Raw genomic sequence first — 72,089 nt, 5'->3', positions numbered from 1 at the left:
ACATTTGGGGATTCTGGGTAAAGGGTATATGGGAATTCTTTGTACTATTTTTGCAACTTTTCTGTAACTTGAAGTTACTTCGAAGTAAAATGACTGTACAGTGTACATGATCGCTGTCTTGCTGCCAGCCATTTATTTTGGTTGCCTGGCATTTTTCTCCAGTGCAAACAGTCCTGCAGCAAACAGCATTTATTATTTGTAGACTTTCTGATGATGGCCATTCTGACCAGTGTGAGGTGATACCTCATTGTAGTCTGTAGTTGTGATTTGCATTCCTCAAATAATTAGTGATGTTGAGCATCTTTTCATGTGCCTGTTGGCCATCTGTATGTCTTCTTTGGAGAAATATATATTTAGCTCTTCTGCCCATTTTTTGATTGGGTTGTTTGTTTTTTTTGACATTGAGTTGTATGAGCTGTTTTATATGGTATTTTGGAAACTAAGCCACTCCTGGGCATATATCCAGAAAATATGAAAACTCTAATTCGAAAAGATACATGCACCCCAATGTTCATATCAGCACTACTCGCAATAGCTAAGACATGGAAATAACCTAAATGTCCATCAACAGATGAATCGATAAAGAAGATGTGAGATATATATATATATATATATATATATACACACACACACACACACACACACACACGTATACACACATGGAATATTAGTCAGCTATAAGAAAGAGTGAAATAATGCCATTTGCAGCAACATAGATAGATCTAAAGATTATTATACTAGGTGAAGTAAGCCAGACAGAGAAAAACAAATATTATATGACCTCACTTATTTGTGGAATCTAAAAAAAAATAATACAAATCAAGTTGTTTACAAAACAGAAACAGAGTCACAGACACAGCAAACAAACTTATGGTTACCAAAAGGGAAAAGGATGGGGAGGGATAAATTAGGAGCTTGGGATTAACATATATACACTACTAGATATAAAATTGATAATCAACAAGGACCTACTGTATAGCACAGGGAACTATATTCAATATCTTGTAATAACTATAATGGAAAAGAGTCTGAAGCTGTACACCTGAAACTAACACAATATTGTAAATCAAGAATAGTTAAATTTAAAAAAATCAATTTTTTAAAAGTAAGAAAAAAAGGATTTAGTTATATCTGGTCTTCTATGGCCGAGAAAGAAATGCACCAGTAGTCAAGAAGAAAACCAACAGGAAGGTTGCGAACAGCTGAGAAACAGAGGAGGGAAAATCAAGAGAAGTGTTTCCAACACCTGGCCTGCTGAGAACTTTTACAGCCTGCTTTAAAATTGCTGAGATGAAAGAGGAGGATCAGAAAGAAGTTTTGAAGTATATTTCTCTTTTCCTCCTCTGGGCAGGACATTTGTGTTAAAAACAGTTTAGCAAAAGAAATAAGATCAATCAAAAAGGGTCTGTGGAAAGAAAAAAAATGTAATGAAGCCTGTATTCTTTTGCTGTAGCTGCTGTTATGGTATAAGCAAGAAAGGATTGTGTTCTTAAAGTGGGGAGGGAGGAAAGGCGGGGGTCCGGGAAGGCTAAATACGAAAAGGGAAGTGCCAGCTGGGAGGAGAACTTTAGATCCGAGTACTTAGTAATTTACAGCATCCTGATGCGAGAGAAGTCATCTTACCTTTGACTGTGGTTTTTGCCTAACTCATCTATTACAACAAATGACTGGAAACCCAGAGCATTTGATTCATTTATCTATCAACTTGCTCAAGCCCAGGCTAACCCAGAGAGAAAACAGGGATGAGAAAACCATCTATCATTTTGAATTAAACACTTGTTACTAAATCATGAAAATTTGTCCTTTATCCAACCTATGTCCAAGATCAATAACAAAAGGTCATGTCTTGGAAACAAGGTGACTTGAAGGCTTCCACTAAATCTCTAGCCTTCCATGAACTTGAGCTTAAACCTTCAAAGACAACAGGGCATGAACTTTGGCAGCAAATGATCCAATTACTTTAATGCTGATGTGAAAATAGTGACTCTCTTCATTTAAAACATAGTTTCACTGTGACTATTTCAAGTTTTGTTTTGATTCTGGCCTTTAACACTTACTGATAAGTATACAGAAAGAGATACTTTGGGACTTTTTATTGCCATATTGCTTATTACTGCCTCTGTGTTTAAAAAATCTGCTTATTGCAAGCAGGGAACAGTCAATTCGTGCATATTGGATTTAATTTTCTATTAAGCAAATAAAAATGCCTAAATGTAATTTACAGATATTTTTTTCAAATATTGTATATGTATGTTGATTTCTAGTGCCATCTGAATGACCTCATGCTGAAAGGTTTTCATTTTGCATTTCCAAAATATATACAGAACCCATTAAGTGAAAGAAATGTAAATCATAACTTAGGAAAGAAAATGCTCCAATCTTAACCCAGTGATTTTACATAACCAATATGTCTCTGGCCTCATCAGCCTACTACTATAAAATAAGGTCACATTTTCTTTTGTTTACCAAACTATTATACCAAAGTCCTTTCCCAGTCACCAGGAATTGGCTATCGCTCACGCCACTCTCCCAAGTGACCTTCAGCTATTTCTGAGGATGGCCCAGAATGCTACCTGCCACCTGTGCAACCAGGAACACGCCCCCTCACTCTGATTCTCCACTTCTGGGGCCTTTGTCATTTGACCTCTACTGCCCATGACCTGCCCCATAGCAACAAGTGTGTGACACGGCCGCCACCTGTCAGCTACTGCTGCTGCTCCAGACTTATCTTGGGGGACCCTGGTCCTCCTGTCCTGCTGCACAGGCAAAGGACAGGCAAGGGTCCCTGATGAACTCCCCAAAAAGGCAACAGACAATCTGTCAATAAAGCAAAGCTAAGTCAATTCAAGCTCACTGCAGGAAGGGAGAACACCATTTTCACTGAGGCTTAGCAAGTCTTAAAAGGGGAAATCAGAGGTAGGGTATTTATAGGGCTTTAGGGTCTGGGCTCAAGTCCGTTGAGACCTGTCTTTTCAGCTGGGGAACTAGCTGGGATTGGGTAAAGTCTGTGACCTGATAGTTTAGCATCAGTGGATACAGAGCTGAGACTCTGGAAGCACATCTTGATAAGTAAATTGTTGTTTGATAAGCAGGCTGTTTGCCTCGGTGAGCAGACCGCTGGCTCTAATAAATTAATCAGTGGGAATTTCCCAAAGCAAACAGTCAGGTTATTCACTGGAGTACCATCTTATCTTTCCCAGGCAAAGGTTTCCCGAAACAAAAAACTAACTGATGTTAACATAGGTGCACTAGAGCCTTATCCACATCTTGCTGACACCACAAGTCTCAGTTTCCCCTCCCCTATTTGACAGGCCAAGCCCCGTCCGAGGGTTCAAAGACCAGCTTCCTGTCTCACTCCAGACCAGCCTCACCCAGCCAAGGGCAGGTCACTCCCTTCCACCAAAGTCTTTCAGAACCTCAGAATCCACCCAGTTGACTCTCAACCTTCTTTAGGAAAAGAAAGAAAAAAAGGAAGAAAGAAAGGAAGAAAGGAAGGAAGGAAGGAAGGAAGGAAGGAAGGAAGGAAGGAAGGAAGGAAGGAAGAAAGAAGGGACACAGGCCTTCACTAAGTTCAGCCTTTCCTGTGTCCTTTTCTCTTGCCTAAAGTTAACATGAACTTACAGTAAGAACCCCCTGAATCCCAGGAAAGATATGGTCTGGCTCTGGCCCTATGGCCCAACAAGAGTGTCGCACTGGTATATTTCTCAGTTTCTGGTTCAGCTGGTCTTTTTCATGGTACCCTGCTAACCTACATTTTCTAAAAACTAGACTTAAAACATACGTTTTTATGTTTCTAGGGCTATATTCCTACTCCTTCAAAGCTTCAAGGAAGAGATTTGCTCTAACTGTGGAAGACAATGAGAAAAGGGTCCCTTCTGCTCTGCAATTCAAAATCTGATTCTAGATAGCGTGTTAATTTTTTTAAATTATCTTAATAGTCCAAAACAAAAGAAGCCTATAACCAATAAATATATACCAATCTAACCTAATAAAATAAACGCTGTGCAACACATATGTTCTCTTACCTGCTACATTTTTTAATCCATTCAAGGAAATAGCGTCTTCCCAAGCTAGAGCCATTCATTCACATGTTGTTTAAAATATGAGTCGTTTCCCATTGATGACTTCAGTTAATGCCTTAATTCTAAATACAACGGCAAAATCATCTGACTCGAGGATATAAGTTCTGGAGCCACAAAAGCACTAAGGTCTCTGCAACATCCTATTTTGTTAGGCAAATGCTTATAATTTCAAAATCAGTAGACAATTGGGGTATCTTGCAATTGACTCCACAGTGAATACCCTCTTGGGAAAGGAATGTCCAAAATGGTATCAGGGAAAGTGAACACGCAGATGGACTGGGCCAAGCATCTTTACCTTTTCTGAGTCTATGAGCTCCTTGAAGACGGAGCCTGTCCCCGGTACTAAACAAAGTCATTGCTAAATAAATGCCTGATGACTGACTGGCTGACTAATTGAATGAATCAGTGAGGAAATGAAAGACTTGCCATTAGCCCCCTTGGGGCTCAGCACTCTGAATCTGGCCTAGAGATCTTGGAACTGCAATCAGGTAGAGCTACATCAAGAGGAAGAATTCTTCATTCTGAAAACTGCTCATGTGGCAAATTAATATGAATTCCGAAGCTCCACAGAAAAGTGATTATGTCAAAAAAAGTGGATCTAGAAATAGGAGAGTGTACCAAAATACCAACAGATCTGGAGACAAACCCCTGGCAGAGGATGGGATCCAGCAGAGTGGCTAAGAGATGGAGAAGTGGTAGAGCGATCTCATGGGGCTGAGGCACTAGCTCCCTCGGGAAGGACGGCTAAGCCAGACCAAGCTGGGCCCTCAGACACTATCCATCCCTTGTGGGGGACTGTAGAACTCTGAGATCCTGCCATTCGGCATCTTATTCTTGGTTGTGGTGGGAAGTGCAGAGAACACTGCAAGGTCAGAGTCTCCAGGTGCCCCCAACAAGTACCTGACCACTGCAGGAGAAATTCTTCCCAAGCTTCTTCGTTCTAGTCAAGAGAAATATGAAGATCCCCTCAAAATACTCAGGCTTTATGTCCCAAGCATCTCTAATACAATACTCACAACTCTAAGTGCTACAGGCTCACTAATTTTGGACTTCAAAGGAAGCAAGGTCTTAGAGTTGCCCCTCACCAAAACCTAGGCTTCATGGTAAATACATATTTCAGAATCTATTGAAAATCTGATCATTACAACCCCCATAGGAGAAACTCTTGTTTGGATTTCAGTATCCTTCTCACAAAAGGAGGAATAGGATCATTCCCTCCTGTGGGAAAAACTACAGAGACATTTGTAACAAGGCCAGACCTCAGAGTATTCATCGCAATGGTTTCTTTACTGTTCCCTCCCTTTCTTCTCTCTCTCTCTCTCTCTCTCTCTCTCTCAGGTCCCCAGGGCAGTGATTCTCAACTTGGGCAGCACAGAACTAACATCTTGGGATCTTCTTCTAAAACGGATTTCTGGGTCCCACACACTGACTTTCTAATTTAATCGGCCTGGTGAGGGGATCCAGGTGTCAAAAAAAAATTTTAGGTGATTCTAATGTGCAACCAGAATTGAAAACCAGTACCCTTGGCCCATATTCTCTCCCTGAGCTCACACTGAGGCTGAAACAAAAATCCAGTAGAAACTACCCATCCAAGAACAAAACAAAGGTCTGGCTTTACAGCCAGGTTTTCTGCTCAGTGAGATGAAAGCCTGAGTCTGCTAAGAAGGAAGGAGAAGATGAGGGAAGGGGTGTAGAAAGAATAAGGCATCCCTGAAGAGAAAGCGGGGAGCTTCTGCTACAGAGGACCTGAGATTGGGGTGGAGGGTCTTCCAATGCCAGTCTGGCGTCCAGCACAACACTCCCCTTCTAACACCTGGGGTCCTCCTGGCAACCAAGGGTTACTAGATTCTGTAAGCCCTCCAGACAGCAGGTAGGGAATTCAGACACCCTGTGTGAAGAGGTGGGCACGTGGGGAGACCCCAGCTCTGACTTAGGTGTGTGAACAAAAACAGAACAAAGAGTATCATTCATCATCCAGCTATCAAAGGGTGAAGTCGCAACCCACTGCAGCCAGCCACTGAGCTCTCTGAGGGGAATTCAGGATGAAAAAACAGGATGAGGCATACTGTGCTTTGGATAAACTAGCCCTTAGATAGTCAAGATGCACACCTCAGGAAGAATTTCCATGACCCCAGATTCTTGCATCTTCCCATGCAGAGACTGTCATACTGAGTGAAGTAAGTCAGACAGAAAAAGACAAATAGCGTATGATATCGCATATACGTGGAACCTTAAAAAAGGGTACAAATGAACTTATTTACAAAACAGAAATAGAGTCACAGATGTAGAAAACAAACTTATGGTTACCAGGGGGGAAAATTGGGGGAGGGATAAATTGGGAGATTGGGACTGACATATATACACTTCTACATATAAAATAGATAACTAATAAGGACCTACTGGATAGCACAGGGAACTCTACTCAGTACTCTCTAATGACCCACGTGGGAATAGAATCTAAAAAAGAGAGGATATATGTATATGTATAACTGATTTGCTTTGCTGTAGACCTGAAACACAACATTGTGAATCAACTATACTCCAATAAAAATTTTTAAAACTAAAATTAGAAAAAAGAAAAGCACTAAAGTCATTAACTTGAGATATCTGTTCTTCGTGACTAGCAGTAATCTTTCACCAAGATGTATGCTTGACTACATGTATCTCCCAGAAAAAATGCATATATATACTGTCTCTTCCCCTACCTCTTCAGAGCAGTTCCTCTGAGCTGTCTCCTGGGCTATAGTCCTCAGTAACACCCTGAATAAAACTGAAACTCACAACTCTTATGTTGTGTGTTTTTCTTTAAGTTGACAGGTGTAACTTGAGATTGCTGGTAAGGAAATGCCCTGTAGGCTCACCGTGACTTGTACACATTTCTTTGCTTATATTGTGCAAAACAAGCCACCCCAAAATGTGCCACTTTGCATGTGGATTGTTTTGAGTTGAAATCAATTAAGACCCAGCAGACACAGGAAAAGCTTTTCACCACTCCCTTAACTGCCTAAAAGAATTTAGATAGGGGGCCCATACCAGGAAGAGAACTATTACCAGAGATAATTTTTTTATATCAAAAAGACTTATCTGCACGGCCTGGCAAACATTCTCTTCTCATCTTCCTGTGAACTGTCTTTCTCCCCAGTCCCAGACCCCATCCTTCTCCTTTGCTCAGGATGGCATATAAGCCTCAGCTGCCTGACTGTCTTTGAGTCTCATATTTTTATTGGACTCCCATACATATGAAATTTGTTTTTCTCCTGTTAATCATTCTATGTCTATTTAATTATTAGACCAGCCAAAGAACCTAGAAGTTCTTTGCCCCTACAATAATCAATTCATCCAACTCCCACTACTGCCATAACCTTGAAGGCAGCTTCACAGGGAGGGCAAAACTTTTAAAAAATCCACAACCTCAGTAATATCTCAAGAAGTTCTATCCTACATTCTCCCTCCAACCATAACAAGTTGTTTCGTGATGCAGTATATTCAAAGAAAAACCAGACACACTGAATAATGTGATTTTATTTGGTGCTATAATACCCACGCAGAATTTCAGATTACCATGGGTTAACTAGTTCAGGCTCATCACAACCCAGGGATATTTTTGCAACATTTATTTATTCAATTCAATATTTATTCAATCTAATCCATTCCTGGAAATATATTAGGCAGTGGATTTTCAGAGAGTGGGGGACTCTATCCCATTATTTTATTTTTTTATAGGTTTAAAAAAATTTTTTTTATTACTGATATTTTAAAGTAATTTTATTTAATTAATTTATTTGTTTATTTATTTATTTATTGGCTGCATCAGGTCTTCATTGCTGCACACGGGCTTCCTCTCTAGTTGCGGCAAGCAGGGGCTACTCTTCGTTGCGGTGCGCAGGCTTCTCATTGCAGTGGCTTCTCTTGTTGTGGAGCACGGGCTCTAGGCACGTGGGCTTCAGTAGTTGTGGCACGCAGGCTCAGTAGTTGTGGCTCGCGGGCTCTAGAGTGCAGGCTCAGTAGTTGTGGCGCACGGGCTTAGCTGCTCCGCAGCATGTGGGATCTTCCTGGACCAGGGCTCGAACCCGTGTCCCCTGCATTGGCAGGCAGATTCTCAACCACTGCTCCACCAGGGAAGTCCTATCCCTTTATTTTAAATGCAAAAGTAAGGATGTGTTCCCAGCCCATGCAAGATCCCAACACATTTCCCCAAATATCACTAAAACCCTTAAACACCTGCATAACAGTACACCAAGGAGCTCTACAGAAGGCAGACATTTAAAACACCAGTTACTGAATTACTGAACATTTAATGAACTCATCAGTAGGAATGTTTACATGTAGTACTTGTGATTATAAACAATATTAAATGTAAAATATATTTTCTTCTAGTCTGCCACAAATATGTATTTACTGTATGTAAACAAGCAATATATTAAAGATACTAAAAGATACCAAAGCTACTATCTAAACTGGACCAGGCTGGTGGAGCAGTGGGAATTGGCACTGAAAAGGGGAAGAGGAAAAGGGCCCAATGTCAAACAAAGGTCCACGGAGGGTAACTTTGGCTCAAGCCCAAACGGTGCTCTGAGACCGTGTGGTCACACTCAGAGCTGCTCCCCGTGGCGGCGAGAGAGCTGGAGTATTTTCACCCCCCACCTCACAGACATTGGTTAAAGGCTGCCCTTGGGGTGACTAGATTCCCAGGTACTTCTCACTCTCCATATATTCAGACAAAGCAGATTCTGGAAGCCTGGGGGTGGCGGCCCTTTGACCAAGAGGAGCTAGCTGTTGGTGGTGAAGGTGCCCAGGCTGAATGCGGCTACATATTAACGCACTCCGTGCTCTGGTCCCTCCGTGCTCTGGTCCCTTTTTTGTGCAGATGCAGAACCGAAGCCTCCACAGATGAAGTGACTTGCCACGTGGTGACGGAGAAGTTCAAGCAGAACCAGCAGGGCTTTTGACTTCCTCCTTATTTATTTAATATTTTTGATCACGTAAGTCTTCTCAGCTTTCATTTTTCCCACCTGGAAATCCTAATTGCTTTGCTTTTCCCTCACACAAAAGCAATCCACTGACTCTACGCTTGGGTGTCTCGGGCACCTGTCCTCAAAACTGGCCCATTCTGTCTTGTCTTTCTAACCTTTTAACTTCAGTTGACCAGAAATGGTCATAACGTTTCAGGGGAACCACGAACACAGTTTTGTACGTGAGGGACACTTTCTCATTTTGTGACAGTGCTTTTGCCATGGCTTTGGGTTGCCTACTCTGGTGAGAGGACCCGGTCAGCTGATGTCTCTTAGACCTCAGGTTATCACCCCAAGGCCTTTTTTAAGCCTTTCTGCCAGAAAAAGCTCTCCCCAGATCACTACACCTCCTCCACCAGACATAACTCCTACTCACTCATCTTTAGAAACCGTTCCTTTGGGAAGTTTCCTTGCCCACCTCCAGCCAGGTTGGATGGGCCTGGGTGCTGCCAGGGGGGGCAGTAAAGACCCTTAACACGGGATCTATTATACTGTCTGTCCTCTGTCTTCTAACTTTATTTTCCATTTAAACCATCAGATATTGAAAACAATAACTGTCTTATTATTGTATCTCCCAGTATTTGGCACAGGGTAGGCTATCTATAAATAATTGTTGAGTAAATAATTTGTGAAAAAATTTCTTCTTGAATCATAATGGATTGTTCAAAGTGCTCAAAAAGTATACAGATCAAATCCATTTTTCACCAATATAGATATGAGCACAGGTGCTCACATGTTACAAGTATCTTCAGCTCACCTTGAAACCTGGAAGGACACTGGGCACGTGCCATCTTGGACACAGAGGCAATATCATTTCCTACAACCACTAATAACCTATATAGCTACTAGGAAAGAACAAAACCCTAGCCTTCTCATGTGTTCAAACACAATCCTAAGAAAAGTGAATTAAACCAGTACAGTAAAGGATAAAGTCAATATTACTATTCTGATCCTACCCTGTCTACAGGTTTTGCTATATTTAAACACACATAGATTATCTACACCTATGACGTACTAATTTTATTTTTGTGTGAGCATAAATATTTCCCACAATTCAGAACTGCCTCTGGATGCAACACTAGACCAAATCCAAACATTGTCAGAAGATACTTTCTTTAGTTCCACTCCTCTCATGAGATGATCTTCAAACAGATGGACGTGGCCGTGGAACGCTGAGTACCATGTGGAATGCAATGAATCTACCAAGTCACTATGTTATGTGCCCTAACAGTCACCTCCACGCAATCCTTTCCTTTTTAAAATAAAAGCTGCACAGTGACACTCTGAATTCCAGTTCTGGTCATAAAGTGGAGTTGAACAAACTCCATTCATAAAATATATCACAGCTAGGCTGTTCCCATGGTGATGAATTTTATTCTCACAATCAACATAGCCCTTGAAAGGGATATTACTTTAATCGCATTTGTCCTCTCGGTCTTTTTCTCAGCCAACTGGAAATCCTCTGCTGAGTTCAGTTAGCCTTGCCTGAGCTGGACTCCAGCTCACAGGCTCTATTCAGGTCTGATCCAGGTGGCTCTTCATCTTCTGGGGCTAGTGGGCTGCCCAGAACTTGTTCTTCTCATGGTGACAGCAGACACTCAAAGGCATAGCCCAACTGCACAGCCTCTGCCACATCCCATTGGCCTGAAGCAAGTCATATGGTCATATGCATAGTCAAGGGACACAGAAATACAGTCATCCCTCAGTAGCCAAATTTCCAGATGCTCGAGTCCCTTATATAAAATGGCATAGTATTTGCATATAACCTACACACATCCTCCTATATATTTTAGATCATCTCCAGATTACTGATAATATCTAATACAATGTAAATGCTATGGAAATAGTTTCGAGCATGCAGCAAATTCAAGTTTTGCTTTTGGGAACTTTCTGGGGTTTTTTCCCCCAAATAATTTTGATTCAGTGTTTGGTTGAATTCATGGAGTTAGAGATAATAGAGTGAATATTTACTGAGCAATGACCTAATCGACCACAAATGATCTGCATAAAATCTCTGCTGTGTTGCTCTTTCATTGCACAAGGGCTTGACACCTTGGTAGGTCAAATGAGGCTGGAGGTATAGGAAGGGACTTGTGGCCCATGTTAATAATAATAATAGTTATAGTGATAGTTAACACTTACAACAGCAGGATCTTGTAGGTCATGATACTAGTAATTGCTTATTTTCCCCTCATGACAAATCTCTGTCTCCTTCAGTGTCTTAGTTACATGTGTTTGAACCTGACCCTGTTCCCTCCTGTCTTTCTCATGTAACCTTATATTTGTCCATTTTACATGAGTGTTTAAAAATGAATCCGATTCAATATTTTCATTGAGCCCTGAAACACACATGGTTTTTGGACCATCACCACTAGGAAAGAGATGTAAACAGAAGAAAAGCAGAAGGATGTAGTGATATAGTTATGGTGTACACCAAGGTTCAGAGTCCACCCTTCTTATTTTACAATTGTCTTGTACCTAAACATAAAGGTAGAATCCTCCCTTTAGAGCTGAGAAGTCATCTGCCCTCAGAGGCACAGACCAGAGGGAGCACACTCCCAATGGACACTTATGGCTCTGAGCCCCTCTCAGAGCGCTTACATCACAGAATCGGGATGACTTGCTTTCTTACCGACGCCCCCTTCTAGGGTAGGAGCTCCATAAGAGCAGCTGTGATTTCTATCTTATAACCACTGTGTACAAATGCATGGCCTCTGTTTAATATATTTTTGTGGAATTAATAAACAGAAGAATGAATGTTCAAAGTAAGCAATGCAGGGCATATGCACAAACACCTTCTGAGACCAACTCAAGGTAGCAAAAGTGAACAACAAAAGTCCTTCAAACTGAGCTCCTGGAGACAAGGAAAGGAATGGGTGGGTGACTAGACTGTCTTGTTTATCGTTATCTCCCCAGCCTATGAAGATGCTTAGAAAATATTGAATACATGAACAATAAATGAATGAACAGTGGACTAACTAGAGAAGACAGAACAGAACTCTAAGGGTTTATCTCATTTTAAAATGTGTCCAAAATGTTGGTTGCTTAACTAATTCTGATGCCTATCATGCATCTTCATGCCTCATAATTAGTTCTCTATTCAATCTCAAATAAAGGCAATTGAGCTCCCTCAATAATCCCCTCCCTAAACAAATCTAAGACTGGAGACTTCTTGGCTCTTCCTGAAGCCCCTCAAAGCAACAATACAAATCTTTGTGTTGGACATGCCATTGGAAGCCATCCCAATAGCCCTCTTAATTTTAATCATAATATTTTACTCATTATTTCATTAAGTGATTCCCTTAAGGAAAGCAGATATGATTGCCAGTGGCTGTATCTACTTTGGCTCTAATATTTGGCCCTAAGATATTCAATAATCCTCTGGTTATAAGCACTATTTGTGTTTTTCCATGTCCTCTTTCTATTTCAGCCCAATTTTTGGTAATTCAACTGATACTCTCAAATGAGAAACAAATCCAATAGAAGTTCCTAAAGATTAATCTACTGACCCCTGCCCCCCCCAAAAAAATTGAGATAGATTTTTATTACTTCTGTCTGCTTTTTACATGGTATCATTTTAGACCTGGAAATCTATGTTTCGCACTAATGAGCCCCCCTTTTCCTAATCTAGGTCCAATTACAGGGTGAGTTCAGTCACTGGAGAATGCAATCCAACCTTTCTGAGTCCCCAACAATCATGTAGTAGACTCTAACCGTATTACAAATAAAATGAGAGGCAAGATGAAGTGGAAACATTTTTCCTCATTCTCAGTAAATCCAAGTTAGAGGTTGTCTTCTAAATCTTGTTGTTAAATGTCTTCAAATATCTAGTCATATATTTGGGGAAAAAGCTAATGTGTTTGTTGAGCAGAAAGCCCTTCTTTCTATGAATGCCTGCAATTTTCTGTTTCCTAGGTTTTTATCTCACAAACAGCCTTCTGGACCACCACTTGGATTCAAATCACTTTCTTGGCATGTAAGGTGAGGGATGACTCTATTGTTACGTAAGCCACATTTGCTGATTAAAATGACCTATGGCCTTAATTTTGCCCTTAGAGTGGACAATGTCAGTGCTCCTTCCAGATGCTGAGATACCATCCGAGATGATATATCCTCACATTGTCTCTTTGTGCAACACCCCCTCCCAACCTGACATGTCACTCCCTGCAGCCAATGCCTGCAGCAATTTTTCAGGACACTGTCCTCAAGCTACTGGCGCATGCTTTGGCCACAGTCCAGGACTGGAAGTACCTGGGAATTTACATGTCCCTTGGGGGGTGAAGAGGAAGGAGCAGGAATTTACCAAAGACTGAAGGGAACAGGATGATTAAAGCCCAGCTCCCTCATCTCACGTGGGGCAACTCATAACTTACTCTCCAGAGTTCTGTGGGATCAGCTGAGGCCGTCCTCGAAAAGACACATCTTCCCTTGGCTCTCTCCCCTGCTTACCTTGCTTTTCAACATCGTTAGTAGTTTCCTTTGTGAAACTACTAATTCACTTCATGAATTACTCACTATCCTATCAGGGTGTGCTTCTAAGGAAACTATCCTAACACAGCCAATAAGAAGTCATTGTTTTTCAAATGTCAGAAATCCAGTAATAATAAGCAGTGGGTTTGCTGTTAACATAATTATTGCTGCTCAGATTTAAAAGGATGACTCCAGCTGTGTAAAGAAATGAAGAATGTTTCTAAATATTACTTCAGAGTAATTGATGAAATATATTGCCAAATGTAAAAAGAAAGATGGGAAAAATAGTGTGTATGGTATGCTAACTTTTATCTAAGAAACAGGTAGAAATGAAATGTATGTATATACTTGTTATGATCTGAATGTCCCCCCCCACCAAATTTATATGTTGAAGCCCTAACACCCAACTAACTATGTTTGGGGATAGGGCCTGTGAGGAGGCGATAAATGAGGTCATAAGAGTGAAGTCCTAATCTGATAGGGCTGGTGCCCTTATAAGACCAGGAAGAAATACCAGAGAGAAATACTCTCTCTCTGCCATGTGAGGACACTGCAGGCCAGGAGGAGGGCACTCACCAGGCACATCAGCCAGTACCTTGACCAACTGTTAGCTAGACTAACCAAGAATAAAAAAGAGAAGATACAAATTACTGAAATCAAAAATGAATAAGGGGATATCACTATCCACAATACAGAAATGGAAGGATTATAAAAGTGTACTATGAACAGTTGTATGCAAACAAGTTAGACAACTTAGATGAAGTGAACACATTTCTAGAAAGACACAAACTACCAAAATGAACTCAAGAAGATACAAAATATCTAAATAGAACCATAACAAGCAAAGAAATTGGCTTAATAATCAAAACACTTCTCAGATAAAGGAGCCCAGGCCCAGATAATTTTGCCACTAAATTCTACCAACCTTTTAAAGGAGAATTAACACTGATAATTCATAAACTCTTCCAAAATATGCAAGAGGAGGAAACACATTCCAACTCATTCTATGAAGTCATAATTACTCTGATACCAAAATGCAGACAAAGACATCACAAAAAAAGAACCAACAGACCAATATCTCTTATGAATATAAATGCAAAAAGCTCAACAAAATACTAGCAAACTGAATCTAGTAACATATACACCATGACCAAGAGGGATTTATATTCTGGAGTGCAAGGTCAGTTTAACATGCAAAAATTAATCAAAGCAATACACAATACTAATAAAATAAAGCACAAAACCTATGATATTTCAATAGATGCAGAAAAAGCACCTGTCAAGATCAAACACTGTTTTATGAGTAAAAACGCTCAATAAACTAAGAATAGAACTTCCTCAACCTCATAAACAGCATAAATGAAAAATCCACAGCTAACATCAAACTGCTTTAATAATCATATTGCTAATGATGATTTTTGGTGTTTTACATTAAAAATTTCTGGGAACCAAAAAGCAAAGGGGGAGGGGTAAATTAGGAGTTTGGGATTAGCAAATACCAAACTACTATAAATAAAACAGATAAACAACAAGGTCCTACTGTATAGCTGTACACTGGAAACTAACACAAAATTGTAAATAAACTATACTTCAATTTTTAAAAAGTGTTGCCAAATCTGTAAAAAATTGAGGGAAACTGTGAAGATCTGTATGGAAACTGCCCTCAGAACATTCTTTTAGTCTCTTAAGGTTTTGCATTCCATTTTAAAGAAATTAAATTCAAACTCATAGATAATGCATTGTGAATGTGGTTTATGCAAAAAAGGTAGTCTAGAAAGTTCAGCAATGTAATGTAGCCATTAAAAAGGGAGGCCCAAGTTCTATATCAAATGCTTAGCAAAATAATATATATGTTTTGAATTAAAATAAAGTATTTTTTTAATTCTGGGAAACTAGATTGTTTCTCTAATCCCATATTCACCAAAAGAACCAAAGTTTCTTGGAGCAATGGCTGATTCCAAGTCAGTAAAAGTAAATATACAGATGAGGCTTGAAAACTTATAAGGGTGAGAAATCTAAAGATTACTGGGGTCATATCTGAAAAATCTGGAAGCCAAATGGAACAGCTAGAGCATGCAGTTGAGCATGCATCAAACTTACAAGACAGTTTTTTAAATCCCTGAATTTATAATGATATTCAAATAATTTAAAAGAGGTTGCAAACCATTATGTATACAAATAAGCTGTAAGGATATATTGTACAACATAGGGACTATAGCCAATATTTTAAAATAACTATAAATGGAGTATAACTTTTAAAAATCATGAATCACTATATTGTACACCTTCAACTTATATAATGTTGTACATCGACTATACTTCAATAAAATAAATAAATAGATAGGTAGATAGATAGATAATAAATAAATAAAAATGTATTACTTGTCTTTGGAGAAAAGCTAAGGCACTAACCTCATTGAAAACTGGTTAATAACGGAAAAGAAATCAAACATATAGGCCATCTTCCTGTATAAATTGTACTGCAGGGTAATCAGATAGTTAATGAGGGAAAGTTCATCTTTGCAGAAATAATCTTAGTTAATGAATAAGAAATGATAGAATTAGAACATCACCATTTTAAACACTCTTAATGAAATAATGAATAGGCAATAATAATTCATGGCTGTTAACATTAGAAAATAGAAGTAATTGAACTTTACGGGCCTCCTGTTGGAGGTTATATAACAAAAATCATAGCTGAATATGACCAAGCCCCTAGTTCTAACAACCAATTAATTTAAAAAATACAGAAGACAGAGGAAATGGTAACCTCATAGGCATGCAGTAAGCAAAATCCAGAATGTGGAAAAATCTAGAGGACAAAAGGTCTATTTCTTCAACAAATAAGTCATAAAGTATCACAACAGATGGGAGGGAGAAATGAAAGTATACTTCTGTTTCTTAAGTTGTGTGTGAATTTGCAATAATATTGTTCAAAGGTAGACTATGACAAATCACTAAAAACTTTAGAAAATGAGGTACAATTAATTAGCCAAATGGAGATAAAATAGAATAATAAAATTTTTTCGATTAACCCAAAAGCAGGCCAAAAGAGTGAGGAAAGGAAACGAAAAAATAGATTGAACAGAAAACAACTAATAAGTTGGTGGATTTAAATCCAACCATATTAATAATTACATAAAATGTAATGGTGTAAATACCCAAATAATGGCAGAGATTTTTCAGATTGGATACAAAAGCAAGCTCCAACTATAAGCTGTCGACAGGGAATCCAAAGATTATCAATTAAAGGTAAAATGATAGAAAATGACATACTGTGCAAACACTAATCAAAAGAAAACTATAGTGGAAAAAAAAAAACTAGAGTGGGTGTGTTAATATCAGACAAAATACATGTCAGAGCAAGGAAGCTTATCAGTGGTAAATAGGGTCATTTCATAATGATAAAGGGGTCAATTAACCAAGAAGACATAACAATCCTAAATACATGTGCACCTAACAACAGAGCTCCAAAAAGTGAAGCAGGAACTGGTAGATCTGAAAGGAGAGACAGACAAATCCACAATTATAATAAAAAATCCAACACCCAGTAGTTGATAGAATTAGTACACACAGAAAAATCAGTATGAATATAGAAGATATGGACAACAGCATCAAATAACTTAATTGACATTCTAGAACACTTCAACCAACAAAAGCAGAATACACATTTTTTCCAAGTATACGTGAAACACTCACCAAGATAGACCACATTCTAGGTCATAAAGCCAATTTAAAAATTTTAAAGAATTGAAATCATGCAAAATACATTCCCTGACTATAAGAAATTCACCTAGAAATTAATAACAAAAACTCAGGGCATCATCAAATATTTAGAAATTAACACACACTTCTAAATAACTCATGGATCAAAGACAAAGTCACAAGAGAATGGGAACATGTTTTTAAACTGAATGAAAATTAAAGTATAACATATTAAAATGCATGAGATGCAGCTAAAACAATGTTTAAAATAATTTATAGCATTGAATTCTATTAGAAAAGAAAAAATGGTCCCAAATCAATGATATAACTTTCCACCTTACTAGAAAAAAGAAGAGCAAACTGAACCCAAAGCATGCAGAAAAAGAAAAATAATAATAAGCATATGTCAATAAAATTGAAAACAGAAAGCAATAAAGAAATCAATGAAACCAAAAAACCAGTTCTTTGAAAAGATCAATAAGAGTGATAAAGCTCTAGGAAGACTGACCAAGAGGGGATGGGGGAGAAAGACGCAGATTACCAGTTTGGGGAATGAAAGAGATGATCTCACAACAGATCCTAGAGGCATTAAAAGGATAATAAGGGAATATTTTATGCCAATTAATTCAACAAGTTAAATAAATAGATTCCTCAAAAGAACCAGCTATGAAAGCTCCCTCAAAATGAAATAGATAATATAATGTAGTAATCCTGTATCTATTAAAGAAATTGAATTTGTGGTTTAAAACCTTCCACAAAGAAAACTCCAGTCCCAAATGACTTCACCAGGGAATTATTTTCTTTTTTTTTTTTAGACTTATACCTAGATTTATTATATTTTTGCTATATAATGGCATTCTTTTACAATTATATTTTCTTTTATTTTGTTTATTTTTTTTTATACAGCAGGTTCTTATTAGTTATCTATTTTATACATATTAGTGTACCTATGTCAATCCAATCTCCAATTCATTCCCTCACCAGGGAATTCTACCAAACACATGAGGAACAAATAATATGGATTCTAAACAAACCCTTCCAGAAAATAGAATAGCAGGAAACACTTGCCAACTCAGTTTATGAGGACAGTATTATCCTGATACAAATACCAGGGAAAATATTACTGAAAAAGAAAACTACAGACCAGTATTTCTCATGACACAAATGTATCTCGCTAAAACATTAGCAGACTGATCTAGCAGCACATAAATTTCAAGGGATTAAAATTAAAAGAGGAGTAAATTTAGATATTTAAGGAGATGTAAGGTACATATCAACTAGAAGCTTTGTGTAGAGCATGTATGTAAGACAAAACAAAATGAAATCAGAGAAATTTGAACACATTCAACATTTATTGATACTAAAGACTTATTGTAAATTTCCTCAGTGTGATAATGGTATAATGATTACGTTTTTATGAAACGGGTACCTTAAAGAAACAATTAGCCATACATGTCGAAAAAAGTACAGATCACATAACATAGTCTCTAGGATTTGATGTGAAATAATGTATGTGATGGTAGTGGTAAAGAATGGAAAGGGTTATAGATGAAACAAGACTGGGCATAGGTTGATATTTGCTGAAGCTAGAATCACTACAGTATTCTCTGTAGTTTTGTATGTGTCCAAAAATTTCCAAAAAATAAAGTTTAATAATACAAGTTTAATGTAAAAGTTTTAAAATAAGTGGTTAAAAATACCACTCTCCCAAAAGGGAACCCTCCTACACTGTTGGTGGGAATGTAAATTGGTACAACCACTATGGAGAACAGTATGGAGGTTCCTTAAAAAAACTAAAAATAGAACTACCATATGATCCAACAATCCCATTCTTGGGTATATATCTGGAGAAAATCATACTTGGAAAAGATACATGCACCCCAATGTTCATAGCAGCACTATTCACAATAGCCAAGACATGGAAGCAACCTAAATGTCCATTGACAGAGGAATGGATAAAGAAGATGTGGTACATATATACAGTGGAATATTACTCAGCCATAAAAAAGGAATGAAATAATGCCATTTGCAGCAACGTGGACGGACCTAGAGATTACCATACTAAGTGAAGTAAGTAAGACAAAGACAAATATCATATGATATCACTCATATGTGGAATCCAATTTTTTTCACAATAATGTGTATTTATTTACCAATGATACAAATGAACTTATTTACAAAACAAACAGACTTACAGATACCAAAAACAAACTTATGGTTACCAAAGGGGAAACGTGGGGGTGGGGAGGGATACATTAGCATTTTGGGATGAACACACACACACTACTGTATATAAAATAGATAACCAACAAGACCTACTGTATAGCACAGGGAACTCTACTCAATACTCTGCAATAACCTAAATGGGAAAAGAATCTGAAAAAGAATGGATATATGTATATGTATAACTGAATCACTTTGCTGTACACATGAAACTAACACAACATTGTAAATCAACTATAATCCAATATAAAATAAAAATTAAAATAAAATTTTAAAAAATAAAAAGGTACCGTTCACCCAATACATTCCTAAGAGGTTCATTCCATTGAAGACCAACAATAGGCCTTCTGAGCTATAGATCTTTTTCTGTCAACTTTGAAAGGAAGCTGTTGAGGTCTAAGCTTCAAACACATGCCTCCCCATTGGTTTGCTATGAAAATAGTTAAAAGCCTTCATATTTCAAGGCTTTCTTACATAGTGGTGGTAAATTAAAACTTACTTTCTTATTGATAACTTCTTCTGTTCCCATCCCAGGAAAATCATTTAGAGATTTTCTTTTCGTGAATACTTACTAGGTGCCAGGCACTCTGCAAAGTTGCAGAATAAAGTTGGAGATAAAGACCATCTTTCATTTCAGTATCTTCTGTACAGCAAATACTACAATGCCTATCATTTCATTGGGAGATATTACGATCTTTGATTTGTAAATGAGAAAACAGATTTAGTAACTTGATTTGTGACCTAAAATATGTGCCATTGTTTAAATAATTCATTTATAAGGCTTGGTAGGATGCCAGATGATTCTGCTGTTTTGTGTTCTCTGCACCATGGGTCAGCAAGCTCTTTCAGCAAAAGGCCAGTTGATAAACATTTTAGGCTTTTCAGGCCATGTGTCACATATTCTATGTTTTGTTTTGCTTTGTCTACAGCCCTTTAAAATTGAAAAACATTCTTTGTTCTGAGGCTTAAGAACAGGCCAGATTTGGCCTGTGGGCTGCAGTGTGCCAACAGTGGTATGTTTTACTTCAGTTCATTTATATTATCTCGTTTCAATGAAAATCATGGAAAGGCTATACTGCAGCGGTCCCCAACCTTTTTGGCATCAGGGACTGGTTTCGTAAAAGACAATTTTTCCACGGACAGGGGGCTGGGGGGGGGGTGGGGTGGGATGGTTCAGGTGGTAATGCAAGTGATGGGGAGCGGTGGGGAGCGGCAGATGAAGCTTCGCTTGCTCACTCGCTGCTCACCTGCTGTGCGGTTCCTAACAAGCTGTGGACCACTACCGGTCCATGGCCCGGGGGTTGGGGACCCCTGTTATACTGCACTGTTCAGTACTACTCATAGCAGAAGGAAAACCTCAAACACTTTCTATGTTTGCCATCTGATCACTGCTCTTCCCTAGAAGTTTATTAATGGACTATGTTAGAAGCAAAGTCGCATCACCTGACCTGGAGAGCATGGTTTTTAGTTATCTTGTCAAGAAAAAAAAAAAAGAAAAAAAACCCTGCTTATCTTAATTCTATGATTCTATCTCAATTCTGTGTGAACTTTATTCATTCTGTGGCCACAACAACAGGTAATAGAAGAACTAGATCAAGATAATAAAACATGTTTGTCTTCACAAGGGAGATAGGAAGTTAGGAATCAGTACTTCTTATTCAGATATTTAGCACAAAAACTAAGCAGGTTATTTTCTTTGTTTTTTTTAAGGCGGATTTTTTTTTATAAATTTATTTTATTTATTTATTTTTGGCTGCGTTGGGTCTTCATTGCTGTGCGTGGGCTTTCTCTACTTGCGGAGAGCAGGGGCTACTCTTTGTTGTGGTGTGTGGGCTTCTCATTGCGGTGGCTTCTCCTGTTGCAGAGCACGGGCTCTAGGCACGTGGGCTTCAGTAGTTGTGGCACATGGGCTCAGTAGTCGTGGCTGTGGGCTCTAGAAGGCAGGCTCAGTAGTTGTGGCGCACGGGCTTAGTTGCTCCACGGCATGTGGGATCTTCCCTGGCCAGGGCTCGAACCTGTGTCCCCTGCATTGGCAGGCGGGTTCTTGACCACCGCGCCACCAGGGAAGCCCCTAAGCAGGTTATTTTTCAAGCCTTCTCTCCTGAGCTAATCACATCAAAGTGAAATGTGTTCTAAATTAGAATAGATGTTGTGAAATAAAATATGAAGATTTCCTTATTGCCCCCAGGATCTCCTATCCCAGTTCCTCCATGCCCTCAAAGGCCTCACTTGTCCTAAGGAAGATTAGGATTCACAGCAGGAGTGCAAAAGGAAAGAAGGAAGAATACTCAGGTCTTTAGTTTCTAAATCAATTTAAAAATCCATAACAGAGATAGCAGTCTTAAAACCAAAGCCTTTTCTTTTTAAGAGCCAGGCTTCCTGAGAGAAGACCCATTTGAGAATCGAAGTGGTAAGAGCTAAAGCCAGCAGGGCCTAGAGGTGGTGGGTGCCACAAACAAGAGCTGGAATGAGAGGAGGAAAAAAGATGCACGGGAGAGTAGCTGAAGGTGGCTTGAGTTGGAGGGGCAACTACCAAGGAGGAAGGGGGTGTGGCCAGGAGGGTCCTTGGGGGGAAAAGAGGAATCCACTTTAAAGGAGTGCTAGCTGCTGCCTGCAAAGACACTTCTCTTTCTACACTGATGAAGTACCAGCTCAGCCTGGTAGCAGGCAGTGCACTGCCCTGTAAGTGAGCCCTGTAAATGTTCTTGTTTCTGCCGAGCACAGCTCAGTGTGCACTGTCCTTTGACAATGGCCTGCGGGCCCTTTGTTGATCATCCGACAAAAACGATGCCCATGTGGTGGTGGTGGGATGAACTGGGAGATTGGGATTGACATATATACACTAATATGTATAAAACAGATAACTAATAAGAACCTGCTGTATAAAAAAATAAAGTAAAAAAACACAAAAAAACAAAAAAAAAACTATGCCCACGGCAGCCCTGAACTCAGCACAAAAACAAACAAGGTAGGACAGACTGGAACTAGCTTGAAACCTCCCCCCTCCTCCTCCACAATTCCACCCTTAGGTTAAAACCCTAACTCCAGGTGTCACGAGACATCTGAGGTTCGGAGAGAGTGTCACGTACACCCTGCTAGCAAGTGACAATGCTGGGACTTGCCACCTAAAGAAGGCCACTCACCACCTGGCCCTACAAGGATTGAGTCACTGCACTCACTGACCTTTAGCACATCCTGAAAGGAGCTCAGGGTGGAGCTCAGGAAGGAGGCCCTCTGTCCTCTGGGAAAAACTGGCAGGACAGGCCTGCAGGTAGTTATTTTCAGGAGAAGTTTTTTTATGAACCTGGATACTTGCATTTCCCCATACTTAGAAAATATGAAAATCATTGCGATATCTGTTCCCTGTGGCTAGCAGAAACCTTCTATTGAGATGTGTGCTTGGCTGCATGTACCCCCTTTGCCAAAACCACATAAATCACAGAATCACACTGCCATCCCCCCTTACCTCTTCGAAATACTTTCTCAGAGCTCTCTGAGAGTCTGTCTCCTGGGCTATAGTCCTCGGTAAGACACTGAATAAACTCGACTCACAGCTTTTACGTTGTGCATTTTTTTCAAGTCAACAGACTCAAGCCCAAGTCGGTCTTGCTCCAAAGCTACTGCTCTTGACTGCAGCCTTATACTGCTTCCCGAATTCATTTTGGGCCTAAATTTCTACAACACTTTTTTATGAAAGCCCATCTGCCTAGAAAAAGCATCAGAGCATGAAGAAATCTCACTCGTATTACCAATGGCACACAAACTTCCTTATACACATTCCTGGTAGGCCAAATTTCCTCGTATATGTTAGCTTAGCTCACTGAATTCCCACAAACACCCGCAATGCAAACAGACTGGAGATGGGAATTGGATGCTCAGACAGGTTAATTAATATAACCAAGGCCACACGGCCAGTAAGTAGCAGAGCCAGGAACTAGACCTGGCTGATGCCAAAGACGTTACTTTCTCCCACGACAGCATACCTGAAAACAAATGTGTACACAGAATTTATAAAAACAAATTGCATTGTACTTTTAAATTTGCCATTTATTTCATGTAAAATAAACTGTCTACCCAAACAAATTCTTGTCCAGTACCCTCCAATTTCTTGGCCGACAGCTAAACATAAACTTAATTTTGTTCTGCTTACAATGCTGATCTTTTACAAATAACTTGTCTTATTAGATTATGTTCCTGACCTTAAATATTTATTTACACTAAATTCCCAGTACAGGAGTCAGATACACATGTAATGAGAGAAGAAAGGGAGAAGGAAATGAGTCAGGGAAAGAAGAAAAAAGTAAATGACTAGAATTAGGAATAAATTGATTACAAATATCTGCCTAGAATAGGCAGACTTTAAAAATAATAATAATAAGTAATATCTTAGGATTTCACAAATACATTTGCCATATCTTTTTGTAAGTAAAATCCTCTATACTACTTTAGGGGAACAAAATTTGCCACCCTAAAATGTCTCTCTGGCATGAGAACTATTTCAAGCTGAAAACAACCAAGGCCCAAAAGACTCCGGAAGAACCTTTGATCTTCTCCCGAACTGCCTGAAGAATGTAGATAGAGGACCTGCTCCAGGAAGGGAGTATCTCCATAGGTAACTACGGTGTCAAGCAGGTGTGTGTTCAGGGAGGAACCTGGCAAAGACTGTTGGTTAAAATTCCTCTCTGTGTTCCACTGTCCCTGCTGGTCCACCAAATATTTATTTACCAAACTTTGCTTTTCCATTTCCATGTGAATTGCCTTCCTCCCCTCTGAAGTCCCAAACCCTTACCCCCAACATCCTCTTTTGTTTTTAGCTGAAGATGGTGTATAACCTGAGGGCTTCAGCCATTCTGGCGAGTTACTCAGTTTTCCATGTTATTAAACGTCTGAGTGATTTTCTCCTGTTAATCTGTCTCACGTCAGTTTAACTCTTAGACCAGCAGAAGAATGTAGAGGGGTCAAAGAATATCTCTTCCTCCCTGACAGTAGCTTGTATGTTCCACGTCAGGTAGTTTTAGCCACGACCGACATAACTCTGCATTGTTAATCTCTAGACCAGGCACAATGTCTAGGAACCTGCCTATTAAAGGTGAAAAAGCCATCAGCATCTCCTCCAAGTGGCCACAGATCTCAAGCACTGCAAGCTTTCCAGTTGAGGTTCAGTTTTACACAGCCGATCTTAAAAAGGTTAATTTTTAAAGGAATCCTCATTGGCATTTATTTACAGTTCATTGTTACATAGCAACTTGTGAACTAGAAATTTTTCATCTTTAGCAGTGACACACGAGTTCTCAATACACTATCAATGGGCTATAACATTTTTTAAGGATTCACTAGCTTTTAAGATGTGTTGCTTCTTGGCCACAGCCATATAATATTTACTGGAGTAACTAACGGCATGCACATGGCATGGGCAGGCAGAAAAAACCTAAATTCCTCTCTAGGACAAAATGAAATACATTTCCTCCATCTAAACTCACTGCATCCACTTGAAGAGATCTTCACAAAGCCATGTAGCGATTATCAATCCAGTGCAAATAACAGAAAGCAGCGTTCACTCTGGCAAACCCACTCAGCAAACTGCCTACCAGGCATAGCCTTTAAATCTCCCCCTTAGGACCCTTTGCCTTTCACTCTTAGGATGAATTTGTCAGGGTCAGTACCAGGGAAAGCTGTAAGAGAAGAAAGTTGCACTTCCTATGTCAATGCCTCCATTTTCACTGCAGGTGATGTCACTCCGGCTCTAGGACCACCCACCCCTGCCACCCCATGCTGGTCAAACTCACCCTCAACCTTGTGGTTCTTTGATCAGTCTTAATCTACAGCCCTGCCTCTATACTAATCCACACAGGTCATGAATGTGCATTAGCAAAAGTTTAAGCAGCTATGCCCCCCGGAGTAATGGGATGTTCATAGAGGCATCTGAAAACCGACGTGTTTATTAGGAATCACAAAAACGCTTTGACCAAGGACCACGGTGTTTTTGAAGCCACCATAAAGTGAGATGGACAGGAGCTGACATAAATCAACAAACTGTATTTTTAGAGTGACAATCAGAGGCCACCTCCGTTGCCTCTTTTTTTTTTTAACATGTTTATTGGAGTATAACTGCTTTACAATGGTGTGTTAGTTTCTGCTTTATAACAAAGTGAAACAGTTATACATATGCACGTATCTCCGTATCTCTTCTCTCTTGCATCTCCCTCCCTCCTACCCTCCCTATCCCACCCCTCTAGGTGGTCACAAAGCACAGAGCTGATCTCCCCGTGCTATGCGGCTGCTTCCCACTAGCTATCTATTTTACATTTGGCAGTGTATATATGTCCATGCCACTCTCTCACTTTGTCCCAGCTTACCCTTCCCCCTCTCCGTATCCTCAAGCCCATTCTCTAGTAGGTCTGCATCTTTATTCCCATCTGGCCCCTAGGTTCTTCATGACCATTTTTTTTCTTTTTTTTTTAGATTCCATATATATGTGTTAGCATACGGTATCTGTTTTTCTCTTTCTGACTTACTTCACTCTGTATGACCGTCTCTAGGTCCATCCACCTCACTACAAGTAACTCAGTTTCGTTCCTTTTTATGGCTGAGTAATATTCCATTGTATATATGTGCCACATCTTCTGCATCCATTCATCTGTCGATGGACACTTAGGTTGCTTCCATGTCCTGGCTATTGTAAATAGAGCTGCAATGAACATTGTGGTACATGACTCTTTTTGAATTATGGTTTTCTCTGGGTATATGCCGAGTAGTGGGATTGCTGGGTCGTATGGTAGTTCTATTTGTAGTTTTTTAAGGAACCTCCATACTGATGTCCATAGTTCCATTGCCTCTTTTGAAGTAGAAAAGGGATAAACCACACTAATATTGACTGTGGATAAAATGCCGCTTGCCCATATCCCCCTTCACTCATTCAGTTCCTCCCAAGAATGACCGTCCACTGGATGCCCAGGCGCCGTGGTGGGTGCTGGGGCTACATGGACCGCATTACACTTTTCCCCAGGGGTCAAAGTGTAGTGGGGACAGCCACCTACACCAACAGTTACCATATAGTGCGGCAAGCATTTGAAAACTAAAGTTACCTAACACAGGTGATGGGACCAGACTGAGGAGGGGAAGGAAATAAGGGTAGGAGCCTTCGGGGAAAGCTTTCCAAAGGAAAAGACGTCTGAGCTTAATGTCTGCCAAAGACGGGCTGAGAGGTAGGGAGGGCGCGAGGGATGGGAGGGGACAGGGCCGGAAGATGGGAGGATGGAGGGTGGGAAAGCAGGTCTTCAACCCAAAGGATTTTGTCTCTATCCCTCCATTCCAAGGAACTCTGGGAGCACGAGCGGAGGCAAAGCTCATGTGGGATCACTCTCGATTTACTCCAGAGCCTCAGCTCCTGTTAGCCACGACCACAGCCCTAGTAGTAGAACCCGAGGTACCACACGCCCATCCTCCCGGTACAACCCTTCCCCAACCTCCTATGTCTGTGAGTCATGCCGTGACCCCCTCCCCAACCTGCCCTGTCAACCTGGCCGACTCTCACTCAGACCCAGAGGATTCCAAGGTAGGGACCAGGGTGTCCCCGGGGACTTTTTTCTCACAGAAGTTACCTGCAGAGGGACAGTGTATTCTGTTATAAAATGCAAAACTCCGGGCAAATTCTGACCATGTGTTTTTTGGGGGCACAAATCAACGTCACCTTTGTTTTGTTTTATTTTGTTTTTCCAAGAAAATCATAATTCAGAGCCTGCTTCCAGACGTCACCAAATTCAGTTCCTATTTCAGTTTGGTCTACGTATCCAAACCCCGAATACAATGGGTCCAAGTTGAAAGTCTTCTCCCAAACCTGAAAGTTGTCTTCCCTGGGAGATTTGGTGAGTTTGAAATCTTCCCAGTTTGGTGTGGCCCTGCTTTTGAACCAGAAAATAGTTCTATCTGGGTGAATCAAATGGTCAGGTTTATTAAAACATCTTGGAGGCTGCTAATGAATGGAGACGCAGAGTAATGCCTACCGCTGAAGCTGTCAGCCCCGTGTCCCAAGAGCCGGGTTAAATACCCCGTGTGTTCACCTGCCAAGTGACTCTTCCTATAACCCTGCTCCTTTGTTTCAAGTTCAAGAAAGGACCCAAGGGAGCTTCTGTTATAAATGGCGATCACACAACTCATCTCTTATTACTCTGTTCTTATATCTTTTCAGTGAAAAAAATGCTGGAGTTTGGGGTTTTCTGAAAGCAGGCATATCAGATTTTAATGTGAATAAGTTTCGGAAATGCCCTTAATTAAAATAACTGCTAGATGTCATGTCTAAGTCTTCTAACCCAATAGTTTGCACAGTAACATTTTACTAACTGTGTAATTAAGGTCTATTTAACCACCACAGAATCGCTGATATGTATACAGTGGCTCACTCCACTCTCATCGGACAAGGCCAGTAACAAAAGAAAATGATACTCTAACATTTCATTGCTCACCCCAAACACTTCATATTCATCCCAGTTTTATGCCAGTCAGTTCTCAGATTAACTAGGAAACTAGAAGACAGAGACCACACAGAAAGGCCTGGAGAAGTCTGTCCCAATATCATACGTACCAAAGCAAACAAAAAAGTGATGTTAGAATAGGATATTACCAAAACAATTGTTAAATGTGATGACTTCTGACTCTCCAAAGGAAGAAAAAGTAGTTTATCATTTGAGGTTAGAAGGAAAAATGTCATTTTGGAAACCACTGGTTCCCTAGTTAAGCAACTCCAGACTGAAACCTGGATAAAATTACCTCTAAGAAGTTAACTCAAGCGGTTTAATGCTATAAACCACAAGTTTTCTACCAGGACTGTATTCAAAAGTGATTTCATAGCTCCAGTCTGGATTCACTTCCACGAAAGTCAAAGACGACTCCAGGCATAACCGATTCGATTTTTCCACTAACGAAATTTTTGTGATTTCATGAAAGAAATATAAGAGAATTACGCTGAAGCTTGATATGATGCATGCGGGGAAACAACATAGAAAAGTCAGCATGTAAAATCGCAAGACCTTCTGCTTTACCACAAAATTTTCAGTAGCAAGTTTCCGAAAGATTATGAATATTGGGTTGGGGATGAGACATTTTTTTCTTCTATCAACTACGCATGCTGCCCTGTAATTTCATACCCTGCTTAAGTGTGGCTTAAAAACATCTGATCAAAGAGTATGGGAGTTACTAGAAATCTTAGACACTCATTTCTTTCATCCTTCAGTGAGAGGAAGAAACTGAGATCCAGAGAGGCCCATCCAAGTCTCCTTCATCAGTTTTCTCCCCTCCTCCTCCCAGTCCTCCTCCTCTTCTTCCCCATCACTCGTCACCTCACAACCCAACCTGAGTTCTGTCTCCCCGACTCCCTCCCATCACAAGAACTCTTCTTTTTTAAAAAAAACTTTGAAATATTTGAATATATTTGATAATACAGAAGTTATTGTATTTTACAGCAAAGTTGTGAAAATTTATAGTAGAAATTGCAACATGGGTGGTTTCCCAAAGGTATCTGTTTTTAGAAATGTTTGCTCTTTTCTTTTTTTTTTTCAGTTCATCCCTAATGATTTTTTTTTTTTTTTTACATCTTTATTGGAGTATAATTGCTTTACAGTGGTGTGTTAGTTTCCGCTGTATAACAAAGTGAATCAGCTATACATATACATATATCCCCATATCCCCTCCCTCTTGCGTCTCCCTCCCACCCTCCCTATCCCACCCCTCCAGGTGGTCACAAAGCACTGAGCTGATCTCCCTTCCATCACAGGGACTCTTATCCCAGTGACACCACTGCCCTATTCCGCCTTGGAGGTTCCCTTCCCTTCACTCCACACAGCAGCCCCCTGATTTTCTTACTATCTCTGATGACTTTGCCTTAGGATGCTCTCCTCTTTGACCTTCACCTTCAAGGGTGATGGCCAGGGCTCCATCACAGATCCTCTTTCTTCTCCATCCACACACTCTCCACCAGGCAGATCCAACTGTTCCCAAGACTGAGAATCCCCAGATCGCTATCTTTACCTTAGACCTTTCTCCAGAGCATCAGGCCCCTATCTTCAAGAGCCTACTTGAACCTCTGCCTACCCATCCCACAGGTTTCACGAACTTAGCATGTCCCAAAGTGATGGCCTTTTTCCCCCACCTCAAACCCACTCTCCCTCCCCGGTTCCCTAAATTAGACAATGACATTCTAGTCGACCAAATCAAACACTCTCTCTTCCCTTCTTCAACGTCAACATTCAATGAATCAATAAGTCTTATAGATTTTATGCATCAAACGTTTCTCTGCCCTGTCCTATTAATCTCCATCTCAACTGCCTCTGACCTAGCCCAAGCCACTGCATGAGCCCCCTAACGGTCCTCCTCCTTCAATTCAGATCATTCTCCAGCCTATGTTCTAGGGAGCAGACAAAATGATCTTTCTTTTCATTTTGTCTCCCCAGTGCTCTTAAAATAGGCCCAAATTCTAACACAAGTGTTGAGGCTCTACGTTGTCTTGATTCCTCTTACTCTCCCCAGCAGAGGCACAAATGTCTGCCTCTGTGGTTCTCAGTGCGGCTTTTTTACGCCTCCCTTCCCCCTTGGGAAGCTTTAAAAACATGTAAATGCACGCACGCACACATAGCCTAAAGTTCAGCGATGTGCTGTAATCCAGCTCGTTTTCTTTTGCTGCTCTGATTCTGCCACGTCACCAGGATGGAGCTGTTCATTTCTGCACACACGCTGGAGAACCAGACAAATAATTATTGGTTTCTAGAAATGCAGCAGCTATTTCTGTTTTCTCTTTTGACACTTCTGTCAATGCCTAAGTTCTACAAAACAGACCCTTCCACAGAAGGGGACTTTTGTCAAAGGAAACATCTGACATCTTTTTAGAATGTGAAAGTGCCACAGAGAACAGGGATCAGAGGGGAGATGAGAGAAGCAGTATCTGTACTTCTGATAACTTCCCATTCAGACCCTGCCAACAGCAGTCCAAAAATCACAATTAACAAACTCAAATTGCCAGTGGCTCACCAAGTAACCTCTTGGGAAAAAACAGTGGTTTACAAAAATACACCAAGGGTCCTAAAGAACAACAAACTTTTCAGAATCACTGAGAAAGCTTTTGTAAAATACAGATGGCCTAGTATGATCCCTGGGGCCTTTGGTTCAGTAGGTTCTAGATAATGCTGGAGCATACATGTTTTTAAAGCCTCCCAGGCAATTACAACACACAAAACTTTAAGAACCACTGAGATACACATTTGCAATAAATGCCTAGGAAATGTGATCAAAGTGTCTTCTAGGGTGTCTGTTCTCTTCAATTGCCTTATGAATCCTTCCACAAGAATTCCAGAATTCAAACTCTGGAGATGAGGAAGATTGTAAGGAACTTCAGAAAGCATCAACATGCCAGTCTAACCAGACAAAGCTATAGCAATCCACAGCTAATCTCTCCCTCATCCAGAAAAACAGGAAATGCCAGGATGCAACTCTGTGAAACAAACAAACAAAAATCTATAAAAAGAAAATAAATCAAGATGGTTACTATCCTCCTTGCTGATGACAGAACAAATAAGTGATTTTTTTCATTTTTTGGAGTATGCAGATATTTCAAGAACGTAGGTTTCTCCTACACTGTTGGTGGGAATGTAAATTGGTGCGGCCGCTGTAGAGAACACTATGGACATTCCTCAGAACACTAAAACTAGAGCTACCATATGACCCAGCAATCCTACTCCTGGGCATATATCCAGACAAAACTATAATTCAAAAAGATACATGCACCCCAGTGTTCACAGCAGCTCTATTTACAATAGCCGAGACATGGAAGCAACCTAAATGTCCATCAACAGATAAATGGATAAAGAGGTTGTGGTACATATATACAATGGGATACTACTCAACCATAAAAAAGAATGAAATAATGCTATTTGCAGCTACATGGATGGACCCAGAGATCATCATACTAAGTGAAGTCAGACAGAGAAAGACAAATATCATATGATATCACTTACATGTGAAAACTAAAATATGACACAAATGAACTTATCTATGAAACAGAAACAGACTCACAGACATACAGAACAGACTTGTGGCTGCCAAGGGGGAGGGAGATGGGAGAGGGATGGATTGGGAGTTTGAGATTAGCAGATGCAAACTATTATATATATAGGATGGATAAACAACAAGGTCCTACTGTATAGCACAGGGAACTATATTCAATACCCTGTGATAAACCATAATGGAAAAGAATATGAAGAAGAATATATGTATATATATATATATCTGAATCACTTTGCTGTATAGTAGAAATGAACACATTGTAAATCAACTATACTTCAATAAAATAAATTTTTGAAAAGGAATGTAGGTTTTAAGGAACATTGTAGGCATTTCCCAAACTTTTTGATGATATATTATTTTCACAGTGAAAAATAAGTCTTTGGATTCACATATGTGTGATTAAATCTTTGCTCTGTCACTTATGAGCTGTGTAATAGTGGGCAATTTGCTGACTTCTTTCAAACTTCAGTTTCCTCTGCTGTAAACACTGGGATAATGCTAAGTAGGAAAAGGGAAAGTTCTCCAGTGAATCAGATTGGCCCACACATGCCCGCAGAAGCGGGGTGACTTACTGGGAGAGAGAGGGGCGTGGTGGGCAAATCAGAAGTGTGCCTGCGGGGCGTGATTTTCAGGGAAGGCTGAAGGGCACTCTGTGTTGGGAGGGGCTGCAAGGAGAGACGAAATACATAAATAAACCAAAAAACCACTCACAGCTCAAGACATTAACTCTGGTTTATGCTTAAGGCTGGGCCATTCCACCAGCCGTGCCTCAGCCCCTGGCACGGAGTTTATGGAACAAGATGCAACAGAGGGAAAATGGAAAATGTTTTAAAGAACTTAAACACATCAGTCATATGAACGCTTATATTTCACCTGGAGGAGTTACTTCAGCAGCCAGAGAAACCAGAACACTAAACCAGATTGAGAGAACTTCAGTGTGAACACATCAGGATAGCTCCTAAACGCACACGTAACCATGAACTTGGGCCAAAGACCATCAAGGGATGCAGAGTCTGGGAAAGATGACTGCAGATTAGCACCTGGTGCTGAGCCCTGGGGTGATGCTTCATGCGTTTCATCCTGAGTTGCATCAAACTGGTCAGATGCAGAGATTATTTCCTATGTATGTAAAACTTCTAGCACATACTAAGAACTCAGAAGACGTTCTATTTTCCTTAACACGCCATTTATCAGTTAAGTGGCCAATTGCCCTGAAGAAGAAGCTGTTACCCTTCCACCCTAAAAATAAATAGGAACATCAGTCCATGGTGTGGAGATGCCAAAGGCTCTTCATCACTCCTTCTGAAACTTTAAACAACTCTAATCTGTAGTGCCAGCTTCTGACTGCATTAAACCCCAGAGGCTGCAGTACACATTTACTTCGTCTTTTCTGTCACAGAAGACAGAGAATGAGGCGAACACTCTTCTGTGTAACGGCCTCTGATACGTAGAGACAGCCAGGCGTTGGGGAGCCATCCAGCAAATCACAGACCAGTGCAGGGCACACAGAGAGCAAGGCTTGATCTTTGCCTTATTCCCCATCTCTGCTGGGGAGCTGGAACAGTACAGGTCCCTCTGCTTCCTTGGGGTTATTTAAAACTAGTGTTTCAACCTAAATGTCCATCGACAGAGGAATGCATAAAGAAGATGTGGTACATATATACAGTGGAATATTACTCAGCCATAAAAAAGAATGAAATAATGCCATTTGCAGCGACATGGACGGACCTAGAGGCGATCATACTATGTGAAGTGAGAAAGAGAAAGACAAATACCATACGGTATCACTTATATGGGGAATCTAAAACATGACACAAATGAACGTGTCTAGCAAAACAGAAACAGACTCACAGACATAGAGAACAGACTGGTGGTTGCCAAGGGGGAGGGGGTTTGGGAAGGGATGGAGTGGGAGGTTGGGGTTAGCAGATGTAAGCTTTTATATAGAGAATCGATAAACACCAAGGTCCTACTGTATAGCACAGGGAACTTTATTCAATATCCTGTGGTGAACCATAATGGAACAGACTATAAAAAAGAATATATATATATGTATAACTGAGTCACTTTGCCATACAGCAGAAATTAAACACAACATTGTAAATCAACTATACTTCAATAAAATAAACTTTAAAAGGTAAAAGTAGAGTTTCATACACACTATGCTGGACAGCCCTATGACACTGGGGTTATCTACTCAACACCCCTCTCCTAAGAACTGTCTCTCTCCCCCATCAGCACAGTAAAATCCAGAGCCACCACCTTACTATAAGTTCACTGCAACAACTGGCTCCAGAAGAAGCGGCCAAGGCAAGCTAAGCCAATGGGTCTCCTCCAGAACTTGGGACAATAAAACACTTGAGAATAGCCTCTCTAGTTGTTCTGATGTTTTGTGTTTCGCATTATGAGAGATGAACCTGTGTGGAGTAAGAAGCAGAGACAGGGATACAACCGCACTCCAGTCCCTGGTTCCAGATGCCTGAGTTTGGCTGCATCCCTGCTCTTCCCAGGGCTTTGCTCTTCAGGTCTCCTTTGACCCCAGGAGAACCCCCTTTCTCTTTCCTTTGTTGTTGCTGTAGCTGTTGTTACTGTTTAAGCCAACCTGAGTCAATTTCTGTTGCATACATCCTAAAGAACCTAAACTAATACTTAATAATTAATTGAGTTTGCTTAGTTATCTAAATGAAAAATACGCTATATAAAAATCATTTGGTCTGATCTTATTCTTAATCTCTTTCTAGAAGTACTTCTAAGCATCTGACCAGGCATATTAATACTACCTGTTCTTATTTACAAACTGTGAACGCAGTATGTATACTGTATACAATTTAGTAGACAGACAGTCCCCGACTTACAGTGGTTCGAATTAAGATTAGCAATATGCATTCAGTAGAAACCATACTTTGAATCTTGATCTTCTTCCCGGGCTAGTGACACGCAGCACGATATTCTCTCATGATGCGGGGCAGTGACCGCAGGCACAGCTCCCAGTCAGCCACGTGATCATGAGGGTGAACAACTTACAACCTTCCTGATTTTCACTTTCAGTACAGTATTCAATACATTGCAGGAGATACTCAACACTTTGTTACAAAATAGGCTTTGTGTTAGCTGATTTTGCCTGACGGTAGGCTAACCTAAGTGCTCTGAGCAGGTTTCAGGTGGGCTAGGCTGAGCTGTGATACAGATTAGGGTATTAAATGCATTTGACTTATGATATATTCAACTTACGATGAGTTTATTAGGACATCATAACCCCATCATAAGTCAAAGAAGATCTGTAGTGGTTAAGAACCTGAATTCTGAGGCCAGACATCCTAGCTTTGAATCCCAGTTCCACCTAGTGGATTCTGTGACATGCCACCCAGATGTCCCCTCAGAACTAAAGAATTTAATCCCCCAGCTCCAGGGAGTGGTGCCAACTGCAGCTGCCTAGGAACTGTCTTCTACGGAAGAGCGCTGCCTCACCCGAAGTCACAGCCCTTTTCCAGGGACAATTTGCATAATATAAAGGCCCATGCCCCTCATCCCAATTCCGGAAAACTGTGCAGGGCCATCCTTGCCCCAGAGCTCCCCATGGGGTTGAATGAAGCCTTTGTTGGGACTGCACTGCACCCCAACTTCTCCTTCTGCCCAACCCTGCTTCCTTCTCTGCCCCTGGGTGTTGATCCCAGGAGCACTCCCAGACACACTGCCTGCGTGCAAATCTCCATGCCAGAGCCCACTTCCTGGGGCACCCGACCCGCAACAACTCACTTCCTGTTAGATCTTGCAAGTCACTCAACTTCGCTGCGCCCCAGTTTCCTCATCTATAAAATAAGGGTAATAATAGCACCTACTTCACAGTAATGTGATGAGGAGTCAATGAATGAGTACACGTATAAAGTGCTTAGAACAGAACAGGTTGCATCTGGTGTGATGTAAGTATTATTTAACTCTTAGTTACTCTTAAATTTACCCCACAGTAGCAAGTTGACTCTTACTTTCTTTTTATACAAGTTAAATTGATTATAAAGATTAGACTACTTCCCAGGGGACCCTAACTTTGAACACAAAGAAGTTCAGGCTTCCCAGGTCCCTGAAGCAAACATTTCCCTTCTGATTTGGTTCATTAAGAGTCCAAGGATGTCAGCCCTTAGGGCTCACAGAAGGAGAGTCATCTTTTGACTGGCACTTGTGCCGGAAACAGGGCGATGGGGGTTAGCGTTGGAGGCTGATTTTTGCCAATCTGTTGTTTTTGTAAGTGGTGCTTTGTACTTGTGCCCAGAGGTGCTGATGATGAGAGCTTTGCTATAAAACTAGACATAAAACATGTGAAATGGAGCCTAAATCATAAACACAAAAACTGTAACAGCAGGTTAGATTTTATGGCTCTAATTTGTCTTAAAGTGACGTGTAGCATGGCTCTTGGCATCGCTTAGAGTGGTGTATGCAAATCAAAGGTAAATATGTGACCAGATAATTAAATTTAGCTCTATGGTGAGGTCACTATTGATAAATGAGCACTGACCATAATTTCTGATGAAGGGATAAATTTTCTTTTTATTATTCTGTTGTGAAAGATAATTAACATGTTTTTTATACTTGCATTCACCTAGAAAATGATTATTGACTATTTTAATGAAAGTTTCATATGAATCCAAGGCAAAAAAAATGGAGATTCTGTTAGGAAAAAAGGCAAGATCTGAACCACCCAGAATATGCCCTTTCCATAAGTTAAAGTCATCACTGCCTGAGAGTCCTGATGTAACAATGGGGTGGGGAGTAGAGAGAGAGCAGATATCAAAGGAGACTACCTGGCTGCAGCTTGGAGAAGAGAAGAGGTTCTCCTGGGCAGTACCGTGGACTTTAAAGACCACTGTTGTGTCGGTAACTCCCACATCTACATCCATATCCTCTCCATAAAATATGGGTCTCCTAGTAAAAGTCTCCTTGAATGGCAAGTAAGTATCTTAACTATTGCACGATGCTTGACCTTTCCCCAAAACTTGCTTCTCCCCTGGGGTTCCCCATCTCAGTAAACGACACCAGCCTCCTTGTGGTTGCTCAAACCGAAAATCAGGGAGTTATCCTTGGTTCTCCGCTTCCCAACACCCAGTTAGTCTCCAGACATATTTGGAATCCTTGCGCTACTCTCCATGTTCAGCACTGCCTCCTGAACCCAGCTCCCACATCACCCTCTTCTAGGATGCTCCAGCCCTGCTGGCTTCCCTTCTGTTCCTCAGCTACCAGCTCTCTGCTCTTCACTCTAGCTACCTCAGATCACTCCCACCCTCATGCCTGTTGTTAACGCCTTCCTCTGCCTTGCTGGCCTGTACTCCTGGCCTGCACCTCAGAAGCTCCTTCTCGCCACTCAAATCTTTGCTTCAGTGTCTCCTCCTCAAAGGTGCCTTCCCTGATCATCCAAAATAATGAAGACATCTAGAACTTGTATCATATCTCCTTATTTTAACTTGCTGCAAATCCCTCATCACTACTTGATGGTTTCCACTGCTTATTCTTCCAGTGGCTTACCGCCTGTCTTTCCTCCCAGAATGGAGGAAAGAACCTTGTAAGAGAATAGAGACCTTGCCTGTCTCTGTCCCCACTGAATGCCTAGTGCCAAAAGTAGTGCCTTGCCAAAAACAGGAGCTCAGCAAACATTTGTTGAATGAGGGGTAGTCACCGAAAATTGGACAATCAAGTCTAAATCCAGACCTACTTGATAAAGGAACACATGTGTTAAGCCTTCCATACTCTGGGCCCCATGGTAGCCACTTTTATGTGTTTTATTGTATTTAATCTAATCCGTATCTCTCTGCAGTAGACTGTATTATGATAATCTCAAATGTCTAAGTTAATGAAACAAAAATTCAAAGAAGTAATTTTCCCAAATTCAAACTGCTAATAAATGCAGAGATAGGTCTAGCTATAGAACCCAGCCCCTTCCTACAATCACACTGGTTTGCTATCACGTTACAGTCCTTCATTCATTGCTCTTTTTTATTGGCAATGGGAAATAGGCGTTCATGACCAAAATAACTTTTCCTTATCCTACACTAACAAAATTTCTCAGATTCCACTTATATTTTATGCAAAGAACACCAATTCTCTGCTCTTTATACTATTCAAGGAGAAAAGAGATTTGCATAGTAATAAAGTTTAATAATAAAAATGTATTTCATATTTGTCTTTTGAAAAGAGACAAATATATACTTAGCTCTTTGGGCTAAATTGTTCTTTGGCTGAAGCTTGCAAATAGGCAGCCTGGATTCATTCCCTTCCTCCATCTCTTCTCCCCTCCACTCTCCCCCTCCTCCCTCCCCCTCCCCCCTCCTTCTTTCTCATGAATATTGCTCTGGGAGTTTATATCATAAATGTCATCTGGGGAACATAAGCTGGGGAAACATGGGCAAGAGACTTGGCATCTCTGTGCTTTATTTTATCCCTCTACATACACCCCAAGGGCTCCCAACTTTCCCCACTTTGGGGGGATGGCGGGGGAAGAAAAAATATTTGTGGACCTTTCCAGAGTTTCCCAAAGTAAAAAGGTGGTCATTCTCCATAGATGAATTTCATGCTTCTCTGGAATGTAGAAAACATACCAGATTTTTACAAACAGAAACATTTTCATCTTTTGGTCTGCTACACGTTAAAAGAGGGGATTGTACCAGATGGCCTCCAAGACCCCTGCCAGCTCTAGCCTCCCAGGAATCAACAAGCAGAATGGAAAGAACACCAGCTTTGAAGTAAAACAGACCTAAATTGTAACAGTGAATCTCTCTGATCCTCAATTACTCTGTAAAACTGACATAATAAATTTACTTCTCATGGTGGTTGTAAAGATAATGGTGGTTGTAAAGACTAATAAGACCTTGGTACCAGGACTAGCACGTATGTATTTTAAATGGTGGCCATTTTGATTACTGTGGGTTGAATTGTGTTCCCCCAAAAAAGAGACATTGAAGCCCTAACCCTAAATACCTCAGAACATGACCTTATTTGGAGATAGGGTCTTTTCAGAGGTAATCACGTTAAAATGAGATCATTAGGGTGGGCCCTAACCCAACATCACTTACAAAAAGTCATGACATAAAAAGAGAAAACTTGGACACAGAGATAAACATGTACACGGGGAGGATGTCATGTGAAATGAAAGCAGCGATTAAGCTGATGTATCTACAAGCCAAGCAACACCACAGACTGGCAGCAAAGCCCCAGAAGCTAGGCGAGAGGCATAGAGCAGATTCTCCCTCATGGCCCTCAGAAGGAATCAACGTCGCCAACACCTTGATCTTGGACTTCTGGCCTCCAGAACTGTGAGACAATAAATGTCTGTTGTTTAAGCCACTCAGTTTGTGGTACTTTGTTACAGCAGCCATAGGAAACTAAGACATGATTCTGAGAGGCTAATTGTTCCTGGTACACTTGTAATATTTTTTCCACCTAGAAGTCAATGTTTTTCGAATGTTTTTGACAGCAAACTCAGTGAGCAAAGTATTTCATAATCACAAGTAATATAAAATGATATTGGTTGTTATTACCAAAAATGCACTCTGATATTCTCTATTCGGTTATTTTCATTCTGGTGGTGACCTACCAAATTAATTACACAACCCCCAGTGGGTAGTAACTCTGCTTAAGAAACACTAGACTGGACCATAAACTCCTTCAGAGCAGAGGTACATCTCTCTTCTCATGTCCCCTAACCCAACGCTGGACTTGCAGTAATCAAATAAACCCTTGATGATTGACCTTGAAGGCCAAGATATATTTGATACCTTTTTATGCCGCTACTTTGGGCTTTGTTAATAAATTTGTGCCAAAATATTCAGTGCCTGTGGGAATTTAAAAATAGTTGTTTCCTAAACAGAAACAGACTCACAGACACAGAAAACAAACTTATGGTTACCAAAGGGGAAAAAGGGGGAAGGATAAATTAGGACTTTGGGATTAGCAGATACACACTACTACATACAAAATAGATAATCAACAAGGACCAACTGTATAGCACAGGGAACTATATTCAATATCCTGTAATAAACCATAATGGAAAAGAATCTGAAAAAGAATATAAATGTGTGTGTGTGTATGTGTATATATATATATATATATATATATGTGTGTGTGTGTGTATATACATATATATGTGTATATATATATATATATATATATATATATATATATATATATATATAAAAAACCAAATCACTTTGCTGTACACCAGAAACTAACACAACATTGTAAATCAACTATACTTCAATAAAAATAATAGTTGTTTCCTGGTATTACCTGGAAAGTATGTGCCAATGACGTGAATATTCTTAAATCAAATCATATTATTATAAAAATACATGCTGGATGTTTATTTGATACAAGTTTAGTTCTATCCTGGATGGTATTAGCTCTGTCCAAGGGCACTGACATTCCACATGCTGCTTATCACCTCCCCAAATTAGTGTATGTAAGTCAAGTGTCCTTGTAATAATAAGATAGCTTATATGTTTTTCATCAGATGATATATAGATATTGGGAAGGAAAGAAACCTGTCCTAATATTTCATATCACTTTATTACATTTTAAAAGGAATTATATTTGAAAGAATACATGCACCCCTATGTTCACAGCAGCACTATTTACAATAGCCAAGACATGGAAGCAACCTAAATGTCCAGATGAATGGATATAGAAGATGTGGTGTGTGTGTGTGTATACATATACACACACACACACACACACACACACACACACACACACACACAATGGAATACTACTCAGCCATAAAAAAGACTTAAATAATGCAATTTGCAGCAACATGAATGGACCTAGAGATTATCATACTAAGTGAAATAAGCCAGATGGAGAAAGACAAATATTATATGATATTGCTTATATGTGGAATCTAAAAATAAAAATGATACAAATGAAACTTATTTACAAAACAGAAACAGACTCACAGACATAGAAAACAAACTTATGGTTATCAAAGGGGAAAGGGTGAGAGGAGGGAAAAACTAGGACTATGGGATTAACATATACACACTTCTATATAAAAAATATATAAACAATAAGGACCTACTGTATAGGTACGGAACTATATTCAATATTTTATAATAACCTATAATGGAAAAGAATCTGGAAAAGAATATATATATATATATATATATATATATATATATATATATATATATATACACATATACACCTGAATCCCTTTGCTGTACTCCCAGAAACTAGCACAACATTGTAAATCAACTATACTTAAATTAAAAACAAAAAACAAAAAAAACCAAAAAACTAGGGCTGGGAATTACTCATGTGCCTAAAAGCTTTATCGCTCCCCCTCTGACACTGTCCCAGGAGGACCCATCAGCTTATGCCTCAAGATTTTCTCCTGGTGTTAGCAACCACACCAGAGAAAACACCCTTCCTTCCCTCCTCCCCAAGGGCAAACAGAGAACTTCAGTGCTTCACCTTCAAAGCCCTCACACTGTGATCAGATGCACGTACATTTGGAAAACTTACAAAAGTAAAATAGGCTAACTATATATTTCCACTTTGACTTCCCTCCACGGTATTTCCCTTGGTGGTGTGGGAGTAGCCTCAGGCAACCCTGCCAGCCATGGAAGAGTTGAGTTGGGAATATATTTGGTTTGGATTTAGTGGAATCTATTTGTGTTATTCACAGTCAATTCAGAGGTAGTAAAGTTAATCCGCCAGTCGAAGAATGGCTTCAGGGAATTCTAATGCCCACTGTGCTAACTCACTTAGCATCATGACATAAAGTTGCAGGACCGAAAGTTGCATCACGATGTCAATGCTTCCTACAGTGCTCAGCACCAGATGGATGATGGTTACGGAGAAAAAGCAAGTATTGAAATATAAGGAGCCAGAAGCCAGTCCTGGAAATCTCTTCCACATCTTATCTCTCATATTTGAAAGAAACTTAATAAAAGTTTTGCCAAAATTGACAACACTCAAAATGCACATTTTACTAATAATAACAAGTTGGAAGTTGAAAGAAACTTCCAATGAAAAATTAATAAAGTAAAAAATGAATTTAAAAACAATAAAATTAAATAAAAAAGAAACACTGATAATCTATTATGAAGGAAATACTAATGTATCTTTCTATTGTCTTTGAAATAGTGACTGGAAACAATGTAGGCAAAAAATGTTTAAAAAAAAAAATCCTAGAGGTGTGTCAAGAAGTATAGCAATTGCCATGCACAGGAGCAGTAAATAGAGTCAGCTTCATGGCAGGAGATCTCAGAAAATCACACACACACACACACACACACACATCCTTCCTGAAGGAGGGGTTTTACCCCGAAGTGAAACCTGTATCTTCTGAATTGCCAAGGATGTACGGAAGACAGGTAGGAGATGGAGAAGGCAGATAAATACAAAGAAGACTCAAAAAGAGTAGTGAAACGGAAGCCCAAATACCTCAAAACACACCAGGAGGGCTTCCCTGCTGGCTCAATGGTTAAGAATCTGCCTGCCAATGCAGGGGACACGGGTTCGATCCCTGGTCCGGGAAGATCCCACATGCTGCGGAGCAACTCAGCCCATGCGCCACAGCTATTGAACCTGCTCTCTAGAGCCCGCGAGCCACAACTACTGAGCCCGCGTGCCACATCTACTGAAGCCCGAGCACCTAGAGCCCGTGCTCTGCAATGAGAGGCCACTGCAATGAGAAGCCTGTGCACGGCAATGAAGTGTAGCCCCCGCTCTCCACAACTAGAGAAAGCCCACGCACAGCAACGAAGACCCAAAGCAGCCAAAATATAAATTAATTAAATAAATTAAAAAAAAAAAAACAGGAAAAATCGTCTCCCAAAAGGGAATGTCTATAAATAGCTAGACCAGGAAAGTGCAACTCAATCTTTCTCAAAAAAGTAGTAAAAAACTGGTACAACCTCAATGCGATAATACTACAAGAAAAATGATGGGAAAGAGTAGCAAAACTTACCAGACAAAAACATCCACCAGGGAAAGGTTGCCACAGAATAGAGGAAAATAGTGACCAAGCATTTTACCACAAATATTTTGAAGTTATTTATCTCTAAAAAGTAAGCCCATAAAGCAGAAATGCAGAAACTCAGAGAACAGATTGTGAGAAAGCAAGAAGTGGTGAGAAAAGGGAATGAAATGAATTGAGTGTTGTGAGAGCTCAAGGAAAGAGTTAAAAGAAAAAGGGTATTATATAAGTGAGAATTAAATTTAAATGAAAGCAAGAGAGAATAAATATTGTGGGCAGAAATCAGTAATTAATATCAATTGTAGATATTAGAAAAACAATTGAAATAAGACAGGTAAGAGTTTAAAAGGAAGAAGGAGAAATTGGGAGATGCACGAAAAAAACAGGCAAATGTTTCCACCATAATATACAATCAGCCTTCCATATCCTCGGATACCGTATCCACAGATTCAACCAACTGTGGATTGAAAATATTAGTGGAAAAAAAATCGAGAAAGTTTCAAAAAGCAAAACTTGAGTTTGCCACACCCTGACAACTATCTAAATAGCATTTACATTGTATTAGGTATTATAAGTAATCTGGAGGTGATTTCAAGTATACGGGAGGATGTGTAGGTTACATGCAAATACTACACGATTTTATATAACAGACGAGCATCTGTGGATTTTGGTATCTGTGGGAAACCTGGAACCAATCCCCCAGTGGATACTGAGGGATGACTACAATTGTTGTCCTAAAAAAGCAGTAAATCAGAACAAATTTTTTAAATTATGTCAAGAAAATTTCTGGAAAAATAGAAGAGTTGAATTTACATGTTGAAATGGCATACCATGTGCCTAAGAAAACTTACCTAGAACAGTCAGGACTAAGACAAGTCCTAGCAAAATTACTGGAATTTAAAGATTAAAAGAAATCATTTCATTTGTCAGGCAAATTGACCAAGACACTTATAAGGGAAAGAACTAGGCTCAGATCAGATTTTTCCACGTCATTCAAAGCCAAAGACAGCAGAGCGATTTCTAGAAGACCCTCAAGGAGAAAAGTGTGAGCAAAGGATTTCATAGCCAGCCAAGCTGTCTTTCTGAATAAAGGCTACTGAAAAACAGTGTTGCACATGTAACTCAGGGAATGTCTTTCTCATGAGCCCTTCTTGAGGAATCATCTAGACAACAAATTCTAGCCAACTGACAGATGACTGGGGAAACCGCGGCAAAGTGACTGACAGTGTACATGAAACGAATTTAACTGTAGAACTAAGATTTAAAGTGTGAGGATTATGGGAACATCAGATTATAAATATCAAACAGGTACATACTCTGTGCCAAGCAACTGCCTTCATAGTTATATTCCCTAAAGAAGCACATGTATCCAAGAAGTTGTCTTCGAGAATTTTACTGCAGCATAATTTATTTTTTAAAAAATTGAGGGCTTCCCTGGTGGCGCAGTGGTTGAGAATCTGCCTGCCAATGCAGGGGACACGGGTTCGAGCCCTGGTCTGGGAAGATCCCACATGCCGCGGAGCAACTAGGCCCGTGAGCCACAATTACTGAGCCTGCGTGTCTGGAGCCTGTGCTCCACAACAAGAGAGGCCACAATAGTGAGAGGCCCGCGCACCGCGATGAAGAGTGGCCCCCACTTGCCGCAACAAGAGAAAGCCCTCGCGCAGAAACGAAGACCCAATGCAGCCATAAATAAATAAATAAATAAAAATTAAAAAAAAAAATTGAAACAAATTGAAGCAAAAAAACATTGAAACAACCTAACTGTTCATTAAAATCTACATGCACGCAAAACAGTACTATACAATGTTTATGGATAAATATATAGTTAAAATCAGGACTGGCTACAGAACTTGCAGGGTTTAGTGCAAAATGACAATGCTGGGCTGTAATATAATATTTCACAAGGGCTGTCTTGACCTAGTTTTGAAATCCTGGCGGAAAACCTCAATTTCCCTTCAGCAGCAGTTTGCTATACCCCGACTCCAACCACTTCCCTTGTCAGACTCTCACTCTCCGTGGCCTCTGTACACACACCCAACCACCTCCCTTATCAGGGACCCCGCACTCCACAGCCAAGTACCAGACCACTGAGGAGAACCATTTCTCCCTGTAGCCTGCGAAATTATTCAAATTAGCCAATCCACAGGGTCCCCAGGAAACGGAGTTCACCCCATCGCCAGCCTGCCTTATATAAGCTGTTACATTTAACAGCTGCAGTTTGCTGTTACCCTATGGGGGCAACCCTTTGTGTAGCCCTGAGTTGCATTCTTCTCCCATTTGCAGCTCTAAGAAAGAGTTCTGCCTTTCATCTATCAGTATCAAGTGTGTTGCATCCCATCAAAAGAAACTTTAAAACCTACAAAACAGGGGCGACTTGCCTCCTTCAAAAATAAGAGCATCAAACCAAGCACAGGACCTTTCTAAACACAGGACCTAAAGCCGTAAAGCTGGTACCGGTTAAAACTCTGAAACACACGTGACTCAGAAACACTGAATTCAGAACAGTATTTGACTTCTAGAGAAGGAAGGAGAATTAGACTAGCAAAGAGAACCGTATCTAGGATCTTTAATTTTGTTCAAAGAAGAAAAAAAAAAAAATCTGAGCCAAAGATGGAGAAACATTAAGATTTGATAAAGCTATAGGTGATGGATATATAGGTGTCTGTCATATTTTCTGAATGCTTGAACTATTCCACTTTTTAAAAACTGATGATTACAGTAATATGATTCGTGCAGAGAATGGTTTACAATTAAATGCTAAGACAGTATCCAAAATTCTTTAGGGTGGTTTTTAGAGCCCAAGAACCTTAAGACAGATATTGAAAGCAGACTACAAATGAAGGAAAACGAGTTAGGAAGAGTTAAAACAGAAAGTAGAATGGTGGTTGCCAGTGACTGGGGGAGGGGAAATGGGGAGCTGCTGATCAATGGGAATAAAGTTTCAGTCACGGGGAGACTAAAAAGTTCCAGAAATCAGCTTTAGAACACTGTTTATAGTTAACCAAATCGAGGTTAGATCTATGTTATGTGTTTTTTACCACAATAAAAAAAAAAAAAAAACCCACCTTGGAGATTAGTGTTTGTCCCTAAGCTTTAATTTACCCAACATTTAAATGACATTAATAATAATTTGGTCTATTTTTAGCATTATAGTAAGATTCAAAGAATACATGTTCATCGTTTAATAGTCTTAGAATTTACTATTCTAAATAGTATATGATACTATTATTATCATAACCGTATCACTGAAAAATACGAGTGGTTCACAAAGAAAAAACAGCAAACAAACCAAGAAAGTGGGAAGATACATTATCGTAATATAAAGTGTAAAGGGGGATGAACCAAAATAAATTACAAATATCCTCCCCCCCAAACTTCGGAAAATACATTTACTTGTATATGTGCTTGGTTTTGAACTTTCCCCTTTTCTAGCATGAAAGGGAAATGGAGACTCACGATTTTTCTGCATAATGTCTACCACCTCATAATTTTTAAAAATGTTTTTCTTTTTTAAAACAGCAACGTTACCGTCTGAAGACTTCGGAATCCTCATCAGTGTCAAGATTTGTGAGAGAACAACAAAGGTAAGACTGCTTGACCAGAAGAAACGGCAAGATGGAGTAGATTAACTGCCATCTTCGGGGTCTTTTAAATTCACTCTTCTTCAGCAAATGCAAGTAGGGAGAAGGTCAGGAACCTTAATATGGCGGGTCACACGTCTGGCGCAGCGCGCGGGAAGGACCACCTGGCCCACCGGAGCCACACGGGTCTCAGCAGCCAGGATCCCGTCGGCACCATGCGCCCCTCGCGAGATTTGGCTTCCAGCGGGCGGGAGTTCACGCGAGAGCCGAGGTGTGTTCTCTCTGACCCCCTGGACCACGCCACGCCCTCCCCCTGCTGGGGCTCTGTGCTCTGGGCTGACCTGCGCACAGTGTCAGAGGGCTTCCTTGCTGTCCCTGGCGTGCAGATGCTTGTAGCCAAGTGGGGACAGCGGCAGGAGACTGGTAAAGGGGCGGCCGTGACGTCAGGTATTTCTGCCCCGGGCTCCCACCCCCAGTTTGCAGTGGACACTTGACTCCCCAACCTGAGGCTCCCTGGACAGCCCTCTCCGTAGAGCTCCCCGCCCTGCTCTTCTTGTGCAGAGGTGGCCGCGGGCTCCCCGCAATCGCTCGCCTCGGGGTGCTGCACGGCTTCCCCAAATCCTGGTCACACCCCGACTAGGCTCTTCTCAGACCACTCAGTTGGAAGGTGCTGTGGACGAAGAGAGGAAAGGGCACTATAAGAATGAGTGCCCCACGGGCGACTCAGACACGCAGCCCTCCCCCGACCACTGTCCGTGTCGCTCTTTTAGTGAAAAAGATAGAATTAAGCAAATGTTATGCAGTGAAATATACTGGATTATTAGGAGCACCATCATTGTAGTTATTCCATGCTTCTGAAACAAGTTTGTATTTTCAGAACACTTCAAATCATTTTAGTCGTTTACACCCCAACTCCCAAAAACACGTAAGCAGCTTAAGTCCCTCTTAAATGAAATGAAGAAACAGCCCTGGCCCAAAACAATTAAGTGATTTGGAATACAAGTGTCTCCCACGGAGGCTGCAACTCCCGTTTGGAGGATATAAATCACTGCACGGATTCTAAGTGGTTTCAATGACATTTCCATCTTACTTGCTGCATACAAGCCTTAATATGCCTGATTTAACACCCTTGTTAGCTCACTACCATAAATAATGGCTTTCACCGCCTGACAACCTGTGTTGCAAAAGGAGAGGTGAATTGAAATTAATAAGACCCTACATGGGAAAAGCTGGCTGCCCTGTCACTCCCAGCTAAGTATTCTGGGTCAAGGGAGACCTATTTCCAGAACAAAGTTACTCCCAGAATTTTTCATCTTCTCCTTTGCAAATCAAACCCGGAGTGCACTGCTGTGTATAAAGTGGAAATCCCTATTGTTGCTATTATTACCAAGACAAGCTGATGTATGAGTGCTTATTCATCTGACAAAAATACGTAATTGTGCTGATAGTTTTCAAGCACGAATATGTTTAACAAATTGTCATACCGTTGGCATCATTATTTACAACCCAAGCTATGTACTGTTTATAGGTGGAGTCTGGGGGATCTCAGAATCTCAGGAATGGGGACAAGCCTCGTTTTATTCTAAATTAAAATTAAAGGCCCTGGGCTTCCCCGGTGGCGCAGTGGTTGAGAATCCGCCTGCCAATGCAGGGGACACGGGTTCGAGCCCTGGTCCAGGAAGATCCCACATGCCACGGAGCAACTAAGCCCGTGCGCCACAACTACTGAGCCTGCGCTCTAAAGCCCGCGTGCCACAATTACTGAAGCCCGCGCGCCTGGAACCCGTGCTCCGCAACAAGAGAAGCCACCACAATGAGAAGCCCACGCACCACAACGAAGTGCAGCCCCTGCTCGCTGCAACTAGAGAAAGCCTACGCGCAGCAACGAAGACCCAACGCAGCCAAAAATAAATAAAAATAAAATAAATAAATTTATTTTAAAAAAATTAAAGGCCCAAATATGTAAATGATATTCACATCTTGCAAATAGTTGTCATTTGAGATTAAAAATTGTTAACAGACTGTTCAAACACTTGAAGACATATTATGACGAAATTTACAAACCCTCACCATGGATGTCAAAGATTTTTCTCTCAGCAGGGCTTTTACCTAAATAATTTGCTTGGGATAACTCCCTTTGGCAGCAAAGAGAACCCCTGGTTTGTTTGGGTTTTTTTTTTCTGTGAGCCTTACCAAGTTCTCTATGTTCAGAGGGCTTGTGAGCAAACCCAGCTCATCAAACTGCAAAGGAGACTCCACTTGTCTGTCAAGGAAGATTTAATTAAGTTTAGGCTATTAAGCAGAACTTCTGAAGCAGATTCTTACATAAATGTTCAGGTTATTAAAATAATTTATCTATTTACCTCCTGGAGAAGCCATTCATCGACCATTTCTAAAATTACAACTTTGAAAGACGAGGAGCACCAGTGACAGAATTTGTTTTTCAATAAAACTATTGATAATTAGTCATATTTTTGTAGTTAGAGGGCCATTCGATTTGAGAGAGTAAATTGTCTGATTTTGTCCAGAGGATTTACTTTAAGTTACTTATGTATTCCTACATTCTCATCGATTTGTTGTGTTCTAGTGTCCTCCAATGGATATTCTCGATAGTACTGGTATTACAGAATCTATTGAATCTGAGGATCACCAGGTGGCCAGTTGGTACATGAGCTTTGTGAGCAAACAGTCCCTAAAGGAACCCAGTTCTCCCAGTCTGAGCTGAAATCAAGTAACACTTATGGCACATCCGAAAATCATTCTCCTTGATAGACAATGAGTTCCAAGGTCATTCAGATTAAATTTCCTGTCTCTTCTTATCATATTGAATATAGGAAAGTTGCTGCTGAAAAATGTAAAGAGTATGACTTAAGAGGTATGTGGTACAGAGTTACGCTTTGGATGTTAAGGAAGACACAATTAATATTCTTTGATTAGCCTAGAAAATAACAGGAAGTACTCTGAAGCACATGAAGTTTGATTCTAGAGGAGTTTGTTATGCAAAATAAGAAAAAATAAAGAAAAAGCACTATTACTTGACATTAATGAACAAATCAATCTGAATTATTGAGAAGTCTGAATTAGAACATATAACTTAAAGAACAGTGCTTTTGCATTTTCATGGCCACAATCAGGATGTAGTTTCAATAGATAGCCCAAGTAATTATAATAAAACCCAGGGCTATTCTTGTAAATTGGTTGTGTCCAGGGGTATTTAACAATAATATACTCCAAATTGTCTTGCTATTTCTGTTTTAAATAATCCCTCCCCAATGCCCACAACGTGTTGAATCTTTTATTAGATCAAGTAACCCAATTTTGATCCAGAAAATACTGTGACTCAAACTGTGGGTGGAAGGGGGGGGTACATAGGGAGGAACTTGAGGCTATTGGATATATGCGAATAACTCCTGGAAAAAATAAGAGTGTGGACCTCACCCTGTCTCCTCACCGAGATAGAGGACGACTAATGTAGGATGCTTTCTGATAGCTCACAGGTGTATATATTTCCCTAATGCAATTACTGGAGCATTAAATATATATATGTGTTTGTACGTGTGTGTGTGTGTGTGTATATATATATATATATATATATATATATATATATATATATATATATAAAACTGAATCACTTTGTTGTACTACATTGTAAATCAACTATACTTCAATAAAAAAATAAAATAGCCCTCTAGCACTTAACTATCTGTAGGGACAGTATTACAGGTGTGATTCTCTCACTTACCCATCCTTTCCATCCATGAGAATTCCAAAGACCTGCTGTTGTGCCTACAAGATAAGAGATCTGGAAAGTTTCTGAGCACTGGATGGCAGTCAGATATTTTAATAAAATGATGAATCGTAGTCCCCAAGGAGCTCCAACAATTGGGTGTTAATTTCAGATTATGATGACTGTATCCTGAGATAAAATAAAATTAACACCTGTGGCACGTCTTAAAAGCAAGCAAGGAATAACTCTCTGTAAGTTGAATGCAAATATGAAAGTATATAGACTTGCACGTACTTTCGCGTGGGAACCCGATTACAGTTCTACTTTCAGTGTTCTGAGTCCCACTGAGCTGTCCCATCAAGAAGACAATTGGCCCTTCATCAGTTCCTTCTACCATGTTTACTGACAAACATAAACTATAGAGCACAGAAGAGCATGTGAAGATACATTCATGCAAGTGTGCACATGTGCGGGAAAATGAATATGGAAATAGCGGTATCGGTAACTACCCAAGACCAGAACCTAGCATCTCCTGAAAGAAAATTCACCAAGTTTTTGAGAGTCTATGTGAGATAATTAGCAGAAATAGAAGAATAATTGGTATTTCCTAAATACACTGCACCAAATCTGCAATTGTACATTTTTTTTTATCACCAAGATAGTTAAGATGCTCTTCCTTCCACGATGTGGTACAGATCCAGAGCAGCTTACACGCAGAATTGCTCCCACTCTAGGTCACTTAGAGGCAGATGTCTAAGCTCCCGGAAGTTCTGATGTGACTCTCATTCAAGCATTGACATTCACAACTGTGCTCTTCCCGTAAGGCTCTTGGTGTCCAGAAGCTTATAACTTTTAGAGAATATAGTTGATCTCCCTGCTAAGTATCCTGACTACATGAACTTCCTTCTCTATCCTTTGGATAAATAAACCTTGTTTCATTCATCCATGAGCTGCCTCATTCTGAATCTAGTATTTTCATTCAGTGCAATGATCACACAGTAATTTAAAGAAAGCTAAAACCTCCATATAAATTTCATTATGGAATTTCTTATAAGGCATACACTGTCTCTTGTGATGATCACATTTATTCTGGTGACAATAATCACACATTTCAGTAAAACCACAGCTCCAAATAGCCAACTAGTCACTACATATTTCAGGGTGAATGTCCTGGTGGCATGACTACCTGTCTCATTCTGTAGCCTAAGCTGTAGGGCTACCTGGTCCTTTTCATAGCAATGGAAGAAGTTCAAGAAGGCAAGCCCAACCATGCAAGGCAGTCCTTTGATCAAAGCAAGTTACACAGCCAAGCCCAAAGCCAAGGTTCAGTGAAGTACGCTCTACCCATCAAGAAGTGATGGCAAGAATATGGATATATAAAACTATACTACAGGGGGGTGAAAAAGTAGTACAAATAACTCAGTCTTCCACAGTCACCAAGGTAAACAGAAAAGAGAACTAGATTAGGAGATAGAAGTCCTGGATTCTGTCTCATTCACCCACTGTCTATTTGAGCAAGGGCGGAATCTCTTTGAGTCCCAGGTGGGTATGGAGCAAATAGACAGAATGATTTATGAAGGTTTCTGTGATCCCAAATATTCTCTGAGCTCATTATCTCTCACTTCAAATCAATTCCTTCTCCTATCATGCATGTCATTTTCAAAGCTGTCAGTCTCCAGCTCAGGATCAATAGATTAATGCTTGATTTCTATAACTGAGCAATGACTCACTCTGGTTAATATCTCCTTTCAAGTATATTTTCTATAGGCACTGCCCTTGGCCCCTCACATATACTCCTTCCTGCCCTTGACATTTAACCTTAATCCTCAATTATTGAAAGAATGTCCCAGAAGGTGTCATAATTCCTATATCACTTAGCCTAATATTTTTTAATAGCCCTTACTCAAGTCCACATCCAAACCTTTAGTGAATTCCTCCCCACCATTTCCTACAGGTCCCAAATCATTAGCCTGCTGTTCAGAGACCTCCAAACTCTCCTCTGCTTTCTTTTTGTTGTTCCCTCCATCCACTCCACTCGAAGAAAACAAAATCATCCAAGTGCACTAACCTTCCTACTGTTAACAAAAATTCATCCAAACTTGGAAATAAAGCAAAAGGGTGAGTACCATGTCCTTTCAATGTCATTTGGAGGCATTGCTCAAAAGGTCCACCCAAGGATTATTTAAAGGCATATACTTTGTTCAGCTCACTGTTTATCATTAAATAAAGACCTAGATGTAATGAATCACAAGTTGACATGCAGATTTTTGTCTAGTAGAAAAGATAACCCAACGTTACAGTTTACTGACTTATAGAACATCTAGTTTGGTCTGTAACCCTGAAGTCATATCGTAACTTTCCTTTATTAGATTTCTAAGGGTATCTAGCTCCTCAAATGCCCTTGGAACCAGCCACACCATTATACTGGTTTCCTCATTATTTAACGAGATGAATAATATCTTTGACATGTGTTCATTTTAAATTTGTAAAACAGCTATGTTTTTAACTTTTCGTAAAGTGTCCTTTAACATTTATCTCTTTGTGAAACCTTTTCTCGTTCTTCCTTGCATTGCTCATACTTCCTTCCATTCCTATCAGAAATATCTGCCACTTGTCCAAGCTTATCAGAATCCTACCTCTCCTTCAAGTTTTTGTTCTAGTTCCATTTCCTAGCAAGGATCTTATCTTCCTTTAAACTGATCAGGCATTTATAGCCTGGATTACTTTTGCTTCTTTGTGATTTCATTTATTTTGTTTTCTTGACTGTTGCTATTGAATTTTAATCATAACAAAATGAATTTAAAGTAGGTTAAACACTGATATTTACATACACAAAAAATGACAGTCATGTTGCAATTTCTAGGACTTTTGAAAGACAATCATTGTTACCTCGGTATCTCATAGAATATTACAGAGTTTTTTTAAAAAGGGGAAAATGTTGAACAAGGAGACATTCAACATCAAAAATACATTAATTAACACTTTTACGACTTTCCTAGGCCAGCTTAGACAAGATCTGGGAAATGCTCTAAATAAATAAAGCCTTTGCAAAGTGAAAAAGAATGAGCACAGACAGATAGAAAGAAGGTGCCAGACACAGCTGTGGAGTCAGCCTTTTGTGAGAAATCCACTTTCAGAGAATCACTTGTAAATTTATGTAGCACCAAAATCACTGTCATCTTAAAAAGAAACACACTAAGATGTTCCCAGGGGTGGGAGTGTGATGTTTCCTGGCACTCACTCGCCTATGGATCAAGGTCATTCTGTGTATATATTTGTTTGAGATATTCTCCCTCAACACCTAAATACTGGGACAGCTATACTTGCGCACAAAACAATGGGAAGATTCAATTCTGAGCTTCAACTATGCTTTCATTAAAAATTCTTTTTATTATTAGCTAGTTGTTTCAGCTGGGAATATGATTTACCGACACTACCCAAAATAAAATTGAAAGAGGCTGAAATTCTACATTTGTTCAGTTAAGCTGGAAAGAAAGAAGATGTCCTTACTGTTAACCCTTTAACCAAGTTTCTCATTCTGAGAGTTCCTGGATGGCTGGGCTTATGGGTAGATGAAAAGCAATATTAAAATCAGGCTTCATGAACCAGGAAGTTTGCGTGGCTTACCCTCTCATCTCCAAGGCTCTGTTCTCTTATGCCCACTCCATCTGCCTGGATCGCCACCTGATTATGTCACTCTCAGAAGCCTTTAATAGCTACTCACTGGTTCCCAAAGAAAATTCCAGTTTCTCATCCTGCCATTCAAGATCTTCACCATCTGATCCCAAACTATCTGTCCTATGGTGTGGGACGTCTATATGATATGCTACAGTATTACTTATATTTCTTCACATCTGTGTCTTGTTCCTGTTCTTTTCCCTGCATGGCACATCTGTTGTCAACCATCTCTGCTTATTTTTCTGGGTTCTACTCAAATATCACATCATCCTTGAAACCTTTCCCAGTCACCACAACTCAGAGTTTTTTCTTTTTCTAAATTCCTGTATCTTTTTATTTTGTATTATTTTGTTTCATTAATCATATAATAGGCACATGTATTTTCTCCCTTACACAATGAGAAGAACAGCAACCGATGTCTTATACTGGGTTGGCCAAAAAGTTCATTGGGGTTTTTCTGTAACATCTTAGGGAAAAGCCCAAACGAACCTTTTGGCCAACTCTCCCATAGCATAACAGACCCTCAATAATTACTTGCTGAGTGAAAGAACTACAAAGAGATGGTAATGATGTTCTATGCTGCTTTTATGGATTCAATTTTTAGAATTGAATCATTTGACAATTTCTGTGCTGGGGTGATCTTTTGACAATTTTTCTGTTTTCTCCCCATAATCAGACAATGCAAACATCTTTTAATGAATCAAGTTCACCAGAAGGTTGACAAGCCTATAAAATTCTAGTTAACTCAAACCAACCTCTTGGTTTGACCTGAGCATGACCCTCTGAAAATGTGGTAGCGAATCGGTAGGACACCAAGTTTCCCTTGCAAGACAACTGTTTAACAGTTTTAATCAAAAGTTAATTGCAGTTGCCTAAAGAACCTTCAGAAAACTCTGAGGTCAGAGCCTCTGGTGCAGGCTGGGTTCAAGATTTCTGTGCAGGGTGTTTGCTGGGAGGGCAGGGCAGGAGGAGGGCTGGGCAGGGGAACAGTTGGGCTGGAGTGCAGTCATGACTAATCCCTGATCCCATGGGGAGATCTGCGGCTGGGATCGCCCGGTTCACGCCAGGGGGGACCCAGACCTTTATACCCCTGAATTGATGGATCACTGGAAGGGGGCTGCCCCCGGAGGCAGACACCCTTGGGCAAGGTGGAGCTCCTCAATGGAGACAAGTCTCCAAGAGTGCTGAGGAGACCTCTCAGTGGACAACCTCCAGAGAGGAGGGAATAAATCCTTCAGCCCTGAAGGAGAGATTTGGGCCAGTGAAGTCCAGTATCCACAACTAACTCTAAATACCAATACAGATAATGTCCTTTTCATTAAGCACTAGAGTTTGGTTTTGTTTGTTGAACACACCTTAATTCTTAAGGTGTAATTCTGTTTATGCTCCTTTATTTGTGTTTCTTGTATATTATTCCCGTCTGAATTCCTGATACAAGTCTGAAACATGTATCACAGCGCTTTTCCCTAACCTCAGCAATTTTGATTCTCAAAACAAATGAAATGTGTGTTTGTATCTCTTCCTTTGAGCTAATTGTCCTATTGCAACAAGAATGATAAATAGAAAGACATATTTAGAAAGTAACGAGATCTATAATTGTTTTTTATTCTTTAATACTTCCATAAAATTAACCACTGGTTTATCTATCAAGTTTGTTTCTTAGAACATACAGATATTTAGTGTATTTACTCCTAAATATTTACAGCTGCACTGTTTATATACATTTGTGTACAAATTTGTGTTATGAAGATGATCTTATTGTAACTGATTAGCCTTAGGCTTACTCTGCAGCCAGGAGATGGTGCCTCTTTGTGAGGTCTCTCCTTGGAAGACTTCCAGAGAGGCAATGCATAAGAGGCTAAGAGCATAGATTTGGGATTAAACAAGACTGCTAAGAGGAATGGAATGTAGGGTTTAAGAGCATGGATCCTGGAGTCAGACTGCCTGGGTTCAGCCAAATTCAAGCTCCACCAATTATGTGCTGTGTGATCTTGCATATTTCACTTAATCGATTTGTGTCTTAGTTTTCTCAAATATAAATGGGAAATTAATCATAGTATTTATCTTATAGAACTGCTGTGAGAAATAAAAAACACATGAAGTATTCAGAGAAATGTCTTGACACACTTAGAATGTAATCAATTGCTATTTATTATTATAATTGTTATTATTAAAAGCTTCACATTCCAACTTAAAAAAAAGAAAGTAATGAGAAAGAAAGTGAAGTATGTCCTACTGTCATACCGCAGAAACTTCTTTTTATTATACTTAGGAATGTATCTAAGGCAATAGTTTATAGCATAAAGCATTCTGAGGAGTCAGCAAATACCTGGCAAATTTGGACAAACAGGATAATTCAGGGTACCACATGGATTTATTTGTCCCTTGGGACTAACTACTAGTTTTGATGTCTTTGCTTTTAGAGTTTACCAAGTGCTTTCACGTACATTATTTTGTCATTTTATCAATGATTCTGCAAAATAGCCTAAGATGACAACTTTTTCTAAATTTAAAGGTACAAAGTATAACCCAGAGAGCTTGAGTGATCTTTTTCTGCATCACACAGCAAAGCAAGGAGAAGAGCGAATCCTTAGTCTCGCTATTCTAAGTACACAGACAGGTCTAATATCACAGCAGCAGCTGTCAACTATGACACAGCCATCCACTGTGGAACCCTCACAAGTCATCTGTTACTGGAAACACGTGAAGCTTGCAAATGATGGACTTTTATTTATAAGGAGGGGTTGTTTGCATAAAAAAATCTATCTCATGCTCCTTTGTGTTCAGAAATGCTTTCTCTAGTAGAAGGAAATGGCTCCAGGGGAAGAAGAAAGTTTAGGGCTTTGATAAGCCTAAGGGTGTGTGTCTTGCATATGAATGTTATTTATCAGGTGAGTCTTGGTGGCAAGTGTACTGCATCACCCTGCCTCTAAGATCTATGACCATGTTTCCCCCTTTCTATTTGCCTCTCTAGACAGCTCCTGAATTTTGGCTTCACCTCTAGAACTCTTTTTCAAAATAGAGTTAACCACATATTAATTCCCTAAAACCACTAACTAGCTGCTTATAGGTTTTTACTAACCAAAGTTAGTCAAACCCAGGCTCTCCTCTCCTCTCCTCCATCTACCATGCCTAGTTGCTTTTCTTCTTTTGTACCTAATTCTGCGGCATGACAACATTTCATCAGTAAGGAGTTTATGAAGCGTAGGGGACTAAACTCAGAACAACAAAGAGAATATTTACCTATTAGCAATTGCAGAACTGCACCCAGCGTTTCAACTACATGACAGATGACCAGGAATCAAGGAAGACTGGCAGAGCAGTCGCCTCCCCACCAAGGGCATTGCACCATGACTAAAAATACATTGGTCATATTTTGCACACAATAGGGCTTTTAAGGAACAATAAGATGATAAAAGAAAATCAATGTCTAGCCAACAAACTTCAATTAGTCACAATAAAGTGCGGAACTTACAGTATATTTTAGGGTAAAGAGAAGTTCTCAAATCTTTCTAAACATCCTTCTTTCAGCAGGGGATACACACATCTTGCTTACGTAAGACTGAAAATAAATCATATAGGACACACAATGTTGCTAGAAGAGAACGAAGCTGATTTTTTAACAAGATGATTCCAAAATATGATCAAATGAATCAGAGGAGACACCTAGAAGGCTATACAATGGATGACTCTAACTTAGTGAAACTTATTTCAAAAGCTACACATAAAAATGAATTTCCCTATGGGTAAATGGATAAAGAAAATATGATATATATTAATATAAGCCACACAGATATACAAGGGAATATTATCCAGTCATAAAAAGAAGGAAATCCTGCCATTTGTGACAACACGGAAGGACCTTGAGGGCTTTATGTAAGTGAAATGTCAGACAGAGGGAGAGAAATACAGTATGATCTCACATATATGTGAGATCTAAAAACAAAAACATAAACAACAACCAAAAAAAAACCCCAAAAATGAACTCAGAGTTGCAGAGAACAGATTGGTGGTTTGCCAGAAGCAGGGGGAAGGGACGGGTGAAATAGGTAACGGGGGTCAAAAGGTACAGACTACCAGTTAAAAATAAGTAAGTCCTGGGAACATCATATACAGCATGGTGACTATGGTTAACAAGACTGTGTTGTATATTTGAAAGTTGTTAAGAGAGTAGATCTTAAAAGTTCTTATCACAAGAAAAAGAATTATAACTATGTGTGGTGATGGATGTTAATTAAACTTATTGTGGTGATCATTTCTCAGTATATACATATACGGAATCATTACACTGTACACCTGAAACTAATATATGCTTTGACATACATGTCAATTTTATCTCAATAAAAAAGAATGAGTCTCCCCTTTGTATTCTTCTTTAGGGCAGGGGTACCTGCGATACAGCTTTGGCCCAGAACATTTTATAACTCCTTTTTGTGACTGTCCTCAGAGCAAGTAACAGCAACTGCCAATTGCTGAGCTCTTACAAGATTCCATGAACTTACAAATCTTCTTACACATTTTGTCTAACAAAATCCTTCACAACAGCAGCATGAGGCATTCCAGATGGGAAAAACTGAGGCTCCCGGAGACTACAAAACTTAAAATGCCAAGTTGGTCCCAGGTCACGGGGCTGGCAAGGAAAGAAGCTAGCATCTGACCCGTCTTTCTCCTTCCAAATCATGTCACTGTGCAGTCACACAGGTCACATCATGGAGTCAATCAAATTCACGACTTTGCACACTGTGACAGTTTTGCAAGCTCGTGTGGACAGCCCATGTTTTCCCAGGCTCCACTCCAAGGATACCAAAATGTAAGAGAGAAGTCGCCAGAAAATGAGATACAGGCCCTCAAGGGGCTTATGAGCTGGTGAGGTTGGTCTTGCTTAGTACCAGGCTCTTGCCAAAAGATAAATCTGTCTGCAAAGGATAAAGCTTCGCCACCACTGGAGATGATTTTAAAAATGAGGGGATGGAGAGGTTGCTGATGGGAGACATAGAGGACAGTGCCCTCAGAGATCAGTCACAGACTATGCTGAGGAGCGACACCAATGTCACAGTTATGGTAGTTACTCTCACAGCAAATACTTTAAGGAAGATGACATGCACTTGAAGTTCTGCCATGTCTGTAAACGTCCTATTGATTTGTGGTCTCTACTTTTCGTTTGTGAAAGTGATTTTGGAAGCACTTTTGAGTTCATGAATGTATCCTTTATTAACTGAATTCATAAACTGTTCACAAAACCAGATTTCCTTACAATTTTATTTACCTTGAGTACTAGCTGCAAGCTGGGCTCACATTCAAATTACATTTCTGTTTAGCTGATTTTTAATTGTACAATATTATTTTAAATGCTTGTTAAACACTGGTGGGTATATACATACGCCAAAAGGAAGCAATAGCACGCTATCGGTCTGATAGACGTTGTAAAATTACATAAACTATTGTTAGACTTCCGTTTTAAGCAGAGTACAAGACAAACAGATTTTAGCATAATAAATTTACTGATTTAGCAATTATTTTAAAATTTGCAGCACTTAGTTTGGATATTAGAGCCCAGCTAGGTATAGAGCACATGCCAAAGAATAAGCAAAAGCTGATGTGAGCATAATTTAAGCATCTTCTCACATTCTTAAAAAACAGAAATCATCACTTTTCAGTAAATAAAAGCTTTTGATTTTCACAAAATCAACAACATTCTCTAGAATTGTTGCAGATGATCACAAAATTCTGTCTCTTCTGGAATTAGAAAAATTCTAGGAACAGAATTTTTGTATGAATATAGATTTTTGGATGGCTTAGAGAAAAACTGGGAGGTAAGACAAATCAATTTGCAAAACTGACAATCAAATGGAAAGGTGAGGCAAGTAAAAATAACTCCAATAATAAGTGATAGGCAATTTCATTGTGCAATGTTTGTGGCTTTGTTTGAGATTTTAAGATTTATCAGTTATACTAGCACAGTCAAGAGAATGGTTTTCCCATTTTCATTTTAAGGTTTCCCCTAGAAAGTCCACCTTTTCAGTAAGGGTCAGTATAGTCTCTATTGCTGAGAAATCAGTTATATTAATTTATCCCCTAATGTCACTCAAAATAATGACTCAAAATAAAAGTAAATATAAACTATTATGAATAACAGGAAGCTACTAAAACTTGGATAACTAAATTCTAAAGTTTTAATCCTCCCAATGTAGCCTTACAGTACAATAATAACTCCTTGCAAATTACTGAAATGCAGTATAATTCTAGAATGATTAAGTATATTTCTTTAAAGTGAGGGGGAAATTTACAATAAGAGCAATTAAAAAGTCAGATAATTTTACAGATTTTTAAAATAATAGTTATTTATATTTTGTAGTTTGCCAAACTACACCTAACCTTATTTACAATGCCTTCCTAAGGCAGATATTTTATCCCATTTTACAGATGATACTGAAATAAGATTATGACTTGTCCAAGTTTATGCAATTTCAAAATGCATCAAAGACCGAAAATTAAATAGGTAGAACAGAGTTGGGATGAATGGAGAATTATTCAAGCTAGAAATATTTAAATCTCTTCACCCAAAGAAATTATATTCTTGGGCAACTAAATAATCATTCAAATTTTTCATATAATCAATAGCTGTCATTATAAGCATTTATGATATTGGGACATTATCTGGAGACTAGAATATTTAACAAATATTTCACACCAATACCTGAGAAAGAATTTCCTAATTAATTATAAAAATTTTCCTTTATTTTCTATCCCAAAAAATGCTGGATTATGAAAAATTTTAGTCAATGGGGCAAGTTTTCAAAAAGCCCAGGAACTTGGTAAAAAATAAACATCTTTGTAAGTAACAGGTTAGCTCAGCTCAATCTAATTTACTTCTTGTCACATAGGAACAAGGAAATGCAAATGGAAAAATACCTTTACTTTGATAGTTTTTCTTATTGTTATTTCATCCTAAATGAAGAAACACAAGTAGTAATTATAATTCAAATTAAACCACTAGGTGGTGTTCTAAAGATTGGAGGACTTCTTGGTGAGGGAGAAAATATCAAATGATGGTCTCAATGCACCATTGCATAGCTTTTATTTTTTAGTTGATATATTTTTTTAAAGAACTATATCTGATTACTCATATGAGTCATAGACTCATGCAATTGGAACAGGGGAAAAGTACTCCTTAGATAGGATGGCTCTGAACACAGGAAGAGTAAATTCATATTGCCTACCTTTGTTTCTGCTAGAAACACCACACTCCAATGGTGACTACTACAAAAGTTTCTTGATTAATCTCAGATCCATCCATCTTAACAATTACCATATCTTGATTAAAACTGAATGCTATGACCATCAGAATAGTGAATGTCAGAAATAAGTTTTTACTGGTGAAATTTGTGGCTTGTTAAATGCCATAATGAATGTTAGCAGTTGCTCTCATTGGTGAAATAACTAAATGTTAAAGACATATAATTGGATAAACTTTGAGAGATACTCTCTGTTCTTTCATGAGAAAGGAATAGCACTCTACAAAGGCCTCTAGCCTGACAACTTTAAAGGTGATACCCAAGTCTTGATCCCCAAGAGACTCTGTTTCAACCATTGATTAAGAAGATTTCTCATTGTCTAGTTCCAAATATAAGGGTACAGAATTCCTTCTCTGGCATATTGTCATGTCTGCCCTGAGTAAATTTTTCATGCAAGGTGATGGTTGTAATATCTACATGCAGAGAGAACTGAGACTTCCTTAGGTTTACACAAAAGGTTGTGAGAATATACTGTATCTAGTTCCTAATTAGAGTTTGTTTAATAACTGAGAATCCAGAAGCTACCACCCAAGAATGGCCTCAATGCCAAGAATTCTCTTATATTCCAGCTTCTTCAATTCTCCATGGGTAGAACAACTTAAAATTACTTCCAAACCCCATTTTCCAGTGGAGAGAGAACTATGCTAGGCTTCCATTGTGCTAGGGATGGTAGATGGCAGTCTTTCAGTTGTTCATTCATTCGGTCAACAAAGTGAATTAAGCACCTGTTAATGAATTAGACACTGTGGGTTAGGGGCTCAGGTGGTCATCTAAGTTGGAGTCAAGATGAGGCAATGATAGGCCACACCTCCATCAAGACCACCCACTAGGGAAAAATTGGAAAGACCAGAAGGAAAAGGTTACTCTCCTTTACGCATGAGAACTTCTTATCAAGGAAACAAAAGATAAGAAAGGAACAGACTCCTGATTCCCAGGGGCCTGCAATTCTAGCAGTAAAACTTGGCAATGGAAGCCCTGCTATTAGAATCATGTGGATTGTGATGTGACCTACCAAGCATTTACCCTCAGCCCTGTCACCACTCCTGCATCCACTAATGCAGATGACACTTCATACAGCTGCCAGGCACTTGGGTTAGTACAGTCACTTGGGAATTTGGATTCCATCTTCAAAACATTCCTGACATTATATTGTTTTCTCTACTTTGGTGTATATTTGAAACTTTTCCATAATAAAGTATTTTTAAATCCCTGGCATACAAAGGGTCATCAAGCTTCACTTGAGCTTTTCCAGAAGTGAGATCCTACCACTTCATAAAGTTTATATTCAGCTGAAACTTGACTTCCTATCATGTCCACCAATTAATCAAAGTTCTCTCCTGTGAACTACATAAAAGTAGTTCTTTACACAAAAGTAAATCTCTCAGCAAGAGAATCCTCCAAATAGCAGGATGGTTATTAGGTGTATAATTTACTATCCAAAATGGGGACAAATTTTGAAGGTAAAAAGTGGTACTAAAATAATAAATATATTCTCCAAAGAAGATATACAGATTGCCAACAAACACACAAAAGGATGCTCAACATCACTAATCATTAGAGAAATGCAAACCAAAACTACAATGAGGTATCACCTCACACCGGTCAGAATGGCCATCAACAAAAAAATCTACAAACAATAAATGCTGGAGAGGGTGTGGAGAAAAGGGAACCCTCTTGCACTATTGGTGGGAATGTAAATTGATACAGCCACTATGGAGAACAGTATGGAGGTTCCTTAAAAAACTAAAAATAGAACTACCATACTTCCCAGCAATCCCACTACTGGGCATATACCCTGAGAAAACCATAATTCAAAAAGAATCATGTACCACAATGTTCATGGCAGCTCTATTTACAATAGCCAGGTCATGGAAGCAACCTAAGTGTCCATCGACAGATGAATGGATAAAGAAGATATGGCACATATATACAATGGAACATTACTCAGCCATAAAAAGAAATGAAATTGAGTTATTTGTAGTGATGTGGAAGTCTGTCGTACCCAGTGAAGTAAGTCAGAAAGAGAAAAACAAATACCGTATGCTAACACATCTATGTGGAATCTAAAAAAAAAAAAGGTTCTGAAGAATGTAGGGGCAGGACAGGAATAAAGACGCAGACATAGAGAATGGACTTGAGGATGTGGGAAGGGGGAAGCATAAGCTGGGAAAAAGTGAGAGAGTGGCATGGACATATATACACTACCAAATGTAAAATAGATAGCTAGTGGGAAGTAGCCACATAGCACACAGAGATCAGCTCGGTGCATTGTGACCACCTAGAGGGGTGGGATAAGGAGGGTGGGAGGGAGTTGCAAGAGGGAGGAGCTATGGGGATATATGTATACGTATAGCTGATTCACTTTGTTATAAAGCACAAACTAACATACCATTGTAAAGTAATTATACTCCAATAAAGATGTTAAAAAATGCAAAAAAAAAAAAGAAAAAGAAAAAAAGAAAAAAAGAAACATAACCCCTCAAAAGATTAAAATAAAACCACAAAATGCTGCATGGACTTGCTGTGAGGGCCAAAGGTGGAGATATAAATACAACCCCTTACAAACTGTGAAGTCTAGAACCCACAGAAGGAATTATGACTATTAGTGGTACAATTTAGCAAGTGGAGAGCAAGGGGGAAAGAGAACATACTATAATTAAAGTCTAAGGTGGCTGTTCATTTGGGGAATTATTTAGATATAGTCTTTACATTTTTTAACAATTAATATATTTTACAAAAAAGTCAATAAAAGGGAAGAAAAGTTTCAAAAAAAATACTGAATACTACTGCCTTGATACCATAACAAAAAATTTTTATGCTCTTTTAAAACTGTTTTTGGAACTAAATTATTTTTTTCTTAAGGACTTTAAAACTCTGACAACATCAAAATTTCAGTGATAAAGAGTTTATGAAGGCTTTTATTTATCACTTCAAAATAATTCAGTCAGAGAGCCTCTAAAATTTTACTCCTGGCACAGAAAAAAAAATGTACCAAACTTTTAACACTGGTTATGTTATGAAGCCAGATTTTTAAAATTTGATTTATTAAAATCAGAAATATTTTTTAATTCAAAAGATTTAACAACATAAATGTGATCAAAAAATAGTAACTCTCACTTCAAATAAGCCCTTAATTTTTATTGAGGGCATTTATGACAGTCCATAAATTCACTTGCCATAAATAAGAAAATGCACTTATTCCACTCTATTTATTTCCCCAGTGTTTTTGTAGGGGACAGTTGACTCCTTTATCCTACTGCCCATTATCCTACCATGCATCACCCTACTGTCCATCTTATTTGGGAAGAATTCCCCTGATTCAAGTGATAAGAGAATTCTATCTTCTACTACAGAAACTGAAGGATCCAGATATCACCTCTCCCTGACCCCCTAAAGAGCCAGCTCATGATACTGAATCAGTGAAATTCTTCAGCTTTGACCTTGAATCTGCAAAGATGCAGGTACATTTGAAGACATTAGCATAGTAGTGCTGTGAGGCTTGCAAAGGTGCCAAGAGTGGCATCCTTAGCATGAACTAGACTGTATTCCCTGATTTCTAACCGAGACTGATTCTCCAGCTTTTGAACTGAAGTTTTTTAACTAATCATTATTCATCCAGGAAAATAATTTCTCCTTAAGTTTCCAGAGTTGGTGTTGTTGCTTACAATAAACACTCTGGTGAAGAAATTGGTAATTGTGAATAGACTGTAGACAGCAGATACTTAGAGAAAGGAGGATTCTTGGGTTCAATATTGCCTAAACAGTGCTGAAGGGGAATGCAAATCTCCTGTTCTTAGCGACAGGTGAAAATCTGGCAATGCAGGATTCAAGACTATAGGGCGGGGTAGTTACTTATAATCATACTGGAAAGCTTAAAGAGAGAGAAAGAGGATAAAACCTGTGCTGTCCATATCGTAGCCACTAGCCCCATACAGCTAAATAAACCCTGGATACCTGAAAACTTAGTGCTTAAGAACAAAAGAATGTAAAATATCTCATTTCTAATTTGCATACTGTTTATATGTTGAAATGATAATATTTTAGGCATATTGGGTTAAATAAATTATAAAAATTTTTAAAAATATAATAAAGATATTATAATTGTTAAAATTTGTATTTATTAATTGAATATTAGGTTTTAATAGAGCGGGAGATCTATTAAAAAGTTCTAATCAGAAAGCATTTTCAAAAATAAATTGCTTTCCAAAATGTAAAAATAACATATTTGGGACAGATGCTAAACCAGATGGGATGCTGAGAAACATGCATGAACAGGGAATGACCCAGGTGAACTGAAACATATGGTCACCCTAGTTACCATGTCTCATCATCATTTCCCCTGTTCAGGTTGAACATCCCTGAGTCTTTGAACTCTGGGTTTCTTCAGTATCCAGTTTCTTTCATCTGACAATATCCACTTAAAATATGGTACCAAAAATAACACAATAATCCTGATGAGTTCTGACCAGTGGCCATTACAATGAAGCCATCACTGCCATTAATCCAAACAGTATATTATCTTAAAACTTCCCTCAGATTGCATTAGCCTGCCAAGCAGCTGCAACTATATTGTTGGCTCCTATTCAGCTTGTAATCAACTGAAATTTTCTGCATATAAAACCCTACTAAACTTGGTTTTCCTCTTTATAAACATTCATAAAGGATTTTATTTTTCAGGTCTAAATTCTGGAATTATATCCTGTTAGTTTCAGGCCATCATGATAGACTATTAATATAGCTTTTGATGAACAGCTTGTCATCAAATATATTGTCTGTTCTTCCAATATTTTGTGACATCCAAAGTTTGTTAAGCAAATTCTATGTGTTTTTAATCCAAATTGTAATTAAAATGTTTGACAGAACAGGGCCCAAACTAATCTGGTTAGCCGAATTAGTTAACATTTTTCAGCCAGGTAAGAATCCACCTAACTCTTCTGACATTAGGTCCATATTTTTCCATTTAATCCAAAAGAACATCATGAGAGGTATCAAAGAGGCCAGAAGATGACAGAATCCTCAGAGTAATTGTTTACATTTTCCATGAGGGGAGAGGGTTCATGATGTCAGTGTAGGAAGATCCTGAACTCACCTCCTCCCGTGAACACATCAAATATACAACCACATGTAGAACAATGCACCACACTCCAGCTGCAGCATTCCATAATTAGGAGGGACCACAAAGGTATGAATCTTTTCCATGAGGAGCAAGTAATTCAATTTTCACATCAGGCACCACAACTCCTAGATCCTGCACAGGAGAGACAAGCCTCCAAAACACTTTGCTTTAAAAACCAACTGGGAATACACACAAAACTATAGAACTGCAGGGAACAGAAAATCCACTCTCAAAGTACACATTCACAGACTCACTTGACCCAAAAGGCTATCAAAAAAATTTTCAGCAGAAACCTTATGGACCAGAAGGGAGTGGCATGACATATTCAAAGTGCTGAAAAGAGAAAAATTTCCAAATAAGAATTCTCTACCCAGCAAGGTTATCATTCAGAATTGAAGGAGAGATTAAGAATTTCCCTGAGAAGCAAAAGCTAAAGTAGTTCATCACCACTAAATTGACCCTACAAGAAAAGCTTAAGGGACTTTTTTTAAGCTGAAAATAAATGGCACTAATATATAATAAGAAAACACACAAAACTAAATGTCTCTCTGGAAAAGGTAAATACATAATAAAGGTAGTGTATTGATCACTTATAAAGCAAGCATGAAGGTTAAAAGACAAAAATAGTCAAATTAACTAAAATTATAATAATTAGTTAAGGGGTGCATAAAATAAAAAATAAAAAATGTAAAAGAAGATATAACACGTATAAATGTATATGCGGGAGATTAACCAAGATGGCGGAGTAGAAGGACGTGCTCTCACTCCCTCTTGCGAGAGCACCAGAATCACCACTGGCTGCTGGACAATCATTGACAGGAAGACCCTGGACTTCACCAAGGAGGATACCCCACGTCCAAGGACAGAGGAGAAGCCACAGTGAGACGGTAGGAGGGGCGCAATCAGAGTAAAATCAAATCCCATAACTGCTGGGTGGGTGACTCACAGACTGGCGAACACTTATACCACAGAATTCCACCCACTGGAGTGAAGGTTCTGAGCCCCACGTCAGGCTTCCCAACCTGGGGGTCCGGCAACGGGAGGAGGAATTCCTAGAGAATCAGACTTTGAAGCCTAGTGGGAATTGATTGCAGGACTTTGACAGGACTGGGGGAAACAGAGACCCCACTCTTGGAGGGCACACACAAAGTAATGTGTGCATCGGGACCCAGGGGAAGGAGCAGTGACCCTGGGGGAGACTGAACCAGACCTACCTGCTGGTGTTGGGGGGTCTCCTGCAGAGGCGAGTAGTGGCTCTGTTTCACCGTGGGGATAAGGACACTGGCAGCAGAGGTTCTGGGAAGTTCTCCTTGGCGTGAGCCCTCTCAGAGTCTGCCATTAACCCCACCAAAGAGCACCGGTAGCCTCCAGTGTTGGGTTGCCTCAGGCAAAACAACCAACAGGGAGGGAACCCAGCCCCACCCATCAACAGTCAAGTGGATTAAGGTTTTACTGAGCTCTGACCCCCACAGCAACAGTCAGCTCTACCCACCACCAGAGCCTCCCATCAAGCCTCTTAGATAGCCTCAACCACCAGAGGGCAGACAACAGAAGCAAGAAAAACTACGATCCTGCAGCCTGTGGACCAAAAACCACAGTTACAGAAAGATAGAGAAGATGAAAAGGCAGAGGGCTATGTACCAGATGAAGGAACAAGAAAAAACCCCAGAAAAACAACTAAATGAAGTGGAGATAGGCAACCTTCCAGAAAAAGAATTCAGAATAATGATAGTGAAGATGATCCAGGACCTCGGAATAAGAATGGAGGCAAAGATTGAGAAGATGCAAGAAATGATTAACAAAGACCTAGAAGAATTAAAGAACAAACAAACAGAGATCACCAATACAATAACTGAAATGAAAACTACACTAGAAGGAATCAATAGCAGAATAACTGAGGCAGAAGAACGGATAAGTGACCTGGAAGACAGAATGGTGGAATTCACTGCTGCAGAACAGACTAAAGAAAAAAGAATGAAAAGAAATGAAGACAGCCTAAGAGACCTCTGGGACAACATTAAACGCAACAACATTCGCATTATAGGGGTCCCAGAAGGAGAAGAGAGAGAGAAAGGACCAGAGAAAATATTTGAAGAGATTATAGTCGAAAACTTCCCTAACATGGGAAAGGAAATAGCCACCCAAGTCCAGGAAGCGCAGAGAGTCCCATACAGAATAAACCCAAGGAGAAACACGCCGAGACACATAGTAATCAAAGTGGCAAAAATTAAAGACAAAGAAAAATTATTGAAAGCAGCAAGGGAAAAACGACAAATAACATACAAGGGAACTCCCATAAAGTTAACAGCTGATTTCTCAGCAGAAACTCTGCAAGCCAGAAGGGAGTGGCATGATATACTTAAAGTGATGAAAGGGAAGAACCTACAACCAAGATTACTCTACCCGGCAAGGATCTCATTTAGATTTGATGGAGAAATCAAAAGCTTTGCAGACAAGCAAAAGCTAAGAGAATTCAGCACCACCAAACCAGCTCTACAACAAATGCTAAAGGAACTTCTCTAAGTGGGAAACACAAGAGAAGAAAAGGACCTACAAAAACAAACCCAAAACAATTAAGAAAATGGTCATAGGAACATACATATCGATAATTACCTTAAACGTGAATGGATTAAATGCCCCAACCAAAAGACATAGACTGGCTGAATGGATACAACAACAAGACCCATATATATGCTGTCTACAAGAGACACACTTTAGACCTAGGGACACATACAGACTGAAAGTGAGGGGATGGAAAAAGATATTCCATGCAAATGGAAATCAAAAGAAAGCTGGAGTAGCTATACTCATATCAGATAAAATAGACTTTAAAATAAAGAATGTTACAAGAGACAAGGAAGGACACTACATAATGATCCAGGGATCAATCCAAGAAGAAGATATAACAATTATAAATATATATGCACCCAACATAGGAGCACCTCAATACATAAGGCAACTGCTAACAGCTATAAAAGAGGAAATCGACAGTAACACAATAATAGTGGGGGACTTTAACACCTCACTTACACCAATGGACAGATCATCCAAAATGAAAATAAATAAGGAAACAGAAGCTTTAAATGACACAATAGACCAGATAGATTTAATTGATATATATAGGACATTCCATCCAAAAACAGCAGATTACACGTTCTTCTCAAGTGCGCACGGAACATTCTCCAGGATAGATCACATCTTGGGTCACAAATCAAGCCTCAGTAAATTTAAGAAAATTGAAATCATATCAAGCATCTTTTCTGACCACAACACTATGAGATTAGAAATGAATTACAGGGAAAAAAACGTAAAAAGGACAAACACATGGAGGCTAAACAATACGTTACTAAATAACCAAGAGATCACTGAAGAAATCAAAGAAGAAATCAAAAAATACCTAGAGACAAATGACAATGAAAACACGACGACCCAAAACCTATGGGATGCAGCAAAAGCGGTTCTAAGAGGGAAGTTTATAGCTATACAAGCCTACCTAAAGAAACAAGAAAAATCTCAAGTAAACAATCTAACCTTACACCTAAAGGAACTAGAGAAAGAAGAACAAACAAAACCCAAAGTTAGCAGAAGGAAAGAAATCATAAAGATCAGAGCAGAAATAAATGAAATAGAAACAAAGAAAACAATAGCAAAGATCAATAAAACTAAAAGTTGGTTCTTTGAGAAGATAAACAAAATTGATAAGCCATTAGCCAGACTCATCAAGAAAAAGAGGGAGAGGACTCAAATCAATAAACTCAGAAATGAAAAAGGAGAAGTTACAACAGACACCGCAGAAATACAAAGCATCCTAAGAGACTACTACAAGCAACTTTATGCCAATAAAATGGTCAACCTGGAAGAAATGGACAAATTCTTAGAAAGGTATAACCTTCCCAGACTGAATCAGGAAGAAACAGAAAATATGAACAGACCAATCACAAGTAATGAAATTGAAACTGTGATTAAAAATCTTCCAACAAACAAAAGTCCAGGACCAGATGGCTTCACAGGTGAATTCTATCAAACATTTAGAGAAGAGCTAACACCCATCCTTCTCAAACTCTTCCAAAAAATTGCAGAGGAAGGAACACTCCCAAACTCATTCTATGAGGCCACCATCACCCTGATACCAAAACCAGACAAAGACACTACAAAAAAAGAAAATTACAGACCAATATCACTGATGAATATAGATGCAAAAATCCTCAACAAAATACTAGCAAACAGAATCCAGCAACACATTAAAAGGATCATACACCACGATCAAGTGGGATTTATCCCAGGGATGCAAGGATTCTTCAATATACGCAAATCAATCAATGTGATACACCATATTAACAAATTGAAGAATAAAAACCATATGATCATCTCAATAGATGCAGAAAAAGCTTTTGACAAAATTCAACACCCATTTCTGATAAAAACTCTCCAGAAAGTGGGCATAGAGGGAACCTACCTCAACATAATAAAGGCCATATATGACAAACCCACAGCAAACATCATTCTCAATGGTGAAAAACTGAAAGCATTTCCTCTAAGATCAGGAACGAGACAAGGATGTCCACTCTCACCACTATTATTCAACATAGTTCTGGAAGTCCTAGCCACGGCAATCAGAGAAGAAAAAGAAATAAAAGGAATACAAATTGGAAAAGAAGAAGTAAAACTGTCACTGTTTGCGGATGACATGATACTATACATAGAGAATCCTAAAACTGCCACCAGAAAACTGCTAGAGCTAATTAATGAATATGGTAAAGTTGCAGGATACAAAATTAATGCACAGAAATCTCTTGCATTCCTATACACTAATGATGAAAAATCTGAAAGAGAAATTATGGAAACACTCCCATTTACCATTGCAACAAAAAGAATAAAATACCTAGGAATAAACCTACCTAGGGAGACGAAAGACCTGTATGCAGAAAACTATAAGACACTGATGAAAGAAATTAAAGATGATACCAACAGATGGAGAGATATACCATGTTCTTGGATTGGAAGAATCAACATTGTGAAAATGAGTATACTACCCAAAGCAATCTACAGATTCAATGCAATCCCTATCAAATTACCAATGGCATTTTTTATGGAGCTAGAACAAATCATCTTAAAATTTGTATGGAGACACAAAAGACCCCGAATAGCCAAAGCAGTCTTGAGGGGAAAAAATGGAGCTGGAGGAATCAGACTCCCTGACTTCAGACTATACTACAAAGCTACAGTAATCAAGACAGTATGGTACTGGCACAAAAACAGAAACATAGATCAATGGAACAAGATAGAAAGCCCAGAGATTAACCCACGCACCTATGGTCAACTAATCTATGACAAAGGAGGCAAAGATATACAATGGAGAAAAGACAGTCTCTTCAATAAGTGGTGCTGGGAAAACTGGACAGCTACATGTAAAAGAATGAAATTAGAATACTCCCTAACACCATACACAAAAATAAACTCAAAATGGATTAGAGACCTAAATATAAGACTGGACACTATAAAACTCTTAGAGGAAAACATAGGAAGAACACTCTTTGACATAAATCACAGCAAGATCTTTTTTGATCCACCTCCTAGAGTAATGGAAATAAAAACAAAAATAAACAAATGGGACCTAATGAAACTTCAAAGCTTTTGCACAGCAAAGGAAACCATAAACAAGACGAAAAGACAACCCTCAGAATGGGAGAAAATATTTGCAAATGAATCAACGGACAAAGGATTAATCTCCAAAATATATAAACAGCTCATTCAGCTCAATATCAAAGAAACAAACACCCCAATCCAAAAATGGGCAGAAGACCTAAATAGACATTTCTCCAAAGAAGACATACAGACGGTCACGAAGCACATGAAAAGATGCTCAACATCACTAATTATTAGAGAAATGCAAATCAAAACTACAATGAGGTATCACCTCACTCCTGTTAGAATGGGCATCATCAGAAAATCTACAAACAACAAATGCTGGAGAGGGTGTGGAGAAAAGGGAACCCTCTTGCACTGTTGGTGGGAATGTAAATTGATACAGCCACTATGGAGAACAATATGGAGGTTCCTTAAAAAACTAAAAATAGAATTACCATATGACCCAGCAATCCCACTACTGGGCATATACCCAGAGAAAACCGTAATTCAAAAAGACACATGCACCCGAATGTTCATTGCAGCACTATTTACAAT

The sequence above is a fragment of the Balaenoptera musculus genome, chromosome 4 (assembly GCF_009873245.2).
Source record: "Balaenoptera musculus isolate JJ_BM4_2016_0621 chromosome 4, mBalMus1.pri.v3, whole genome shotgun sequence".
Classification (NCBI taxonomy): Eukaryota; Metazoa; Chordata; class Mammalia; order Artiodactyla; family Balaenopteridae; genus Balaenoptera; species Balaenoptera musculus.
This window is presented reverse-complemented; position numbering follows the sequence as displayed.